At 40.0% G+C, this 60,948-nt stretch overlaps 2 protein-coding genes across 5 annotated transcripts; one reads left to right on the forward strand and one right to left on the reverse strand.

Moving 5' to 3' along the window:
• Window positions 1-413: 413 nt before the first annotated feature.
• Window positions 414-5,321, reverse strand: cd74b (CD74 molecule, major histocompatibility complex, class II invariant chain b). Of its 2 annotated transcripts, none has more exons than XM_071480147.1 (8): window positions 5,244-5,321; window positions 4,949-5,043; window positions 3,473-3,642; window positions 3,020-3,090; window positions 2,652-2,682; window positions 2,248-2,457; window positions 1,255-1,305; window positions 414-1,011 (listed from the first exon to the last, which is right to left on the reverse strand). In XM_071480147.1, exons 2-7 carry the CDS (start codon window positions 5,029-5,031, stop codon window positions 1,262-1,264), a joined length of 609 nt encoding a protein of 202 aa, XP_071336248.1. In that variant the 5' UTR covers window positions 5,032-5,043; window positions 5,244-5,321; the 3' UTR covers window positions 414-1,011; window positions 1,255-1,261. The 2 variants fall into 2 exon arrangements, with proteins under 2 accessions (XP_071336248.1, XP_071336247.1); XM_071480146.1 differs by having other exon boundaries at window positions 5,179-5,295.
• Window positions 5,322-7,022: 1,701 nt separating this feature from the next.
• On the forward strand, window positions 7,023-59,412 carry srbd1 (S1 RNA binding domain 1). 3 transcript variants are annotated; one of them, XM_071480149.1, is made up of 21 exons: window positions 7,023-7,163; window positions 8,063-8,127; window positions 8,466-8,874; window positions 9,240-9,476; window positions 10,310-10,476; window positions 10,860-10,977; window positions 11,139-11,277; window positions 11,910-12,006; window positions 12,162-12,348; window positions 17,221-17,324; window positions 18,401-18,508; window positions 18,819-18,976; window positions 20,795-20,885; window positions 21,000-21,107; window positions 33,957-34,048; window positions 37,034-37,116; window positions 49,225-49,331; window positions 50,276-50,443; window positions 51,212-51,361; window positions 56,102-56,286; window positions 58,196-59,411. In XM_071480149.1, exons 2-21 carry the CDS (start codon window positions 8,063-8,065, stop codon window positions 58,486-58,488), a joined length of 3,066 nt encoding a protein of 1,021 aa, XP_071336250.1. In that variant the 5' UTR covers window positions 7,023-7,163; the 3' UTR covers window positions 58,489-59,411. The 3 variants fall into 3 exon arrangements, with proteins under 3 accessions (XP_071336250.1, XP_071336251.1, XP_071336252.1); XM_071480150.1 differs by lacking the exon at window positions 7,023-7,163 and adding an exon at window positions 7,258-7,383 and having other exon boundaries at window positions 58,196-59,412; XM_071480151.1 differs by lacking the exon at window positions 7,023-7,163 and adding an exon at window positions 7,261-7,279 and having other exon boundaries at window positions 58,196-59,412.
• The last annotated feature ends 1,536 nt before the right edge of the window (window positions 59,413-60,948 follow it).

Here is a 60,948-nt window from a genome sequence, read left to right on the forward strand (position 1 = left end):
ACAGATATCAGACAAAAAGCCATAAAGTTCAGTTTGAGGTTGTGCTTAGTTTAGTTCTTACTTTAACTGGAAAGTGTATTGGAAAATATATGTACTGTATGTTGGGTAACTGGAAACCAGGAACGACTTGTGCCTATTGACAACCATTGTGTTGCTGTTCTCATATTGCATGCTCTTAGTGTTTTAATTTTGTGTCTATTATGTGTTTGCATGTTTTCTGTTGTTATTAAAGTAATACCTTTCTTTAAACATATACACACTGTGGACTATTGAGCATGACAGGATAGCTGATGGTGCTTCATGCCACTGGCTAATCTGTCTTGTCGTCATGGGTTTTCGCTCCTGCACATCAATGCAGAAGTTTTCAAGTTTGAAATTCCGTTTTGACTTTGTAAAAGAAAAACCAGTGAAACTGTCTTTAACAGGTTTATTTGGTAAATTCAAATAAATGGGGAAAATCCAGTTTACACTTGTCTCATTTGTTACTAATTTTGCCCAAATGTGTGACAATCATAGTTTCACTCCTTTATGTTTAGCCACATGTTCACAGGCCAAGTCATCATGTTCATGAAGTATAATGTAAAGAGGCACTGGACAGATGTTGTCTTCATTTACATGTTGCCAAAAATCTGCCCTTCTAAAAATCATATTAATAATTGCTCTGTGCCCACACTCAGCTGAACTGTTGGTTCATGCTGTTATTTTTCAAGTCACTGCTCTTTACTAATTTCCCATCATCCCATAACTTTTAGTCAAACTGACATTAGACACAATTTGAATAAAACATTTTTTTTAACTCTGCAAAGCAACAACACGCTATTCTTAAACTTTAACCAGCCATTTAAAGAAACTGAAAGATGTTATGTAATCAATAGAAAGGTCACATCTGTCTGTATAATATTGGTTGCAGATAGTAAGATGATAGCAAGCAAACTTATCAGGAAATATGATGGCTGCAATGTCATGATTTGGAGTTGACCTGTTGCTGGTGTCTGGAGGAGATTTCATCAGCTTCAGTTTCCCAAAAAACAGAAACAGAAAATATACGATGAAAAAAATACAGTTAATTCAAAAGGACAATAGAAAGTTATTTCCCTTTTAAAATGCCCCTTGCCAGAAATACTTTTAACTTTACTGAAGTAAACTGAACTGAAACTACAGTAGCAATCACACCTTACATACAGTACTGCTCACAGAGGCTTTTATATGAATGCATTATGTAGTGAATCAGAGGAACATCATACATGTACTCACCACAGTATTAGGCATTAACATCAAGCATTTTCAGCATCTTGCTCATGCCGGCTACAAAGACAGATATTTGACCGTCAACAACACTGCAGTTCAAATCAAACGATTGTTCTTTTACTTCACTATCACTTCACTATCACGGAAACATCACTGTCATCACTCTGAATGCAGTTCCCCCCCACACACACATTAGCATTTCCCATTGTGTTTGTCCAAACTGCCATTGTGTCCACACATACAGTATTTCACTACTAAAGGTGTTTTGTCTTTGTGTTGATGCATTTCTCATCTGACGCTTACAACTCATAAAAAACACTTTGTACGTTCGTCAATGAGAATTACAGACCTCTCACTCGCCTTGATACTGTCCTGCATTGCATTAGTGTTTTCAATCAAATCACTTTAAACTTTCCTCAAATATGTATGAAAGAGCCACGGCCTGTCACACCTGAGTTATGACGTTTCAGATGCGTGAATTGCATCAAAGTGAAAAACTGTGACATTAGAAATGTTTTTGATTTTTTTTTTATACAACTTAGTGTGATCTAATTTATTAAAAATAAAAAACCTGTGAATAATATATTCTTGAGTCTGCATCAAAAATAAATTCCTAGGTTTGGCCAAATTTCCAAGTTTTCTGAGATGTCCTACAAACTACAAGCAAACAAGCAGGACTGAAAACTTGGAAGGGTTAATATGGATAACTTCAAACACAACAACGACATTCAATTTAATCTATGCATCATGGAAAACAAATAAGTGTGTGTGGAACCAGTATAAGAGCTGATATCCATTTTATTTTCAATGAAATCAAGCTCTAGTGCTGATTTATTGACGGCAAAATACAGTAAAACCTGCCTGAACTATGGGTTTTTGATTTAAACTACTATATATTGACTAAAAACATGAATACAATAGTTTAAATCTGCACATCGCATTGAAATGATTCCTTTTTTCTTTCTCACTCTGACTTTGTGACCAGTTATCTTGTCTCACCGGTGTGCACAGCTGCACATTTGGCTGATCCATTGCTCAGGGATCCAGGGATTTGTTCCCCGCTGACTCGATCCACACACCAGCACTGGCCCATGTAGCACTGCCTGGCCCGGTAGAGGCCAGCCTCATCGCAGGCAGGGCGGAAACCTGGCACCTGCACAGGCTTCATACCAGAGGCCTCCATCTGGCAGATGGTACCCTGCAGAGGGACTGGGGGAGCACAGGCGTTAAATCACCTCTGTCTTACAGAAAACATGAGACTAATAAACTTACAAACATATGAGTGGGAAAGAGGAGGATGTGTGATTGTAATCAGAAATTATAAAACACTGTCTCCTAATGTGTTGCTAGATAAAGATGATTAATTCAGTATATATTTATGTGTATATGAATACATTAAATACCAATTTTTCCTGGGGCTCCGGTGGAAGCCTCCTGCAAAACAATCAGTGACACAAGACAGAGAAAAAAATGAAGACCACATCTTGAACTTCATCGTACAAGAATTCAGGATTCATTCTAAATTAGAAAAATATTACTGTCACTGTATTAAAGCTCAATTTAGTTTTTATCATATCATTACATTCAAAGAATATATCTGCACTTGATAGTGGCCAGGCCGCTATATCTTTAACAAAAGATTGCAATGGTCCATCCAAGAGCACTAAAAGTCTGTTTTCAGGGATCCACTTTGCAAAAATGTTTAAAAGGATTAACCAATATATAATATCAAATATTTATATTAGAAAAATCCAGTATTGGACAATTTTACCTCGTCCACAGAGTCATCCATCAGCTCGGTCATGGTGTTCATGGGCACATGCATCTGCATTGGCACAGAAACTACAGACAGAAAAAGCATGAGTGTGTGTGAGAGGTTGAGATGTGAGAGACTGATTGAGAAAATAAACCCAGTGAAGCTCAGTCTGGCTCCAAAGGAAGTGTATCCAACAAGCTTTCTGTCTTTAGGAGACACATGGTTTGTTTGGAACACTCTACTTCAATTAGCTTTTCGTTTCAGATTTGTTGTTATGATTTGTTTTTCATATTTACAGGTCATTAGGAATTTTGTTAATATTTGACATTTTCTCTTCCTATATCATTAATTTTTTATTATTCAGCAGCTCACCAGGCTGTCATCCTACTTTTGCCTCATAAAACTCTACTAAATATCAACAGTACAAAGTTTATCCATCTTAATCCAAACTGAATTTGGCCTCCTCACCTGAGCTTCCCTTCGTCAGCTTGGTCTTCAGATTGTTGTTCTGCTCCTCCAGAGATTTGATGTCGCTCCTCTGGCTGAGGAGGAAGTAGGCGATCATCGCCTGGCCCATAATCAGGACACAGGCCAACAGGGTTAAACCTGCCACCTTGTAGGCCCGGGAGGAGCGGCGTCTGGAAAACAAGACGTGTTAGAAAAGGAGTGGAGGCAGTGAAAGAGAGGAGAAACATGCTTAATTTGGAGGACTTGTTGGACATTTACTATTTACTATTACTATACTGAATATGAACTCAAAGGGAAAAAGTCTTTAGTATGAAGGAGCCTTGTTGTACTCAATCATCCCCTATTTTCACTGTTCAAGGATCAGTGCTTGGTTGACCCGCTCAGCTATGTTTCTTTATAAATGATTGTCAGATTTAAAAAAAAAATTCAAAAAAAGAGGAAAAAACATTTGTATTTGATATGTGTCACTGATAAGGAGGTCATGGGACTAAATCCTTTGGCCGGAGAAAGATAAAGAGAGACAGAAGAAGAGGTAGATCGTAGGATGAGGGAGCAGAGGAGAATGTTCAGTATGAGGAACATCAGAGGCTGATGCTTGGCAGAGATTTAGGGAGATTCTCTGAAACAGGAACCTGAGCCACGGTATGTGGTACCATGTATGGTGGGCTGGGTACGTCACTGCCAACTGTGTGATGAAATAATTTGTTGCCAAGCAGACACCTGATTGAAATTTGTATATGAGTTTGCCCTTTTTAACTTCCTCTTGTAACCCCTTTGGAAAATCCTATAACTGGTATTATCTTTATTTAGTCAATTGTCGCATAATTCATCAAACAGTTCTTTTTTTTTTTTTTTTTAATGTACTGATCAATAATTTTCATTGGTGGAATCCACGAATAAAAACAAAACACATAAGAATTACAACGCTTATTTCCTAATCTACAACCTGATGTATACTTTACATTACTGTTGACAATTTTTTAACTCTTAAATCAATTTTTTTATTATTATTATTTATTTCCTTTTCATACAGACATTGTTTTTCATTGTTTTTCATACAATGTTAATCCATAACTTCTGTCACAGTTCCATTACTGTTGAAATTTGATGAATCTGCGCTATTGAACAGATCTACCACTTGTAAAGAGTCTGTTGATTAGAACTGAGGTAAATGTAAACCAATTGCTGCATTAAAGGTGGAAAATATACATTCAAAAAATATCTCAATCTCACGGTTACCTGTAAATTATACATAATTTGTTGTAAATTAATCAAAACATAGATGTTCACTGTAAAATGACATCTACAGTTGAAGAGAAAAAAGACAAGAAATTCACTTTTTCTCTGTCACTCACACACACACACACACACACACACACACATACACTGTATCTATGAGAGGACTTTTAACAATAGCCATGATAGACACTGGAGAAGTATCTAAAGCATTTACAGTGAATGTTTTGGTTTGCTTACCCATCTGGTGCTCCTGCACTGCCTGCCGGCTGCTGGCAGGGAGGTACAAGGAGAGGCTGGTTTGGGTTCTCGGGGTCTGCCATCTTCACACAAACCTATAAACACACACATACACAGTCACAAAATAAGTTTGACCAGAGGGACTGAGAGGAACTACAAACACAAACACACACACACACACACACACACACACACACACACACACACACACACACTGAAATATATAATACCTTCTTTCAGGTAAGGGTGTAAGCTGTTTCACAGATATAAATGACAGAAGCTTATGACATTTTACCTTTATGGCTGAGGAGAGACAGAGGGAACTGAAAGCAATGGGTGTGGAAAACGCCACACTCAACCAAAGTGCACTCTGCCTGTGCCAGACTGAATTCCTGATTGGTTGCTAATGTTTACGCATCATCTGTTACCATGGGCAGGGTATAACGATATTTAGCAATCATCACCATCAACACTTAGTTGAGAAATTTTTAATCCATATCCTCCTATTGTCTAAAATACAGGTAATTAGTAAAATATATGTAAACCTATAGTAACATGATAATGAGAATGACTAAGAAACAGAATGAATTTGTGAAAATGCTGAACGTAGAAATGCTAAATACCTGTTCCACTGGTAATATAGAAGATTGTTATTGCTATTGGTGTTGTGGTATTAGTATTATTATTGTTCAGTCACATTTAGCTAGTAGTCCTGGAAGTATTTTCAAATACCATCACTATTTTTGGGTTAAGGGACTTTATTACCCCTGTGGTGAAATCTCTTTCTCTTTCATAATCAGTTCAGGACTGATTAAGACTCTTGAATTTTTTTTCTGGCCCCTGACCATAGCCCCTTACCCAGTTTTTAGGTCCCACAATCACCAGCAGGCCCCAAAAAATAGACAGCTATCAAGTTGTTATGGTATGTTATCATCATCATGTCTTTTCCATGGAGGATGGGCCAAAAAGATGATACAGAAGTAATGATAGACTGTATTAATCATTTCTATACACATCTCAAATGGAATAAACATCTGCTTACACATCTCCTATGACCATGTCATCTTACTCCTCTGTATATGTATATACACATATATGTAAATTCTGTGTGCACCTTTTACTTTCTGACTCACTTGGTCTGCTGAGTGAATCCAGTGATCTAATTTTTAAAAAAGCAAATATTGTTTCTGCTGTATATATACATATATATATATATATATATATTTTACAACTACAGCATTCCCATTTCCCAAATACTTGGCCCAGGCTGGTTCACGACATTTGACAGTGAGATGGATACCACCCTGCTTCTCATAATATGGACATACACAACAAAATGTAACAAAATCATTGAGGTAATGAGTAAAGTTTGTTTTAGTTTGTTGTCACATTTGAGGAACAAGGTAAGTTACAACAAACGAGAGACACAATTGAAGTCCAACATTTGAATTGCCTGTCTGTGGCTGGTTAAGGGAAGTGAGAGTGCTCTGGGGGAAAAGGGAACTTTGTTGAGACAGTTTAACAGTTACAGTAAATCAGATCAGAGAAGACATATAATCATTGGTGATTTAGGTTTCCTCAAAGGAAATGTAGTACCAAGGAAATTAGACATATCATTGTAAGGAACAATATTCCACCAATATAAGTTTTTGGGGCTTCTATTTTTGGTGACTTGAATTATAAAAAAACATGGGGGATATCAAACATAAACCAACAAAACTAAAACAGTTTAATTTGTAAAAAGTGCTACACAGAATAAGCTATATCCTGTAAAACATGTTATGGGAAATATTTAAACGGAATTTTTATTACTCCTGTAATTTTTTCAAAACATTATTAAGTAAATTATTTGTCATATGTAACTCCTTTTTAATCTATTTATTTACCTCATCCAATATATTGATTTATTTCTGTTGAATATAAATAGCTTCTTGCATGTTTGTTTTTACTGAATCTTTTCATGTATGTTATAATTATTTTATCTGGCGTTTCCTTTTTTGCTATATGTGTGTATATATGTTACGTAATTGTTTTCAGTATAGTTTAACGACAACAGCAGAAGCGCAGCCTCTTGAAGAAAAGGGGGTTCTTGCCCTTTAAGGCTTTTGGACGTCGTCATTGGTTGAACCTATGTTGTTGCAGGAAGTACTGATTCTCAAACTACGCTTTCCAGTGGAATAAGCATAAATAATTTGAGCATATCAACCGGTATAAGGTACACCTACTTAGTTATTTATGCTTAATACCGTGTGAGAAAACAGTGACATGAAACAATATGCCACGTTGTAGGACCATGGAGCTAGCTAACTTTGCTAGCGTCAGCGTGTAGCGGTAAATTTGAAATAATAGCTAACCTAACCTTATGATAGCTAGCAAACATTTGCAAATTCATGTCATCTTCGGTAGATTGAATGTTGCTGCTAAAGTAAGCAAAGGTGAAATGTTTTTGCTCTGTGTTTAATCCTAATTTATTGGGTAACGACATATAGCTAACGCTATCTTAACTATGGGTTTAGTTACACTTTGACCAGTTAACGCTAACGGTAAGACGCTAATCACAATTTGGTGTTATTTTTTATTATTAACATTATCAGTTGGCGAAGAAGTAGTCAGAGTTTTTACTTAAGCAAAAGTAGTTATGCCACATAGTAGAAATACTCGGCTACAAGTAAAAGCCCTGCATTAAAAATGTTTACATACATGCAAGTTCAAAAGTATTAGCATGAAAATATACTCGAGGTATCAAAGATAAAAATACTTGTGTTGAAAAATACCCATTTTAAATTAATGTATATTATATTATTGGATTATAGTTATGAATGCATTCATGTGAAAGCGTCACCTTAATGTTGCAGCCGCTAAAGTTAGGATTCATTCTAACTACTTTATATAGTGTCAGGTAGCTTAATGCTTAGTAATACATCTCAGTTTTTTGTTGGTTCAATTTTGGCATAATAATATGAATCTGCAAAGCAACAAGTAATTAGTACAGTACAGTACTTGAGTACATTGTACATAGTTACATTCTACCACAGTGGAAAGTGAGATAAATTGTGTGTTTTTAATGGTACAGCTGTGATGTAATGCTGGCTAACGAAACACATTTTCTCACAGATGATGCGAAAACCCAGAGCAGCGACTAGCAAAGTTGTGAAGTACAGAGATATGGACTCTGACCTGTAAGTGATTGCTTCTTTTTTTTTTTTGCACTGACAATCCATTTTCTGCAACAACAGCATATTAAGATTCAAGGTCATGGGGGCAGATTGGGCTTTGTCTTCACTTTTGGGGATGATGTTAACAGTTTACCTGATTGTCAGTTCATCACAGGGCTAATAGAGACATAAACACATATTCACATGGTTAACTATACAAATAAGACTATCTAATCCATTAGAGACTCTTTACTGTGTTAAGAATGCTGGAGGAGACCAGGCAAACCAGGGGAAAACATACAAAATTTAGCAGAAAGAGCCAAATCCTATTCTTGACGTATAATAATCATATTTTCCACTAGGTCCTTTACTCAGACAATGAGTAGTGATGAGGATAGTGAGGAATGGCAACCACCAGAGCCAAAGCCAAAAGCCCCGAAAAAGACTGCTAGTGCCCCTGCAGCAGGGGAGAAGAAAGCAGCTGCCAAGAGAACTGAGAAACCAAAGGAGCCAAAAGCACCCAAAGGACCTAAAGATCCTAAGCCAAGGGCACCACGTAAACCTGCAGCACAAAGAAAAACACAGAAAAACACAGAGGTCCCTACAATTCTCAAGGATTCTGGTGCATCTGTGTTGGCTGGATCAAAGAGGAAAAAACATGGTGATGGAAAAAAGGATAAGGGTGGAGGAGACGAGGCAGAAAAACAAACAGACTGTGCAGAGGGAGAGAGGGCTGAAGAAAGTGGGTCAAGTATCAGAATGAAGGAGGAGGTAAGACGACTTCACTACAAGTATATCTGCATGCACAGACATATACTAGTATGCCTCAAAGAAGATGGAATTGAGTTATAACCACAGGTTGTTGGAATAACTTACATAACTAGAATATCTGTGTGTTACTGAACTCTGCACTTCAAAATGGCTGCTCGTAAAACATCTATTGAATGAATTCAACTATTTTTGCTGAACTGACCTTCAGCAAGGGAACAAAACTTTCTTTAGTTTATGACTGATGTTACCTTCTAACAAAGTACATATCCTGTCACTAATCTCTTAATTTTTCAGTCCTTTTTTATATTCTTGTTTTATATTCTTATGTTTTTCTTTTTCTTGTTTTTTCTTGTTTTTTCTTGTAGAGGGTATCATTTATTGTCTCAGAAGCCCATGAGGCTGACAGATGGGCAGATGAGGGGTCATCACTGGCTGGGGTTAGAGCAAAGAAAGAGGAAGTAGAGGAGGAGGATTTCGTGTTTGATGAGCCCTGTCTAAAGAAACAGAAGACCAGTGGTACCTGCCTGGGACAACCAGCAGTTTTACCATCATCAGCACAAGCTCTGAGAAATGAGCTCAATATGTACTGGGACTTGACTGAGGTATAGTTGGGTCTGTTGGTGCGTTTTTATTTGTGGGAAAGTGTTTGTAGAAAATTGTATCAGGTAGAGGAAGCAGTGCAGCATAAGGCAGTATCTGTTCATCACTGACTGTTGAAATGTGTGGATGTTTTGAAGGTAACCCAGTGGGATACATGAAGTTGCTACCACCAAATAGAAACACAAAACAAGCTAAATGAAGAGCTCAATAGAACAACTGTTGCCAACATGACAATTAACCACAACAATGCTGTTAAGATTTTGATGGAGACATTACCCTTTTCACAAAATTATAACTACCTTGAAAATTTTGGTTCTAAGAATGGGAGAGGATGGGAAATATCAACAGATAGCTTAACAGTTCTCTGTTACATGTTAGACTCTCTTCATTACTGAAAACACTCAACAAGCATCTACCCTGTCACGGAGCTGGGCACCCATAGTGAGTGTATGTGCATTGGTGGTTACATCAAGCAAAAAAACTGTAAAATGATCTACCACCAGTGAAGGAGATGGAGATAGAGAATATAGGTTTTCAACACACTCATTCATCATTTTGACCTTCCTTTATCACAAGGTCGTGCATTGTAGTGCTAATGCCAGAGACTTAAAGACAAAATGAGTAGCTGTTTCTTATGCACACTTAAATGTCTAAATTCTCTCTATGTTGTATATGTACCCAAAGATACTGGCTGTATGATCTAAACAATGGGCAGCCATTTTTTTTTCTACTAAAGAGTTAATAATTGGTGGATGTATGGGCAGTGTCTCACTGCTTACTGTCTGTTTGTGTGTGTAGATGTACTGTTTTAATGTCTGCTTGTCTTTCCCCACAGCTGTTGTCCACCCTGACATGTGTGGAGCAGTGGGTGTGTGTAAATATCATTGTGTTGCTTCGTGAGGAGAACACAGTGCCGTTCATGGTGCGCTACCGCAAAGAGATGATCAACCACATGGATGCCGATGCCGTCCGAGATGTCCAGCTGGTATATGAGGAGTTGTGGTAGGAAACATGAAACATCTTAAATTAAACCAAAAAAAGAGAAATACATCTTTGACTCACTCATACTCTCACCGGGACCCATTTTATGTAAAGAGGCATATTTAGATCCAGAGTTTCATATGCAGCCGCAGCCATAAAATGTTTTCGCATATAAGCTGAGCAGAACTGGGTTCATTTCTAGACAGCATATTTGACATTGGCCACTAGATGGTGCTAGTGGTCAAGCTTTGAGGCCTGAAACAGTATTAATCATGTGTGATTGGTTTACATGTATTAACACTTTATCTTGTGTGTGTGTCTGTGTGTGTTATAATTTTGCACTGTATATAATCAGTTTTTCTTTTTGTTTGAATATGTTTGTGTATGTGCATGTGTTGCTTCAGCACTCTGGCAAAGAAGACCCAGTCTGTGATTCAGGCCCTGAAGAAGGAAGGTGTTTTGACAGCTGAGTTGGAGCAAAACCTGAGGAGCTGCCGATCAGCCGATGAACTGGATCATGTGGTCAGAATCACATTTTTATGCAAAAATGACTCTTATCGTGTAAATGTGATTTGGAGAGAATGAATATAATTTTTTCACACTTTTATCTACACCTGAATGAGTCTCTTACACCTTTTCTTCATTCAGTCGTCTCAGTTCAGTCCTTATGTCTTTGTCTTTAGTATTCTCCCTATAAAAAAGGCAGTAAGCTGACAAAGGCTCGCAGAGCCAAAGCACTTGGCCTTGAGATGGCTGCCTCTGCGCTGATGAACACACCACACACTCTGGATTTAAGGGATTGGGTAAAATCTGATACTGAAGGTAAGACTTACACTCAAAATGAGGAGTTTTATAGACATTAAATGGCACATAGCACTTAAAGTTAACATTATTCTTGGATAAAAACCTCTTGGGTTTGTTGACCCTCTCGTGAAGAAATAATCTTTACTTCACAGATCTTGTTGGAGAAATTACTGATACTAGCTATTTTTATGGAGAGATTTTAGCAGTTTAGGATATCACTTGAATTAGGGCACATACAATCAATTTGGTCTGACAAATTAGATTTTAAATGGTTTAGATGTACAGATTTAGAAGGACACATATTCATGCACAAAATTTAACAACACCTTGTTGGAATTTTCTCATACAGATTTATAGAGCTCATTAGAGCAGTGGTTCACAAGGGGCCCAGTGGGTCTTTGAGGGAGTTCCTGGGGGTCCCTTAACTATATATCCATCCATAAGTAACACAGTGACCAAATGTATGACTATTTTGGTCATGCGTTTCAAACACTTTCTGTAATAAAACATCTAAAAGCAAAACTCTTATCAGATGGGGGTCCGTGGTCTAATTTGTGTCAGTTTAGGGGTCCTTGATGTGAAGAAGTTTGAGAACCACTGCATTAGAGGTCTGCTTTGAAGTACAGTATGCATGTGTGTTTGTGTAACAGGTTTGTCATCGGTGGAAGAAGTGGCTACAGGTGTGGAGCATATCTTGGCTGATATGATAGCCAAAGACCCTGAGACGCTCACCTACGTAAAAACATTGTGAGAACATATTCACATGCACACAACATTTCAAATTTTTTTGTGATGTACAGTGAAGTACTGTACATTTCTCTGCTTTTTTGTTCCATTCTTACTGGGATCAAAGTACCTCTTGCTCAATACATCCCCTCTGCATTTCTCTCTTGCTGGGTCAGGTGTGAGAACAGTTTTGTGACCATCCAGTCCTCTGTGTCTAAGTCGGCGCTAAAGCAAAAGGAACAGCAGAAGACTGTCCAAAGCCACAAAAAACCAGGGGCCCAGCAGAACAAAAACATGGACATTGACAAGTTTCACCTCTACTTTGACTTCACCTGCAACATCCAACGTATCCAGCCCCATCAGGTAGTCATGGTCAATATCTGCCGTACATTTCTTAGTGAAAAAAATCACCATATACAAGTAACCTTTTACACATTGTTTTCAAGTACAAGCCATTTCATCCAGTGCATGAACAGGGGTGAAGAGACATACAAACAAGAGATAGGAATGAAAAGCAATAACCTCCATCCTATTATTGTATTTTGATTAATAATCACTGTTCAACTTGCTTGATACTCACACACAAGTAAGTGTGTGTTAGCAAAATTTTAATTGGCTTACAGCTGACATTTGGGCAAACCTATATATGCTATACACACACACACACACACACACACACACACACACACACACACACACACACACACACACACACACACACACACACACACACACACACACACACACACACGCCATTTCTGTCTGCTTGGTGCGTGCCACTTCTGAATGCTAGCGATGTCAGTCACAGTTAGCCTTGTCTGTGCCTCCACATTTACCCCTCCTGTGCCCTGCTCTACCTCCTCTGCTCCCCCTCTGTCCCTCTAGTGACTGGTGGGTTACTCAGAGTTGGTCCCGGGCCTCATGTGTCACCATAGCTTCCATCACCCGCTGCCTCTCTGCCACACCACACTCTCTGGCAACCGCGCTCTGCCCTACAGTCATAAAATCACATACACATACATGCATGCACACACACTTGCTCACACACAAGCACACCCTGCAAGTCCCCTCATTCTCTCCTCTTAACATATGTGACATGTCCCCTGCCGACATGCCATTGGATTAGGAAGCTTTGATTGACAGGCGCTCTCGTGTAGTGACAGCTACTGCTGCTGGGCCCACAGGCAGAAGGAAGGATGTGGGGAGGGAGTGGGGGCGGTAAAGGGAGGGAGAGAATGAACAGATGACCGATGTTGAGGTGCGTCCGTCACTTATCTCTCTTGCTCCACTCTGAACTGCCTCCCTCCCCCTCCCTCCTTCTTTTTCTGACCAAACCTCAGCCCACCAATCCACTCCACACCTCCCCTTTTCCCCTCTCCTCTCCTGTGTATGCGAGGCCTTTAATTCGATGACTCGCCTTTGTCACGGAGCGTTAATCCACAGGCTGCTGTGACCCTGCTAGCTGTCGGATTCCGGCTAAAATGAACCTTTTCTAGCCGTCAAGTTGGTGGGAAGGGGGGGCAGGTGGGAGATGTGTTTTGACAGGAGGCATGTGTGTTAAAGGAAGAGGACGGGGCATCATATGAAGGGAGAGATAAACAAGTTAGAGTTGATCCACTGAACACGCAAGTTTACCTGTAGATGGCAAAGACTACGTATACAAAGACAAATAGGTTTTGTGAAGCCAGTGATATGACTAAAGAGGGATGTAATACGAACATTCAGTGTTCATTGTCTGCTTCAAATGAACTTTAGGAATAGAAATATGGGTCTGCGACTAAAGCTCATTTTGAATTCTTCTGCCAATTACAATCACATAAGACAAAGAAAAGTTGCAAATTTTCACAATTTAGAAGCGGGAACCTGAGACTGTAATTTCAACCCTAAAAAAGTATTTTTATGGAGTAGGACCCCTGAAATATGTCTTTATAGAATTATGTAAAGTTTTATTAATTCATTTAAAGTTAGTGCATCTCAAGCCCTGGTATTCAGTATGTCTTAAAGCATAAGCCATTTGACATATCTAGTTGAGATACTTAGCTCTGATTTAATTCCATCAAATTTGATTTGAGGCCTTCTTCGAAGGGTACGCATTTACCTTATAGCTATTAGCAGCTGGTATGCGCTTGAGTATGCCAGGGCAGATTTGTTGAATGTGCAGCAAGCTACTTTTAATGCGACTTGTGTTGTGATCAAATGGTAGTTTAGCACTCCAGTCTGGGGCTCCCCTGCAGTGGAGCTTGGGTAAATGGAACTGTTTCATCAATTAAACACCCTTTTTTTGATGGACGGGTGGGAAAAAAAAACAAGTTTATTTGCGCTGACAAATACCCAGTTTGTGTGTGTGTCTGTGTGAGTGTGTGTATTGGCCTTAATGCTACAGAAGACCTCATAGGATGTGATTATTTTATGCTACTTCATTTGGTACACTGCTGCTAAACATAATTACTCTGTCAATATTATAAAACATGGTAAACTATCAACAGTTAACAACAACATACATTTGTTCTGTTTTTTACACATCATGTTAATAATGACCTCTTTTCTATTTCGACAGTAGGGTCAAAAAGTAAATGTACACTTAAGTGCTTTCTGGTTGGTTTAATCCCCTTCTGCCTCCATTTTTGTATTGTTTTTAATATGCAGTATTTACAACTGACATAATGAAATGAATAAGCCAAATTTTAAAAGTTCACTAAGCGCTAATTTAAATGCTTTTCCTCTCTTTTTCGCTCTTATCTGAAGTTGGTTGTTCCATTAACATCCATCAGACCCCCTGCTGTGTTGTGTTTGTTTTTAGATAGAATAAGAGGAGAGTAAGAGGGGCAGAAGGAGTACTGAGTTCCTCCTGAGCAGCCAGTTTGTTTATGTAAAATCAGTGTATCATGCTGAACCATGATCCCTTGTAAATGCAAGTTTACATTCCGTAGGCTTTACTGGTTTTAATTTCATTTTATGTTCAGTCTAGCTTTTTAAACTCTGTTTTCATACATACATTTACCACTCTTACACAGCCATGCCAAAAAGTGTGGAAGTCTGCTGTGAATGTGTGTGTCTGTTTGTTTATCCCTGATATGTTGGATGATAGATGTGTTGATGACAGTATTCCTCTAAAGAAAGGGTGAGAGAGACAAGGAGACAGATAGAGAGAGGATGGTCGTTGGCTGACTGCCCTCCCTTGGGGGCTGGTGGAAGGATGAAAGGGCGTCCAGGAAAGACAGTCTGTCTGGTCTTGTCATGGTTTGGCCAGCGCTTGCCTACCTGTCACTCCTGGCCCATCGAACACACAAACACACACTTCTCACTCTGTCTCACATCAGCCTTCCTTTCAGATCACCCTCTGTCTCCCACCGTTGACCCAACCCAGGCAGAAGATGAGAGACGTACAGACACTAGCTTATTTATCATCAGCAAGAACAGTGGCCAGCTACCAAAGAAAACAAGCAAGGACACAGATTATACAACTGTTGGAAAGAACCAAAGTTTCAGCACAGTTAGGGTTTGGCAGCCAGCCACAGAAAAGATTAGTTTTGAGTTTTGTGATAGTTAAATTATGCTTGTCTGTTTTGCGAAATCTGGTACACGGAACCTGCATAAATACTTCTCAACAAGTACAGAGAATTTAAATTGTGTTATCTATTCGTCATAGTGTTGTGTATAGGCAGTCACATTTTCTATGTGTTTTTGTAAGGTTGTGACCAGAAATAGATAGTTTTTTGATGCGTGACTTTTAACTCTTTTTCTTCACTTTCAGAAAACAGCCCATTTTAATTTACTTATCTTTAATTTATAATAGTCATATTGTATTGTTAAATACTTGTTCATTCCCACATTTAATAAGAAGAGAGCAGGCAAGGTAAAGAGTAGGAATCAGCCAGGCAAGACTTCATGTCATTTATCATTACACAAAGTGATCTTTAAATGATTGAATGTCAAACCCTGAGAAAACAGGTTTACCGGGGCAGTTTTGTATTTACCACTTGAATTTCACTCGTGGGCTTTTCCGGATGTTTAGTGAGTCCATAGCGGGGTGTTGTTCTTCCTTGTTTGGACAACATGTTAAACTTCAGTGCTTTGATGAAGATTGCTTGAGAAATCTCATCACAGTCAGTTCGGCAACCCGGGGCAGAAACATGCCAACAGAAGAGAAATTTAACTTTCATCATAATTCAAGCAAGCTCCCTGCATTAATTCTTGCCTCTGCTATGCCATTAGCTGTATTTTTTTATTTTTGTGTGTGTGAGTACATCTGACGGTGCTGCTGAGTGGTAATGGTTGTGGCACCCTGTGTGTGTTTGTGTGTGTGTGGGTGGGTGGGGGTAGGCCTTGCGGTCTCAGCACTGATGGTGGCATAGTGGTGGCATTTGTCAGCTTGCTTCTTCCGCTTGGGCTCCAGATTGACGTATTGCGTCTTGGCCCTGTTTTGTGGCGGGCTAAAGGTTCCCCACTGAAAAGGTCAGACACTTACTACTGTTTGCTTAACAGCATGTAACAGTTCCTCTGAAGGGGGACCAGCACACAACACAACAGGCCTGGCCACAGGATACACTCCAAGGCTCATCATTTTTACACGTGTGTGTGGGGAGTTAAAAGGTTGCGTTTTGTGTGTGTTTTTTATACATGTATACCGTGTATGCAATAAAACCTTGTCTAACCCAAGCTAAGTCCTATGTGTGCAAATGTTGATTTTTTTATTAAAAATATTTGCCTGCCCTCTTTTTTATTCTTGCTTCTAAATGGAAACAGCTGAATATTCTGAACGTGAGCTTTATCACATTTAGATTTTTATGTTTGCAGTTCAGTAAATGATCAAGAGCTTTGTTGTTTCAATTCAATGGAAATTTGAACAAAACACCAGAAATATTTTGCTGTAAAGAAATAAAATGTATCTCTGTTTTTCAACTGTACATGCAAATTGATCAACGACAATGACAGAGTAGTGTGCTGCATGGATTTATACGGTGTCTCTTCTTCATGTTTATACTTTTAGAGGCAGTGTTCATATGTACCTGTGTGCACTGTTTATACATTTTATTGTATTGCATTAACCAAGAGAAGTGTGTGTGTGTGTGTGTGTGTGTGTGTGTGTGTGTGTGTGTGTGTGTGTGTGTGTGTGTGTGTGTGTGTGTGTGTGTGTGTGTGTGTGTGTGTGTGTGTGTGTGTGTGTGTGTGTGTGTGTGTGTGTGTGTGTGTGTGTGTGTGTTTGCTTTCATGCATGCATGTGTGTGTGCACAGACCCTGGCTATTAACCGAGGGGAGAGTCTGAAGATTCTGACAGTGAAGGTGAACATTCCCGACAGGGTGAAGAGTGACTTCACTAGGTGGTGCATCAACAACAGGTCAGTAAAACAATAATACACAAATACCCTTACACACACTGACAAGCAGGCAGATGCACACACACACACACACACACACAAATGGTTCACAAATGCATGTTCATACACTGGTTTAAGTGTGGAGGGCTGAGGCAACCTGATTCATATTATATTACAATACTGGAGTTATTTTCTTTCATTAATGAAAGCGCTACATATGCATACAAATATATAGAGGGATCATTGAATTTGGTTCCTAGCAAATGGATGAGGTTGACAATATGCATTGCAAAACATCTGCAGATTCTTCATTGATGAAAATGTTCATCGAAGTAGATATTTGCGATATTTGGTATTAAAGGATTTATAGTGAATTGGCACTTGATTGGTTCTGAAATACTGAACATTAAATTGCTTTTTAACATGACAAATATGAAAGCTCCCCACATTTTATACAATCTATTCATCAGTCAAGGTTCATTTGTTATCTTTCTTTAGAGGAGATTTTACCTTGAGAAAGAATTGAGTCGAATAAAAAAGAAAGCAGAAACCGAAAGCATGGCTCTAAGAAAAAAAAAATCTGTGGAATTCTTACATCAGCTGCTGCACCATTTATTGTAATCACACTGAAATATCCTTTTGAATTTGAAATTAGAGAAACATTTTGTAACATATTATTTGTTTTGTGTTTATAAAGCATATATATAAAAATATAATAATATAGCAAATGTGTGAAAGTGAAGCAGCACTTTAACATATGTCCTCAGTCAACTTATCTTGCATAAATAAAAGTAAAAAAAAAAAAAAAAAGAAATTACACTTTATATTTACTCATAAGGCTGTGTTATCTTGAAGGAAATGGTCTGTTAATGTAACACCAAATGTACAGAATATAAACTATAATAAAACCAATTTCTTGCACAAATCAGGTGTTTCAATTTGTGTGGGCTGGGATGTGTGTTTTTTTATTTTCTCCTGAGAGGGAGTCAGTTTGCAGAGCAGAATAAGAATACATCTACTTTTACAGATCGTTTTAATCAGTGAAAACACCTTTTCACCTTTTTCACAAATCACCTTTTTCCACTATTTCAATGCAGGTGGAGGCCGAAGACGTTTGCAAGAGAAGAGCTCCGTGTAATCATCAGGAATGCAGTAGAAGACTCTTATAAAAGGCTTGTTCTGCCTTTTCTCACCAGGAGTTACAGGTATCTTAACTGTGTCTGTGTGTTTGCTTCCAGGGCTTTTTCTTCCTTTGATAACCATTTATTCATTTACACTGTGTGCCTTCTGCTTATACCCCATCTCTCACTTCTTTTCTTTCCTTCTCTTTTTTTGTCTGTGAATCCTTTTCCACTTTCATTCTTTATTTCGTTTTACCCTAACCTTACTAACTGAACTAGCATCTACGTATTTCGCTTCAATGCTCTGCTCTGATTCTTTTTGTTGATATTCACCCCTTCCTTGTTTTCCTCCCTCCCCATCTTTTGATCTCTCCCTTGCATTCTCTCTCTTTAGGACTAAGCTGACGATTGCAGCAGAGAAGGAATCAATTGCCATGTTTGTGCGGAACCTCCGCCAGCGCCTGTTGGTGTGTCCGGTCAGAGGTTGTGTCATCATGGGGGTGGACCCTGGCTTCAAACATGGCTGTAAGCTGGCAATCCTCTCCCCCACTAGTAAGTAAACTCATACTGTACTGGACTCAGGTATATATGGTCAGTGTTGAATTGAATAGGTACATTTATATCACTGAACTTCTTTTTCATCCAGAATAGTTTGGGCTATGCTCACAAGCATACTCATTGGCAAGCTCGCATCTTCTTTATAACACTCTTTTTTTAAAGCTTTACACATCGTAGCGCATTAAATCTTCAGCTGTGTCTGAAAGGTTGCTGTCTGAGTTTGGATGATGCATGTTGACAGCAAACACAGGTTTATTCTGTGTTTGTGTTCATCCAGAAGGGGTTATAAAAAGTACAGCTCCTTGGAACTGGAATTAAAGCTCTACTTCTGTATACATACTTGTAACATCTTGATGAGTAGTATTGGTTTGTAGGGTCTGACTGATACATCAGAACATGGAAATCGTGATAGATGATCTCTGTATTAGTGTTGGCTTCTCTTCATATATGTAGCTGGTGGTAATATTTTGATCTGCTCACTAAGAATAAACACTAATTGCTATGATATCAAGAGCTGAACTGTTGTATTTCATCGACAGTGTTCTTTCTGTAATTGTCACATATTCAAGGATTATTTACTCTAACATGCCATGTAAACCATAATGGTCCTGCAGTCTTTGTCTTTCAGTCTCTAATCTCATTATGATTCAGACCTAGAATACAAATGTTGATGAGTCGGACTATAACGACTTGCCTGTCCCTGTGAAGTCGTCCGAGAGGATGAGGTGAGGGCCTGTCTTGTATGACGCGCTGCTGCCGGGTTCATTTAAGCTCGCTGAGTCCAAGTGAGTTATTTAACGATTTAATAAAAACAGCACAGCTACAATCAGCGGCCCACAAATTACACACTCGCCTAAAAGATGGAAAACGTGCACGCTGGTGGCGTGTGTAACTAAACAACAAACTGAACAAAATGCGGTCAACAAAAAATTGCGGCTACCCACACTCGCCTCTCTCCAACCCCAGTGCAGGTGAACCAGCTCCCTATATCACCTACGGCAATCATCCCCAGTGCCCACGTGACCCAAACCCTGTGCATTACCGTGGCAACCAGACCAAACAAATCGAGAGATGAATCATCCACCAGTGCAACAGGCTACAGCTCCTACACGGACGTCTCCTCATTCTGTTATATGGATCATTTGATTTAGTAGTAATGAAGCCAAATATTTTGTCTGAGAGAATGCCATGTAACCAGGCACCACTAGACCCATTATTACCACTGAAGTGTGTGTACATGTGCATGTCAGAGACTAGATGCCAGTTGGCATGACCCTGGTGGGTGGAATATGTGTGTGCATGTGGATTTTTGTGTGTCTACTGTACTGTACTGTAGATCTCAGCATGTCTCTCAGTGGGTGCGGTGTCACACTGTGCAAGCGTAGGTCCCACCCTCTGGGTGACTGATTGTGTGTCCACAAGTCCTGCTGACAGACTTACAACAGACAGACACCACCATACGTATATTGCGTGTCAGGCCAAGCAGTGTATGGTCACAGGTGTGTCCTAGCTCACATGACTTCCTGTCGGAGCTGTCCATTCAGATCTGCCCTCCTCCTCTGAGGGAGCTGGGAACTGGCAGGAGCTGGACTTCCTGTGGAGGCACAGACAGTGCAGATGTGGCGTTCATAAATTATTGAATTTATGTAGAGCATTACTGCCTCAACAGACAGCATGCAGTGGAGGGACATTAGCTAATAGTATATCGTTTACTCTATTGAGCTCCCTTTTGTCATCATAATGTTTTGTCAGCAACATTGTATTTTCTCTCTCTTTCTCTCCATCTCTTTGTCTTTATCTCTCTGCTCTCAGGCCAGATTCTCCATACTGATGTTGTGTACCTGCACATCTCAGGCCAGCAAAAAGAGGCAGACAAACTGCGCCACCTTATGATCAAATACAGGTACTGCTGCTTTGGTCTGTTAAAGTTGAGTTCACTGAACATACCATTTTAAACAGGGAACATGAGTTGTGACACAAACTTCATTTTCTGCGTTTTTAATTCTTTCCATACTAGCTGTACAAGGGTCATCATAGGCAATGGGACAGCATGTCGTGAGACTGAGTCCTTCTTCGCTGATCTCATCTCCAGGCGCTTTTTTCACCCCCTGGATGTGTCCTACTGGTAAGATCTTTGACCCACTGCATGCTAGAACAGGGCCCAGTTACCCATGAAACTGAATAGAGAAAAGGGGGATGGATGAACCCCACTCTCCACAGGGGTGACTTCCATGTCACAGTCACATATAATTTTTATGATTGCTTGACCCATCAATGCCCATCAATGATCGTGTGTTGGAAGTGATCTTCGGCTGATCAGACACTGCTTCTGCAACTGTCAATGTTTTTCTGTACATGTGCCTCAGAAATAAACCAAATAAACTAGACTATATTTATTGGTTCCACATATTCCACTGTTTATTTAGAATATTTCAGTAAATTAAACTGCATTTCATAGTTTCTATTCTTTAAAAAATCCTCAAGTGTGCTACAAGACCTTTCAAGACCCTATTCAAAACCTTTTAGAATAAATGTTCACTGAAATATTGTCGAGCGCCATTTGTAAAGTTTTAACACCAAGGTACAATCTGCCATTGTCAAAGACTGGGAGAGAGTTATGTAACGCTTGGGGAGACTTTGGGATAAATTCGGATGTCAGTCGGATCAGGGATGATGATGATGATGATGATGATGATGATGATGATCATGATTATGATAAATAACAAAATTACGGCCTCAGTATAAAAGTGGAGAAAGTGGAGTGTGTGGAAAGGAAAGAATGGGTGAACAAAGGAGTGAGGAATGGGAAAGAGTAGAGAAGAGAGGAGGAAAATGTGTGGGAGCGAGAGAGCGGGACACAGATGGAGAAAAAGACAAATTGGAATGTGTCCCTCAAGCGAATATTGTCTATTAAAGCCATCTGGACTTCGTTTCACTTCGGTCCAATTAAAGAGACGTTTTGCGGTGCACGTTGTGTCTGTGAACAGGCCAGTCCACACTTCAGAATACAACGGCACAGAACCTTGATCCAAGTATAATAACCACTGGCCTCTCCTTGCTCCGTCTCTTTCTCTCTCTGCTGAGTTCCATGTGTGTTTGTTGACTTGAGGTTAGCGTTGGGATCACAGCCTAGAATGATTCTGAGCTTTGCTTCAATGTGTGTGTGTATGAGAATTTTCTCAGTATCTTTGAGTTCATGCACACTTCAGAGGTCATACATTTTGGTTTAATAGCCCATGTTTTTTTTCTAAAGTTCCATTTTCTGTCTGTTTGTGAGAACAGAAACAGTCAAAGAGAGGGGTTTATTAAGTTAACTTCCACTTGATTATTTTCATGAAAGACATTTTTTCTTTTGAGAATGCCCGATCACCTCCAGAGCAGCAAAATTTCACATCTTGATATAATGTCTCCCTTGTTCATTCTTTTGCTGCAGCTATTGGCATTCATGCTTGAATGAATGTTGGACTTCTGTTTGATGTGGTGCTGGCTGAATGTCCTCTATCACCTGATATGATTAACTATATTTTTGCAGCACGTAACACGTGTTTAAATGGTCTGCCTTTGCCTTAGTAGGGTTTGTGGAATAAAGGCGTTTGCAAGTGCATGAACTTTGGAGCAGAGATTTTGTTATTTTGACATCAGCCATAGAAATATGGTTGTTGTTATCCAGATGATATCAATCTGGAGTCGTCTGGTCGTATGTCTCACTTTGGTTTCTTTGGACTGCAGCTGACGTAGGCTCAGAAACATAGTTGTTAAAGCTCAATCTGTGTGTGTCTGTATTAAAATGATTTTCCCTGCTCTCCTTCTCTCTCCATGTTCTGTCTCATTCTCCATATTTCTGTCTGTACTCCCCTTCCCTGTTCTCTCCCTCCTTCTTCGTCTTTATTTCCATTATCTGTCTTCTTCATCTTCATCTTCTCTGAGATGGGGTCCCTCACATATGTCTTTGAAATATAAGACTTGGGGGTCCGGGCCCTCTTTGCACATCAATATTACACCCACTATGGGATACATGTGATCCCTCGGTGGAGTTAACCTCAAACTGCTTGACACAAATGAAATTTCAGCTCCAGTGTAAAGCCATAGAACAAATCCTGTAAACCTGTTTATATTTTTTTTAATTTATCCCTTAAAAATCTTTTTTAATGTGATTGAGTGATTCAGCAAATCTTGAAAGACTTTCTTTAGTCTGTGATGAAAATGGAAATTTTATTTGGCCCATATTGAAGATCGTTATTGATTTATTATTCGTTTAAAACGAATAAATAATGCTTTTCTTCAAAGCAGTTTTAATTCAGAAAATTAGGTATACAAACCTTATTTAGAAAAACACAGTCAATGATTTTGAATTCATAATTAAATAGGGTTAGTTATGCAATTTTTGTTCTCTTTTTGTTGTTATTCAATAAAATGTCTTAATAGGATTAAAAAGATTTTAAAGATTCTTTGCACAAATAGTTTTTACTGGTCAACAGATAAAAGGTCAAACGAAAGGCAAGAATTTAATGTTTCATCTCATACTTTTACTTTATCTTCCATGTTGTATGGAAAATGCATTTATGTATGATGCAGTTATTCTATCTCAACCCCACTTATTAATTTAATAATATTTTATACTCTTGACAGGTCAAATTTGTTACAGTGATGAAGTGATCTTGGATTAACAATTAATTCATACAGAGACATCTTTCTTTTCTCCCCTCAACGTGCTCATCAGACATTGTCTCAAGTATACACCACCAGCTATTGGAGGTAGTAATGACTGTGCTGTGTGTAAGGATGTATTTGGACTGGCGAATGTCTGCTCTGTGGCTAAATTAGTAATGTGTGTGTATTTTCTTTATTAAGGACTCATTATCTGTGGGATATCTGTGTGAATGTTTGACCAATAATCCTTTGTTGGATGATGATGGGAGGGCAGGGGAAGATGACTGGCCTCAAGGAGTGACGGTTGTAACTAACTATGAGGGTCTTACTCCCCTGCTGACTGACCCGTGGCTGACCCTGACCTGCCATTAGGGAAACCTCATTACCACAGCAACATGGATGATGGCAATGACGGAGAATAGCTATGTAGCATCAGGAACAGCAAGGGGTCCTAGTGCTTGCTGTGAATGTCCCCAGTATAATTAATTGACCCAGTTTCTGGTACACTTTGTGCGTTTCTATACGTATAAGCATTTGTTCGTTGACGTTATACCCAAGTTGCTTCAAACAGTTTCTGATCGACAGGTGTAGAAAGTCTTTCAGGCACCTCGTGCATAGGAAGTTGGCCCATTCATAAGCGGCACGTACAGCAACCATGCACCTCACAGACAAACTATTCCTCAGCCCATATTGTCTCGTCTGTTTCAGTGTATTTACTAAGTCACCGACTCCACTTTCTATCTCCACCTTACCATCTGTTTCTTTGGCTTCATTTGTTTTTTCTGCTCTTTCTTTGTTATATTCAGCTACTTAAAGCAGCTGTGTACTTGGACAGATGTATTCTGGCTCAAAAGCAAAAATTCACAACAATTTCTGTGTGTGTGTGTGTGTGTGTGTGTGTGTGTGTGTGTGTCTGCGCCTGCGCCTGCGCCTGCGTGCGTGTTGAAAGGAGTGAAGAGCAAGAGACAGATTGTATTTTGTCTTCACTGTGTTATTTTACCAAACTGAAGAGCAGTTCTGGATTTTTAACATCATTACCTTGTTAGGTGGGATCAGCCAGTAAAAATGTGACATTAGCAGTGTTGAAAGGTTTTTTTTAATTTTGGCAGAAGTGCTGTTCGAGGTATTATATGACTGTGGTTGACTGGAGTCTGTGTTTGTGTGGCTGTACAAGCACATGTGCATGTTTTGGTCTCCTCTGCTCCACTCTGCTCCTCTCCACCTTGACAGTGCAGTAGTTCATTAAAGACCTCAGCCTCATTTGCACCGTCTGCTTCCTGTCTCCCTGTGAGCCTTCATTGTGTCACCACCCCCACTTTCTCCACCCTTTCTTCTCCACCCGCCTGTCTCTCTCTCGCTGTCCTTCTGCCTCAGTGCTCAGCTGGAATGACAGCCAGAAATGGCAGCCTGCGGGACATCCTTACTTGTATTTTGTCCGTGTGTGTCCGTGTGTGTCCGTGTGTGTCCGTGTGTGTGTGTGTGTGTCCGTGTGTGTGTGTGTGTGTGTGTGTGTGTGTGTGTGTGTGTGTGAGAGAGAGTATGCATTTTTCAGTGCCTTAGTCCTGTTTGAGTAGACTCATCACACTCACTGAGTCACCTCTTCCATAATTTGTAAGGAGTGTGGCCTTTTCTAAAGACAACCGAGCAAGGTCGCACAGTTGTGTATCTTTGTGTGTTTGTCTAAGTGGTGTCACATAGATGGAGGAATAGGTGTGAATGTGTATAACATGCCAGTCCGTTTAATGTCCAGCCAAATCATTTATCTAAATTTAGATGCACGTTGCAGTCAGTGATCAGATTACTAGGATTATTTATTCATTGGTAAAATAAAAGGTCACAATATAAGGTATTTCCAGTTTGGCTACAACTACTGTGTCATATTTGTTTCTGTTTTATTTTTCTATAGATTGTTATTGCTTCAAAATGTAAAAAAAAAAAAACAGTGAAAAATGCCCATAATAAGTGCTCATTGCCATCATTCAAGTGCGGGTTCTGAGAAGTTTGAGGAGCTTGAACAGGCAAATATTGGGAATTAAGTGATTATTTGATCATTAGAATTATTGATGATTAATTTTCTGATGATTGACTAATCAATTAATTCCTTCAGCCCTAATTTATGGCTGGTCACTTTGACAAGAATACTAATGCAATCATAACATTTTACAGTTTATTGCTTATACAGTACAGTATAATGTAAGGACAAACTGATTTCTCCATTAGATTGGTCTAACCAGTATAACCACAACATAAATTGTGTCAGCTTTTCAACTGCAGCACATGCAATAGTCCATGTAACCTTTACTGTTGTCTTTGCTGAGTGAGAAAAAAAAATCACCCTTGTTAGATTTACAACACAGTAACCCTACATGATCAAGCCTGAACAATGCCTCTATGAATGACCTGCATCCTGCAGGACATTGTACAGCATGAGGTATTATTTATCTGACAAGGTTTGTCTGAGCCTGTGATGGCCCCCACTGAATGCACATTAGGTTATCTGCCATACAGCTGTGTCCCAATAATTTAAAGTCCTCCTGCTGGATGTCAGTTTGTGACATATTAGTTTAAAAAAACAAACTCCACATCTCTGACTTAGTTATTTATATTCTAGGTTGTAGGTGGTGTAAAGTTGTGTGTATATGGATGTATGTATGTTAGATATGTGCAAATATGTGTCTGATCGATGGCCTGGTAATTGTCATGAACACCTGCTCATGGCTAGCACACTGCCAGCTGTTTGTGTGTGTTCCTTTCTGTTCTGGCTCCTGACAGGCCAGTGCAGCATGACCTTGTCTGTCATTGCGCTTTAGCACTGACTGGTAGAGCATGCAGGCTTTGTCAAAGCTCATAAGAGTGCTCAGCACCGGCCAGACAGATGTCTTGTGTGACCGTGTGTGTGTGTGTGTGTGTGTGTGTGTGTGTGTGTGTGTGTGTGTGTGTGTGTAGTTTTCAGTGAAGTGGTTTTTTTGAGTGATGCACAGTGGTCTGTGTCACCCTCGTCAGCTAGTGTTAGAGTGAGCTAGTGTCAGCTAGAGTGGGAGCTTATTGGCAGGGAAGACACACACACACACACACACACACACACCCACACACCTACCTGTGAGTCCTGATCTATCAAAATTCAAGATGCAACTCCCGTACTTTTGAGAAGGTTTTACAAATTGTGTACTTTTACTAAGCAAACCTGCTGTTGTTTGTGTTTGCATAACCATCTGATGAAGTGCAGGAGAAAACACTTTTTCTAGTTTCAACAGGAGTAGATAAGAAAGATTTAAAAACACACCTTACTTCTTCTTATCTGTATTCAGCTGAGGCTTGTGGTGGCTTTAGGATTTTCAACTAGATATTTACTGAGTTGTGACTGAACTATGTGTACCTGGGACCGTGCACATGAAGAATGACAAGCTGATCTTAATGATGAGGGCAAGAATATGTGGGGTAAGGTTAGGGAGATCTTTGGGCAATGGTGATGATACACAGACACACACAGGGACCACACAGCTAAAGGCAAGCAAAAACAACATCCAGTTTCCTGACCACTTGCTCAGTCACTCCTGAAGGCAATGAGATGACCGACCCTATTACTCTTTTTCATGAGCACACAAACACATCCTTGAGGGCCTCCAGGTCTCACCAGCATTCCTGTTTGCTTTGAATGACTTGCTTGATGAATGACAATATATTGATGGGAACTGAATTGATTTTCAAATGAAATTAAACAGTCTGTTTTGTCATTTGTTGTGTCATAAAGAAACTACGTTTGTGATATGATGATTTTTGTGACAGTTAACCCTGCTGTGGTGTCAGTTTATTAAAGCTTGTTTCCTACATGTAGCCATGTCATTGGCTGATGTTGTACTCTGTGGCTGATAAAAGCAGGCGGCCATCTCTCTTTCGAGTAGTAGTCATCATTCTCTCCTTGACTGGTTCATACTTGGAGTTGTCCGAGGGCAGTGCAAGTAGTTGCAGCAGGACACATACTCAAATAGCCAACAGTGTATGCCTGCACTCACACACAGACATGCTTACAATAAGTCCTTGACCGTCTTGCCCTCAGGCCCACTCCTGTTGGGATGAGATCATTATTACTGGCTAGCTGATAGACCTGGAGGACAGTGGTGTAGACTGTATTTATGGCTGTGTGTGGTTGCTGCTGTGTGTATCCCCTGTCATGTCCTGTGTCTGGGCATGCTCCCAGGGCCAGGCGTAGTGAGTGATGAACATACAGTGGCAGCGATGACTGAATGAGATCCAGGCACTCAGGCCTCAATGAAGGTTTGAAGGTTGGACAGAGGGAGGTGCAGAGGGACAGATGGTTTTTAGAGGCATGGAAAAGCCTCAGCCTGGGTGTACCTTCTTTGAAAAGAGAAACATGTACCCATGGGTACATGGAAAAAGGTTATGTCTTTCATGCTAGGATAGAGGAAGCTCAGAAAAATTGTAGAAATGTTTCACACGCATGAATATAATTTAATTTAAGAAAAATTATAATACTAGACAATAGTCTGAAAAGAAATCTAATCCTTGAAAATATAAAATTTGATTCGTTTTTTTTAAAAATTATTTTCATTTGAATAAGACATGTAGGACCTGTGTGCAACCACAGAAATATTTTCCTATGCCCATGCATTTGTATTAATTCTATGACTCTTCTTACTTCTAAACTAGCAATATATTCATAGACGGGGGAGAGTGTGCTATACTGGGTGTTAGAGTTGTAAAGGGAAGAGTGGGCACTCTGCTGTCCTTAAATCTGATTCTTAGTGTCTTTATCACAGAAGAACCACATTACTTTGGTTGCTGAAGCCTAAAATAGTGAAGAGAAAGATGTTAATAAAGAGAGTGATGGATGGGGGGAGTGCACATCCCTCAAGATGAGTTTACACAGAATTGTAATTTAGTCGAATTTAATGAATTGATAAAATTTTACCGATATAGTCCAATATCACAAATCACAGATTTGCCTCAAACAGTGTAACAGTCTGTACAGCATGCAGCACACTCTGTCCTTAATCCCTTGATAAGACAAATGCAATGTGTCTTGAAAAAGGTATATTTGTGTTTGTTTGTGTAGCTCATTTTGGGTCGGGAAGTGATGATGGGCTGAGGAACTTTGGCACAGGTGGTGGACTGTGAATATCTGCCAGCCTCGTCCATATCACCCACACCTTCCTCTCCCCTCCCACCATGCCTCACTGGTGGTCAGCTTCTGTCCCTTCTTGCCATCCTTCCACCCGTCCACCATGCCACCCTCCCCTAGGGTTCCACTGTTCCCTGCGATGGTCCTGCGTGTGACAAGCATGAGTCTGTGTGACATGCCATGTGTGTATTTGTGATTTGGGGTGAGGGTGTGTGTGTGTTTGTGTGTGCATGGTGGTGTGTATGCATTTGTGTGTGACACAAGCGCAGGCCTTTCCTGCTACCAGATTGACATGAGTGTCTGTGAGGCTTTGCTCTTTTCAGACGTGCCTCACACTGGCAGTTGGGGTTTGTGTGTGCGTGTGTGTGCCTGCCTGCCTTCTAGCGCCTCGCTGGAGACTGACGGCCCCTGACACCTGCCATTTGGACGCTTTTCTCTGTGAAAAATGTCATCGTCTTCAGACCCGACGTGTGTGTGTGTGTGTGAGTGTGAGAGAGAGAAAGAGAGAGAGAGCGAGAGAGAGAGATGGTGCATCCCTCAATTTGTCTCCCTGAGGTCAAGCTTTGCAGCTGACTGAACAATGGACCCAAGCTGTTTGAGCAGCCGGGACAGAGAAACTTGTGTGTGTGTGTGTGTGTGTGTGTGTGTGTGTGTGTGTGTGTGTGTGTGTGTGTGTGTGTGTGTGTGTGTGTGTGTGTGTGTGTGTGTGTGTGTGTGTGTGTGTTTGTGTGAGTTAATATGAATGCATTTTAGGCTGGTAATGTGTGACATCACAGCTCCTTCTAAGGCAATAAAATGAGGCAAAGTCGTTATCTTAAGTGACTGAGTCTGAGCGATACATTAACCCAAGAGAGTATGACAGTATATAGGTGTGTGTGTATGTGTATGCAACATCAGCCCTCAAGCGTCTGACTTGAAACCCACCTAGATGACTAGAAGTCAATTCATACTGACCCTCTCGATGACTTCATAGTACTGCAGGTTACCTATAGATAAATACGATAGCTGTTAATACAGTGAAGAGAAATTGTGGCTCAGAGTTCTCACACTAGTTTCTGTTCATTTTCTAACAAACCATGTTTATACATCAGTAATATAGCCCTAGTGTGTTTCAGGAACCAGAGGTTTTACCAGATAAATTTAGGGAAGGATAAATAACATTTTATTGTATAGATGTATATAATTTTTGTTGTGAAACTAAATTTGCTTGCAATGTGTTACTTTCACCTCTAATGTGAATATCAGCAACTCCGATGCAAGATCATCACCTGTAGCTGTACTGTAGCTGAATGTGTGATCTAAAGGAAGAATAATGAACAATATGTTGTAAGTCAGGCACTTTTGATGAAGGTGCTTTAAATGGGTGAGTATGTGGCCCTCACTACTCTCTACATACTCTCTTTGAAATACAACAGCTTTTATAGTTTGGAGGTGTAGAAAATAAGCCAGTCTTCCCTAGTTTGAAATCACACACCTGCATTTTTACAAACATGTTTTTTAATTTAGGAAGCCTTGTAGTTCTTCTTCGTGCACTATGCTAACACTGATTTGCACTTCAGTGCCATTGACATATGAAGATATAGGCCTTTGTATATCTTAGCATTTAGCTATGAAATTTTCTTTTCTGTCCCTGCTCGCCCTGTTTCCCCCTTTCCCCTTCCCCCTCCTTCCAACTTTTTGTCCTCTGTATCAGTTTAGATGGTGATATTATTGCCCCTCTTCTTTTCTGACTGATATGATGAGCTGTTTTTAATTTAGATTAGGGATGTGTATGCCAGAAGGCTGTAATGAGGTATCAAAGTGTGTATCCATCTCGTCCGATGTTAGGTTTCTTGAGGGGCAGCAGGGGGCCAGTCATGATGTGTGTGTTTGTGTGTCAAGCCCACGGGTGTGTCTCAAAGACGACCACAAGGGGAACAGATAGAGGAGCCAGTTTTTGTGACTTTGCCCCAGGATGGGACAGAGTTAAAGGCAGGCCTGTGTTTGTTTGTGTGTGTGTGTGTGTGTGTACAATTGAGAGACCAAAAGAGAGTGTGAATAAATGATAACCCTACAGCGCCACCAAGTCATCGCTTTACACCAAGAGGCGACCACTGACTTTGTGTCTCAGAGAGAGAGAGTGTGTGTGTGTGTGTGTGTGTGTGTGTGTGTGTGTGTGTGTGTGTGTGTCCACGCATCGACCATCCACCCACTTAGGCCGGAGAGCTGGGGAGCTGACAACCTTCTGCTAGCTGCCAGGACGATGCCCTGACTATGGCGACAGCCGTGGACACCATGGCAATGAGAGCTCAGAGCTGTATCCATGACAGTGCTGTTACCCAGCTGCCCCAGCGGCAGCCTTAATTAATTTAGACATGATAGGGGCTGGTGGCCTCTCTTTCTTTTCTCTCCCTATTCTCCTGTGTTATATCATTATGTGTGCTCTATACTTTTTCACTCTCTTTTACTTTTGTCAGCCACATCTCTCCTTTTCTTCCCTTTTTTTTCTGTCTCTGTTTCTTGAACAAAACTAGTTGAGGCACTGACGCCCCTTTACTTGACCTCCATTGTCCTACTGTCTTGAATGAGAGCAGAGAGCAAGGTTAGAGGTGTGCGTCCTGTGTTTTCTCTCCATGTGACCTAATTGAAAGCCTTGTCCATCTGTGCATACTCTGAGGAAAGAGAGCAGCGAGAGATTTGACTATATTGGATGTTTTTGATTAATATTCACATATCTTCTGTATGTTACTCAGCATAAATTAACGTGCGTGTCTCTATGTGTGTGTGCATGTATGTGCGTGTGTCAGGTTAATGACCAGCTCTGCTTTGACCTCTTTGAAGGTCATGTGCCAGTGCTCGTTAGTGGCGTCACCATGGCGATATGTCAGCTGTCAGTGCGATGGATAAGGAGCTGACAAAAAGAACAGTGGGGCGGAGGAAGGGATGAATACAGAGGATGGGAAAGAGAGAGAAAAAGAGGGAGGGAGGACAAGTTCATTTAAATGTGATTCTCATCAGAAGGCCTCTGCCACAACTCATTAACATGATACTTATAATTGGCAAGGTTGTTGTGGCAAGGTCCAGCCTCTAGGATTGTGTGTGTGTGTGTGTGTGTGTGTGTGTGTGTGTGTGTGTGTGTGTGTGTGTGTGTGTGTGTGTGTGTGTGTGTGTGTGTGTGTGTGTGTGTGTGTGTGTGTGTGTGTGTGTGTGTGTGTGCGCGTGTGTGCGTGTGTGCGCGTGTGTGCGCACCACAGAAAGCCTCACTCTGAGTTTTGTATATGGGGAGGTGCTGACCCCCTCATCATATTGGTCAACCCTGAGGAAAAAGCCCCCCTTTTTTCCTCCAATCCTCTCTCTCCATTCACCCGAGAGAGCAGAGGGACTAAACAATACATCAGCCTCAGTTGTATGTCAGCAGCATTAATGCGGGTATCGGTGGCTTTGTTGTCCCACCATCCTGTCTGTGTTGTGATGGATGATAAGCAGCCTACTTTAACCTGAATACATTAACATGACAAATGGTATCATTTGTTGTCATGTAAAACTAATTTCCAGGTAGAATCAGTTCATTTTAATTGTCAAGATCTTCATGTTAAAAACATCAACACAGAGATTGGCACATGAACTTGAATAAGGATGTTTTTGTTAAGTTTTCATTAAGTGCTGTGCAATAAATCTTTTATATAATTTTAAAGAAATGTTATTAAACACTGAGTACAATTATGACATTGAGTACAATTATATTAATCTGCCCAAGAGCAGCTGGAGAATGTTTTCTTTTATTTATTTATTTTTTCCTCACTGTAAGTTTGTAAGTTTTTCATATCTCTAAGAGTATCTTAAGGTGTCCTGGATTCAGTGCAACACAGTGTCACAGTCTTTCAGTCAAGGAGCAATGAATGATTACCAAAGATTGCCAAAGTTGATCAAGTCTGCCCCTAGATTCAAACAGGAAATATCTGGTAATACTGACAGAAATTTCTGGGTTTTTTTCCCACATGAATGTTCCACTGAAATCTGCCACTGCCTTTTGAAATATTTCATGTAGAATTAGAACAAGCAGTGGCAGTGACACTCTGTCAATGTTTGTTCAGTAATTAATCGCAGAGGCAGTGACTGATATGTATGTGACAGAGGCACAATCACACTGTGAAGACCAGTCAATAAAGCAACTGCGCTTATTTTTTTGGTTCAAATATTTTAGTGAATAGTTTACTAGAGACAGTAAACTAGAGACACGGCTGTTAAGCTTAAGCTGTTGTCTGCCACTCTAAAGTTGACTTCAAATTTTGGAGCAGTCTGACAGTGGGAAATTGTGAGCCAATGTACAATTCTCATTTTGGAATATTATTGGTCTATTTTGTTTGCAAGTCTACACAGGAATGAATAAAAGCAGATCATCGTCATGATTTGAGTTTTAAAATAGGGTAAAAACTGGAGAGATCCGAGGTTTTAGCAGGCCTCACATTGGATAGAGTATGAGCTGGAATCACAACATGAATTTAAAAAAAAAACTGTTGTTCAACAGATGCTGACAAATAGTTATACACCCTGATGGTCTCTAGATGGCAGTAGTGTCACATAAATTGCAAGTGCTCTGCAGAGGTCCGCTGACTCATGTCCTGGACTTAATCAAACACACAACACATCATACTGACTGTTATTGAAGTGTCATACAAAGTGTCATCTTTTTAAATTGTCTAACTAACTCAATGAGCTACTCTGAATATGTTTAACAGTCTTAGTTAAATAATAAGCCAATGGCCCACACATACAATTTGGATTCACCTGCTGTCAAATGAATAAGAATTCCTAGAAGCATTTGAGAGTATAATTGTGCTGTTAATGTTAAGGCAGGGCTACTGTTAATGGTACTATTTTGACCATAATGTCAGCAATTATGATCAGGCTTTGACTACAAAGGGTCAGGCAGGAACCAGTTTGAGAGTTATCGCCTACATTCTTTAAGGTGCAAGACAGTGGAGATTTTCTTTAATAGCTTTGCCATTATGTCTATCAAGCAGTAACAACTGTTCACTTTTTTCCCCCATCTCCTTACACACCGCTGATTTGCTTGCTTTGCAACCCTCTCTTCTCTCATCTTTTCCCCTGTTGATCAACTTGCCTCTTATTCCCCGTTTCTATATAAAGTTCCATCAACTCCTCTCACTCCTTGACTTGTTTTCTTTCCATTTCTTTCCCCAGTATAACCAATGAGGCAGGAGCATCCATCTACAGTGTGAGTCCTGAGGCGGTCAAAGAGATGCCAGACTTGGACCCCAACCTTAGGAGTGCAGGTACTTTAGCTAAGCAGCCATGTTGGCGTGTCCTCTGATACCAATTAAACATTTTGCCAGACAACATTGTGATATTCTCGGACATGCTTTTAATTGGCCCTTGTCTATGGCAAAGTTACTGGTATTGTAGAAGACAATTGTGTTTAGGGTTGCAACTAACACTTATTTAAGCTATTCATTTCTTAATTTTTCTGTCAATAAAATGCCATCCATGCCAATGGGACCTATTCATATTGTTTGATTTGTACAAGCGCCAATCAAAACCCATAGATCATTAATTTACAATGATCAGAACAGGTTAGTCAATTGACTGAAAGGTGGCTTGTTGTTTCAGGTACATTTGTGAGTAGACACACCCAGTTGTTTTGAATAATTTCCAGTTTTACACATCCTTTACTTCTCAGAAGAAAGGAGTTAAAGAGTTTAAGAGATAAAAGTAAAGAGGCCACATGGACCACCACTACTCACTACTGTATGTTTAGTCTAAGTAATACAAAGTGATGATAATACTGGTGAGAAACAGTAGTTGAAAACTGCTACATAATTTAGTTTTCACACACTACTAAATAACTATTTAGTATTTAAGGTGAGCAGCTTATAAGCAGTAATCTACATTTCTATCAGAAAATATGCCTACAGATTTTTTAAAAGGTTTATTGTATTTCCAACCTATTTTCGGTACCATACAGTATTGTCTCATCAATTATTATCAGTGAAATTCGGGCATTGCTATTAGGTTCCCTTATGTCTCTCCTGGTTTCCTTTGCCTCATCCCTTCTTTCTCTCACTTGCCACTTCTCCCTCCCTCACTCACTCCGCATACATAACTGAAAACATAGCAGAATAAAAAAGAATCAAACCGAGTTTTGGAGAACAAATGTTTCCAGCAGACTTCCTCTATAAAAGCTGTAAATCAAGTGAGGCTGGATTATTCCTCACTAGTTTCCTGTGGTCAGCAGCACTGAGAGCCATGGAAAGCCATATTTATAACCCTAATGAAAGCCACGAGAAATCTACACTGTCTGACTTTGGATGGGTATGAAAAGAGGGGGTTGCTCAGTCAGGACACTAAAGTTACAGATTCAGATGTGGTGATGTGTTTCTGTCTGTCTGTTTTGCCTTTAGGGGGGTATGCATGTTTCTGCCTCTGTCTATACAAGTGGCCATGTAACATAGTATGTAGGAAACTGTGAGTTATAGGCTCTTTCCTTCTGTCCTGTCTTTTGTTGGGAGATGTAGGGACACCTAGTGGTGATAGGCAATATTTCAACCATTCCTTAGGAGTACTGTTTATTTGTGCTAAGCTTTTTTGTTTAGTTTTGTATGTCCTTGACAGAGCAAGAAATTAATCTAGAGTGACCACAAAGTGCAGATCAGTTTTCCTAGGCCATTGTCACTCACCGATTGCCATTTGCAGTATGACAGGCAAGCCGTGCTGTATGTCCTCAAAAGTTGAACTATTTTGACCTAACTTTTTTTCACGTCACACGCTGCAACAAAAGCCATGTGGCTACATCACAGCTGTACCCCCTGTGCCGGCCGAATGTTGCACGTCACATTCTTCCATTTCTCCTGAGCGACGTGTCCGTGTCTGAAGAGGGCCTTTCTCTATTGTTTTTTTCCTCATTGCTTCCCCATTTTGTAGTGCTGTATTTGGCTCATAAACTTTCAATAAGTGCTGGAGAGTTATGCTGGACTCCATTTACAAATCAGCTCCTCTCAGTGAGAGAGAGCGAGGGAGTCAGAGACAGAATAGATGGAAAGAGTATTGGAGAGTTTTGGTGGTGCACTGAGCAAGGCCAGGGTTGAAACTCCATCCCTGTCTAAATATTATCTCAGGCAGCAGCCTCCCACCGCAGCCAGAGCAGAGAGAGGAAAGGAAAACCATTGATTCCAGACATACTCTCTCTATTACATCCCATCCCTCTTTTTCTTTTTGTCTGTCCGTTCCGCCTCAAAGATCTAAGTCTGACATGTCTCATGCAGCATACTACATTGCTGACCACTGAAATTCAAATATACACAAAATGCGTGCATACAAAATATTTACAAGCCACCTCGTAGGAAGCATTGAGGAAGGGACAAACTGTATCCTATAATTTTTGATTCATCATAAAGTTTATTTTAGAGTTGTAAATTTAAAGTGAACATTTCGGTCAATCTCTATTCATTGACTGAACTCACCTTTAGACAGACAGACAGTTTAATACATAAATGACTATGGGTTTTTGAAGTATTTTTTTTTTCTCAAATATTTGAATGATGTTTCAGGACAGTATTTATTCCAGGTTTAAAAATAATAAAAAAGAATAACAAAGAAAGAATGTATGGTGTTAACACCCACAGCTGGCATGTCCTTTGTCTTTAACAGCGACTTGAGAGCAGTTGTTTGGCTGTGTTGTTCTCTCCCTCTCTGTGTGCCTGTGTGTCTTGAGTGGTGATGTCATGTATTATGGTGTATATGTGAGTAAGGTTGTTTGTAATTTTTCTCCTTGTCACTGGGCCCTGCCAGCATATTCGTGGAAAAGACATTTGGCCTCATGTGCAGCAGCAGCAGGCTGAAGCCTTACAGACTCCATCATTAAAAGCAAACCTTATTTTGGTCTATACAGTTTATTTGTGTTTTACATTTGGCTATGTGTGCCAGTGTGCACGGGTGTGGTCAAATTATGGTTTTAAAGGTTCCTGTATCCAGCATCTATCAGGAAGCTAAATGACAGGTGCAGACAGTTGAATGCCAGCTTTAATTATTATTATTGGGGGTGGAGGAATGGCAATTAGGTTTGGCCTACCCTCAGGCCAGCACGGTAATATGCAGACCATTTGCATATTCAGTAATTATAAATAATATGGATTTGCATATTCAATAACTGTGATTCCGATAGCAAGTTCATAAAACACAAACCGTAGAATCTCATGAGACATATATCACATGCTTGCTTCTTCTTTGTTTGTGTGTGTGTGTGTATATGTGTGTCTCAACAGTGTCCATTGGAAGACGTGTCCAAGATCCGCTTGCTGAGCTTGTGAAGATTGATCCAAAACACATAGGCATCGGAACATACCAGGTAATTGTGTTTTTTATTTTTTTCTGTTGAGATGCTCATTATGGGTTAGAGCAGTGGAACATCTGCTGTGAGTTAGTCTGAAGCAAGGAGCTGAACAGACAAGTGTGTGCGTGTGTGTGTAAGTGTGTGTGTGTAAGGATGTTGGGATAAAAGCACTTTAGCACTAAACCATGATTATACATATGTGTATTGTCATGGCTGTGTCTGCTCTACCAAGACATGGCTTAAATAAAAAAACATATTATATTTTTCTTTTTATTCTCTCATTTATTAAATCAGGATGGTTTCTTTTAAGAGAGTCCTGACCAAAATGGCAGCATAATTATAACCAACACACAAACTGCATTCACAGCAGGAATAAGAGTGAGGGAGGACAGCATCAGAGATTTTTGAACACATTGTAACAACATTGCACAAAATAGGGCTAAAGAATAAAGCCAACACAGAAATGCAGCCACCTGAGGCTGGCCCCAAAAGCAAATCGATCTCTATAGACTCTCATGTTAAAATGCCCAACTTCATAGTAGAAATAAACATGAACATAAACTGTTAATTGACTAACAGAAGTCTGTGCTCCTGCTTTGTGGGGTGAGTGAGATTCTTGTTTCATTTTATTTATATATTAGCACTAATTAGCAGATATCGGTGTCTGTGGTCGTTATACCTGGCTTGTTAGCTTAGCTAGTGAACTAGCTAATTAGCCAACACGTTAATTAGCATTCGGTTAGCCTTCGAGCAAGACGCCCAATTGTGGTAACGATTTTAACTGGAGTGTATGCCTCTTAAATCTCGGCTCCTCTCAAGACTCTACCTCTTTGACAATTTTTGAATTAGCTGCAATTTAGGTCAGAGACATTGTGCATATCTTTGGTGAGGCGAAGTCAGTCACTGCCAATATGGCGACGTCGGAGCAAACCGCTCCTCAGAAACCAATGGGCGACGTCACTGAGCCTGCGTCCATCTTTATGAAGGCCGCAGTTTATGATCCTGATCTGCTGTTAATTAGGTTGTTTTCACTGAAACCTTTTTTTTTTTTTTTTTGCAGAGTTTAGATGTGACTTTTGTAGTTAAGGAAAAATAGAGAGAGCAGAAACTGGACTCAAGGCATCAGTGTGGGTGTCTGTGAGTGAGGGATAGAAGATGAGAGAGGACAAATGAGGAAAAGTAAAACGGGTTGAGAGGAGAGAGGCAAGGAGGGAAGAAGATAAACTTGGCTCAGGCCTGTGTCAACAGATGATGTTAAGGCTGACAGCTAATTCAATTAATGGAAGTTCAGGCATGACGTATGTTTGGACATTTGTTTTTGCTTGTGTGCTTCCTTGTCCATGTGTGTTAAAATGAGAGTGCAGATGAATGTTGATTTTGTACATTGCGTTTGTGTGTGAAATAGTGTGAGAAAGGCAAGACAAGCATTGAGTCAGTGTGCATACTATTTACATCGGCTATTAATGCAGTATTGTTCTCCATATATGGTAGATTATGGAAGAAAAGGGTATGAGAGGATGGAAATGGGAACAAAACAAAAAGGACTGAGGATCATAGAGGAAGATTTCCCAGAGAATTTTTTTCAGCAGTGATGAGTTGCGTATAGGTCCACGGGCAAACAACCAGTCAAAAGTTTGGACACACTTTCCCATAAAAGTGTATTCTTACCTGGAACTGGTACTGCATATGTGTTAATTTACTGGGAGCTTTTGACAATGGAAGGGCTCTGGATGCCCAGGTAGATGTAGTAATAAATGTTAAAGAATGAAATGCCTCAACAATGAAAATAATTTGAACATGAATAAAAATAGGCAATATAAACTGAGCCGGTCTTAAGGACTCTTTTGGAGGAATTTGAAATTTCAAGTATAATTTGACTAACAAAATAAGTGTAGGACACAGGACAAAGTTGCACCAGTTTAGTTTGTACCTCTATGAAGTTGGCAGCACATATCATCAGGATATAAAATTAAGCCATTTTGATTTGTTTGTGCATTGTGTTTGCAGGTAACATAAAAATTTGTGCTTGAGCTGTTTTTGAGAAATTAAGGCATAGGCCTCATCAACTCAATGTCCAAATGACTTGAAAGTGGTGACTCATTACTTTTTTCTGTAAGCAAAACAAAAGAGTTTTGCTTCTTTAATTCACAAGATATGAGCATTACACATTATAAATTAATTGTGATAACTTGAGAAATAATAAGGCACTGATGTTTGTTTTGCTTGAACAATTGACACTTAAACAGTAAAAGATGCACAAATGAATGAGACCATTTTTGAGTTATTTGGGTGTTAATTGGGTGCTGCCATAATAGCCTTATACTTAACATTTTGACATTCAATTTCTCAAAAATGGTTCAAGCACAAATTTTTATTTTGAGGGCACAAACAAATTGCACTAGTTTTATTCATATCCTGATGACATAGGATGCCAACATCATGGAGGCGCAATGTTTGCACAAAGTTTCGTAGTGTTCCCTACACACATTAGTAATTAAGTTGATCGTCATGGCAGCACTACAACATGTAACACTATCTGTTGAATTATTTGCCCAACCTGAGTAATTAATGTATAATTTTCAGCATTAAGGCAGTGCATGGAATAGGCTTGCATTTAAAAAAACATAAGGGCCACTGCGGTAAAGATTCAGCCTTAATGGTACATGCTCTACCAGGTGAGCTGCTGGGGTGCCCTGTCCTCACTTTGTTTAACTCAATTCTGCTGCTTTTTTTTTTTTTTTTTTTTAACTGCCATAGAATGTAGGTAAGTAAAAGACTATTAGTAGGAAGGTCTACCTTGTTTACATATGTGCACACACTTGCAAACAGCCTGTTTGACTGCTGTAGAGATACTATTGTGAAGCTAAATTACTTTAGGACTGCAGCTGATTATTGTAATGTATTGATTATTCATTTAGTTTGTAAAATGTCAAACAATAGTAAAAAAAAAAAAAAATACAGAGTTTGTTGTCCTAACAAACAGTTTGAAGACATCAACTGGATTTTTCTTTTTCTTAACAATTTTTCAACCCAAAAAAGTAGAAATATTAGATTTCAGAAGCTGGGAACAAAATGTTTGGTTTTGTTGTTTGATAAAGACTATCAATTAATCAACTATGAAAACTTTTGATGATTAATTTTTTTGTTGACCAACTAATTGATTAATTGTCTAATTGGCTTAGCTTTTGTGACACGTTCAGTCAGTCCTCCTAGGAATTGAGGTGAAGCCTCAGATATCAGGATTATTGAGAGGAGATTCTTGTATACCTAAGTCAGTTATGTACACTGGTTGACATTTATTTATACTTTCCTCAATGTAAATTTTTTTTTTAACATTTAGCAGCTGAAACTCAGGGTGTATAAAAAAAAATATCGTCATTTGTTGGTGTTGGCTGACAGAACAGCTGTTTCAGTGTTAACAAGAAAAAGCAGTGTAAAGAGCAAGCCTCAGTGGACAATCACTCTAAATGAGAGGGAGAATAGAAGAAATGGGGGTTAAAAAAGGACAGCAGAGGGTGACAAAAGTCAAAGAAAAAGGATTTAAGCGTGAGGGGGACAAATGGAGATTTGAAAGAGAAAGGAGGAGGTCATAATGTGCAAGTGCTTGAGTGTATGTGTGTGTGGCTGAGTATGTTAGGTCACAGGCCCGTGTCTCTCATCATGTCCTGACTGGGCTCTCCAGGGGGCCTGGGGTTCTGCACCTCCCGCTCTCAGATCATGTGACTAGGTCAACAAATGATAATATAACCGAGTAAATAAACTCTGGCTGCTGACAGATATGAGATGGGACATCACTTTGACCTGCATGTGGGTTCACACACACAAACACACACACACACACACACACACACACACACACACACACACACACACACACACACACACACACACACACACACACACACACACGTCCTCCCCATCCCTTTTTAGATGTAAAGAGTAAGTGTGCATGTGCTTACGTGCGTGTGTATGTATACATTTGTATTCATGTGAGTGTATAAGTGTCAGAAAAGTGCATTCATGCATGTGTTTTCTTTTCCCGCAAGTTCTTTTGTGTGATTTGTGGCATTTTGAGCTTTCTGAAAGTTTATTACCATTAGACCCCAAAAGCATAAGGGCAGATGTAACTCTAGACAGCTGGCACAGCATGCTCCCTCTTTCTATCTCCCTCTGCTGACCTAGTGAGTGACAGCTCTGAGAGAAAGGAGGAAATGAGCTGAGGGTGAAAAAGGAGAGGCCCATTAAAATCTGATTGGACGTAACTGTTGATGTGGGAACTCGCTTTTCACTACAGCACCCCTGGAAGACAGGTTAAATACAAGTGTGTTTGAATGGACAGCTAATGTTATTAGTATTTATTCGTATTAGTGATTCCCTACAATACATTAAAAGATACTCTTATTGATCGAAATACATTGTATTGATTGTTCAGATTACTTACATGGACAAACATTTTCAGAGTCCTGGTCCTGGGTCCTGACATTAAGTGGGTGTGACCTTTGGACAGCTCCTCTGTCTGTCAATCAGCTCTGGTTTGTTGACAGCTGGGAAATCCCCAGGGCTGTGAAACTAACTGCTACTGAAAAATACACACACAGACACACACTGCTGTGTGAGAAAACATTGCCTGCCATCCGGATATTAAAGAAACTGTCGCTCTTCCCCTCACCTCTTTAAACTCTTCTACTTTTCTTATAAATTGTTTTGCTAGAATTTTCCTTGTCTTGTCTCAATGACTCCCCTTCTTTTGTCTTAGAACCCAAAGTTTGGGTTTGCTGCTTGTTGTCACAGTGTCAGTTGTTTGAACCAGGAAATTAGAAACTGGATAAGGCTGAGGTTGGAGGATGCAACCACCATGGCTTATTAGAGCCATGGATCAGTTGAGACTGAAAACAATATCGATATGTGAGGGTTTGAGGTTTATACAGCGAGAGCAAGTGATGTCACTTTTCACACCAAGGACACTGTGCCTAATACTTCTTGTGTTTTCAACCGTGCAAGTGTGTGTGTCTGCACTTGAGCATGCTATCTTTCATTCCTAAATGGTTGTGCCTACAGGGGAGACAGGAGCAGACAGAGCTGAGAGAAGGAAGGAGAGCAAGAAATGGAGAGTTGACAGTGATTGATAGTTCCTGCCTCCCTGATTTGAGGCATGGGTAAAAAAAGTCAGGCTCTTAAAGACTTGATCAGTGACATGAGCTGCCAAACATTATCTGCTACTATTTTAATTATTTCCCTCAGGTGTTTTTACGAATGTGTGTGTGTCTTTGTTGGTTGAGTGAGGTTGTGAGATGAGTCAAATCTCTGACTCTAATCTTTTCTTATATAATGGATTTACAAAGGCTAATACAAGTTGTCTACTTATTTAATAATTCATAAAATAACAGGCTTCTTATTCTGGTGCTGTATAGTTTACAATAAGTGTGGATGTTTGTACTTTCCAAACATTAGAAAACCATTTTAAAGAATAAAATTAGATCAGTCAGATTATAAGGAGGGTGTCAAAGAAGGTGGATGGTGAGGCATACAATGTAAAAGAAATTAAAGTGTGTTTTTGAATAGATGAGAATGATGATCTAAAAATCAGTTGACCTTTGCTTATACTCCTGGAAAAGTTATTTTGTAACTTCTGTGCCACAGAAAATGCCCAAATTGCTTCAACCTATTTCCTTTTTATGTAATGGAATATTTGGTATTGCATTTTGCCCAAATAGTCTAAACAGATTTTATTGTCGCATAAAATTTTGCTCAAGTCAGTCTGTCATTTTGACTTCCTGTGCCTGAAACTTACTCCGTTCCCATTTTCTCATGCTCTATTTTGCAGTCCCTCAGGTAGTGTGTGTGTGTGTGTGTGTGTGTGTGTGTGTGTGTGTGTAAATTAGTTTCATACTAGTCATAAGTCAGAAGTTGAAAGTGATATGACAGCAACTGGATGGTTTTATGTTTTTCCAACACCCTTCATGAATGCCTCGGAGCTTTTTCTTAACTTCCTGCAAAACAATCACACAAACACACACATATGCACACACACCCTAAGCCAACATATCTGGAATAGTATGCAGTATGTTCAAGAGAGGGAGTTCTCACAGACCTTACAGATGCCCGTCAGTCAAGAGAACATGACCTTGAGAAAACCACAGGCACTCTGTTAGTCTGTACGTAATTATATGTGATTATCTGAAAGTGAAAGATTTGAAGTTGTAGTGTCACAGCATTGTAACACACATGCTCAAGGGAACACACATTTGACTATACTCCAAATACTTCCATTTTAGAAGGTTCCAAGCACAAGCAGACTCGTAAGCCCCTTTCACATTGGACAAAAAAACCACTGACACCCACAAACCTCTGGCTTTTTAGGAGTACAATCTGCATTATTTCCTGGGTCAAATGATTCTGCAGTAGTCCGGTTTTTACTGGTTCCAGATCCAGTCAGCAGTGACTTAAACATGACACCTAGGTGAACATGCTAACTTTCGAGTACCCAAACACTGTAAATAGACCTGCCACCTGCCCAGCACGGTGCTGTAGTAGAGAAGCTACGCCAATGATGCTATCCAGGCACAGCCCTGAAATAAATTTTAAAAACACACATTTACCAACCAAAGTGTCTCACTCAGTGGCTCTGGCACTAACTGGGGCACCAGCCCAGGGATGAGATGCAACAGATCCATTTTGCCTATCTGCATGGCGGCTAGCAGCTCCCTCTGTTCGAACTGAAAGGCAAATCTGTCTGCTGGCAATGTGAAAGGAGTCAGTTGCCTTTTTAGGGGGTTTACCCGTGTTTAAAAAACTTTGGATAAAAGAAGGTATTTGTGTTTCTTAGAAGGATTGCGTCTTCAACTCTTCTCTCTCATTAAAGCTGATACATCGACAGACAGAGGACTAGAGCCACACATTGTATGTACACTTGTATATGGTGTCGGATTACTCATCTGACTATATCACATCTTCCCACATCTCGGTAGACCAGTGCCTATGGTTTTTGTACCACTGAACTCTCAAATGTGCATTTATCTGCGTAATGAGGGGTTTATGCACAGCAACCCTACTATAATATCCCTGTCTATGTAATTGTCGAAGACGGTTCTTGCTGACACAGTCCAATCTCGTCCTGCATTGAAAATCTCAGTCCCTTGAGGGAGAGTTGCTCTTCTGTTTTTCCTTGCATATCGCACTAATGTACAAGCATCACAGTCATCAAATGTGCATTGTTGACCACAGTTTCTGACCCTATTTACTCATGTCTTTCCTATAGAGCTAAATGTAGATGTCACTGTTCCTAGTACTGTCCCTATTTAAACACTAGCCATTGTATTTGACACATGTATTTTCATTTTGTCAGTGCAGTGTTTAAGTACATGAGGTGCAGACGGAAGCACTTAGTTCTTGTGCATTGATTGGCTGGCTTCAGCTGGTTGGTGGCCAATCCAAACATGACCTTCACACATAAGGATCCAGTCCATTGATTCTGGATGATTTTGAGGTTTGGGGGTCTGGGCATTGTTACCACAAAAAGGGAGAGTGGAGTGGGTTTTAAAAGTGGAAGGTAGCATATCTATGGGGTCAATGGAAATAGTTTGTAAACGTCTGTCCATAGGGCAGCAAGATGTTCCCTCTTAATCTATCTCTCTGCAGTATCTCTATGCCCCCACACCACCCAACAATCCTAATTGAGATACTAAGCATATACTTTAGATTGAAATAGATAAGACCACAAAGATAGATAAGGCAGTTTGAGAGTGGTAGCTGTGATCTAAGAGGTCAAATGTGGTGGAGTAGAGCTGAATGATGAATTCTTCCGTCATTATTAAAAAAAAAAAAAAAGAAAAAACACTACAACTGTACAATCATTAAGATGACAATTCTGAATTTTGTGTTTTTGATGTTTTTGATTTCTGACTTCCATTAGCTATTTTGCCCCAGTGAGGTTAATAAAAGCAAGAGAGAAGGAGAATAAGGGATATGTGGATTGAGAGAGACATAGTAAGATACAGACACACTCCTTTGGTGCAGTTTGTACCACTGCAAACTGAGTACAGCACCATGAGGGCCTCTGCTCTTTGGATGTCAGCACAGACACATATATTGCATTGTGTGTTTGTTTAATAGAGCTAGAATTGAACTTGCTCATTTTCTGTGAGTTACTCCTGTCCAATCTAACTATGACACATTAAGTCACTGCTCCTGGTGTCAAAAACACTTCTTTAAATCTATGTCCTGATCATCCTGGTTTTCTTCTCAGTTTGAATTTTTTGTTCTACTTCAGAAACACTGATGTCATTTAGAATAAAATGTATGTTTTGGGTAGGTTTTGCTTAAAAAAAATAATGCACCTCTGTGCTAACAGTGACAGTAACTGAGATCCTCTCGTGATGCTCCCACCTCTATAAGGTTTCAGTAAGAATGTGAGAACACATTCATTTGTGCTTTACTCCAGGTTAAAACTCACACTGCCTCACACACCTCCACCTTTCTCATGTGAAAACATTATTCTATGGTGTGACATTACAGGTGATTTCCTCTTTCTCTTCTCTGAAGATCTTCGTCTATCTCCTCTTTCTATATCCACTTAGCGGAAGTCATAAATCTTTCAGTCCTAGATTCATGAGAGCTTCTTATTGTTTGGAAAGCATTTCCAAAACGCCTTTGGCTGTAGAGTCTGAGCATTCTCACCAAGAATCAGACTGCAGGTCACTTAAGCAGGCACCAGGGGTGCTGTGCTATCTCTCCACTACTACTACTACTACTACTTCATCACTTGCTGTCTTTATCTGTTTTCCCCTCTCTGCTTGCTAACTGTAGGTGAGGTTTACACAGTACTTACCATCTTCCTAGTAGTAGCAAGGTTAAACTGTTGCTGATATTACAGTAATTAATGAAAAAAAACTTTTGGTGAAAAGTTTTGCCGTCAGGGTAACAAACAAAACCTGAACTCATTAAATACAACAATTGATATTAATTAAATACAGTAATTACTCAGATGTTATTTCAGAATGAAACAACGTCCAGTCATACAGAATTGTAAACAGTGTTGGAAAAAGTGTTCAGATCATTTATTTAATTAAAAGAACCAAGTGCCACAATCTAAAAATATATATTTTTTATCGAAGTAGAGCTGTTTCCCACAGACAATTGGTACTTACTTTTTGAAGGAGCTTAGTCATAGACCTTTTAGACCCTCTAGATTAATATTATTTAACAACCAGTGTGGGTCCTGGTTGGTAATACCTCATTTGTTTTATCCATCTGTGATTTTGTATAGAAAGTAGTTTTTGCATTGGTATTGACGCAGAATTAATAAATGTATTCGGCTTTAATGGTATGTTTTGATTAAAACCATTCTTTTCCAGGCTCTTTTACAATGTCTTGAAGTATTTCTTGAATGATATGGCTGTCCTTGTCTGCTGACACATGCATTTATGCTTTATGCTGTAAATACAACTAGTTGACAGTCTTTATCACATGTTAAGAGAAAACCACGTTCGCAAAGAAATATGTTGCACAGCAGCAGAATGAATGGGAAAATGTATTTATAAAGTAATGTATCAAAAAAAGTTCATCTTTAAATGCACATGTAGTAGTGGTGTTAGTGTTGTTAGAGTGCAAGAGCTTTCCTGCATAATTAAAGGTTCAGTGACTATAAAAACAGAAACCTAGAAAACTTAATCAACTTCACAAAATACCTGTTGTTGACACAGCGTCCTCACTCATTGTCCTCTCAGCATCACTTCTTGGCAACTTGACTATCAGGAAAATTTATAGCATGTTATCAATGTGTGCTCATCCCATTGTTATGACTGATATTCACCGCCCTTAAACAGCAGCATTGGTTTGTATTTGCAATTCTCAAGAATATGTAACTGAAATCTTGAACCTCACAGTTTCAGGCTTTTAACACATCCTGGGTGCATCTTTTAGAGAGAGCTAATATGAGGTAACTAATATGGACCCTGTAAATTGACCAGGATTGCATCAATAGGATTGCAATTGATGCAATACCCCATTGATGCAATCCTATTTTTCTAAAAAGGGAAAAAAAAAGGGTTCCGATTATCTTTCCTCTCTTCATCTGTGATCTCTGTTGTGTCATGCTAATATCATGTACTTCAGGTAGTGGTACATGGAGTAATCATTCACAATAAAGGACTGCATGTGAGAGAATAGGTTAGTACTGAATCTGTACTGTGATATAGGTGAAAACCTGGCTCAAACTAGTGAATGTCTCAAAAATGGCCAAGCGAAACCTCCCTTGTATTCTCTCACGTGTATGTACCTCTTTGTAGTCAGTCTGCCTCTCTGTCCTCATCTGTCCTACTGTCCTGTTATTGCTGACAGAGAAGGGTGTGTTTGCTAGCTGGCGTTGTTGTTATCTGTTTACAAGCCAGGGTTTGTTCAGAGCTTGATCATGTTACAGGACAGCCCATGGTAGTCTCAGCCACGTTCATGTGCAGGCACTTGAACAGAAACACACACATAGCTCAACAGTAGTCCAGTTTAGAGTGTCAGCTAATCCTCGAGCAGTTGCTGAGGCATCAGTCTGCAGCTGAACTCCTCAGTGTTTTTGCCTGGTCCTGTAGCTCAAGGCTTCTGTTTTTCTGGTGGTGACTGCTTGACCTCACAGAATTTCTTAAATCTTATTTTTGTATTTTGTTTGGGTCAGGTTTATTTTTTTCCAGTCATTTTTAATGTTTGCAAAATTAGTGTTTTGACATGCTGTTTTATGTTACTTTATCAGCCTCCTCTCCTCTCTTCTTCTCTCCTCGCATTGTTGGCTGTCCTCCCTGCTCCTTATTAGGAAAAATGATTGTCTGAAAAAGCCTTTTTGGAAAATATGTCCTGATTAATGGTTGATTGGCTGGTGGTTGAGAAGTGTGAGTAGTTCATTTGGAGGATCTTTATTGACAGCAAGCTACAGTAATGAGAACACCCTGTTAGCAGGAGAGGGAGATCATTGACAAGCCAAACTAAACATTCACCCTCTGTTTTCCCTTCTGTGCTCCCTCTGTCTGTCAATCAGCTCTCTCTCACTGTTTCTCTCTTTGCCTCTTACTTGCTGTACTACTTGTCAATCAACCCCCCCCCCCCAGTCCCCTTGGGGATGCTGTGCCTACACAGGACCAAATAGTAGCATATTGCAAAAATGGAACATACCGTATTTTCCGCACTATAGGGCGCACTGGATTATAAGGCACACTGTCAATGAATGGTCTATTTTCGAACTTTTTTCATATATAAAGCGCACCGGACTATAAGGCGCATTAAGTGAAACAAAACACTCAGATAAGTCAGTCAAACTTTATTAAACGCGTTCACAATAACTCTCAACATTGTTCAAACGTTAATGAGCGTATTCACAATAACTCCCAACCTTGTTCAGTTGTAACACGTAAAAAAAACCACAGTCTGATACTGCTAATTCAAACGTTAGCGTATTCACAATAACTCCTTATAGGTCCTTATACACACAGACTGTAATATTATGGTGAAGCACGGTATGTATTACTCCGCGGCGCTCCTGACTACGATAGCCGTAATGCTGCAAGTGGTGCGGCTTTGTAGTTTACCAAAGTCGTACTAAAACATTTTGACAGAGCGCCGTGAACGCCATGTACCACACAAAATCGCTTCGAGGTCAGTAAGCACAACCAGAATTAATCCATATATAAGGCGCTCCGGATTATAAGGCGCACTGTCGTTTTTTGAGAAAATTAAAGGCTTTTAAGTGCGCCTTATAGTCCGGAAAATACGGTAATAATGAATAAATATCACTAACTCGTCTCACATCCCCTCCTTGATCTGAACTCCTGCCATCTACCTTCACTCTGCACAGTGATTCTCCTGTGTGTCAGGAGAGGTGACTCCTCTGACAGAATAGTTATTACTTGTAACAGACTGCTTTTCTGGACTTGTTATCACATTAAACTGCTAAGATTCCTAAAGAGTACTTGTTCATTTTCAGTATTTCTGTGTGTTTTAGAACAGGGGCCAACTTTCTTGCCCTGTGCAAGAGATGAAAGTAGTAATTAAATGGTGTTTGTGCGCATGTGTATGTGTGTGCACCCCTGTGGGCCTACCACTCCTGTAAATATGAATGTGGGTTTGCTAAATGTGTGTTTCTAGCATGACGTGTCAGCCGGAGCTCTGAAGGCAGCGCTGGATGGCGTGGTGCAGGAGTGTGTGAGCTTCGTGGGGGTGGACATCAACATCTGCTCTGAGACGCTGATGAGGTAGACAACACATAGATATATGTATATCTGTGTCCTCATAGACAAGTGCATGTGTGTACACAAGCACTTTCTCCTCCACACAAACATACAGACACACATGCAAATTGTGAAACAGATGAAGCTGGGCTCAGACCTCTGACATACTTTCCCTTAGCAGTCACAACATGGCAAAGATTCATTCACACTCATGCACAGGTGTGTGCTCGACACACACACACACACACACACACACACACACACACACACACACAGCCTGCCAGCTTTCTGTTTAGACTAATGCTTCACACCCTTGCCTCACTTACTGGGCTGACTGGAATCAACAGGGGATTAGGCAAGGTAGACACAGACGCACACACAGAAACATGCATGCACAAGAGCAAATAATTACATATATGTATTCATATAGTCACACATATCTTTGGTAGAACACTATGCAGACATAAACTTAATTACTATGATACGTACAGTACATATACAGTGAAAAACGCAGGAAGTGCACAAATTTGATATATACACGTATTTGCAGTAGACACAAACAGTATGAAATGAGCTGGCATTAGCTGCAGGGCAGGCATCAGGTCATCTGTTTACCTGTCTGCTCTGCAAGTGAGCTTTTTTCCACTCCTGCCAGAAGTTATGCTACACACACATACAGACGTGTTGATGACTGAGGTATTATGTGGGCTGTTGACATAGCAATGTGTTTTAGCGTGAGTGAGTCACTGTGGACGTTAACAGAGCAGACCTAATTGAGTTTCAGATCACCTCTCTGCTTGGCCAAAGCTGGACGAATGCTCTCACTAAATATTGGCTCATGTATAACTCGTATCTCATTTTGAAACTAAGCTTTGGTTTCCCCCAATTTAATTTTTCTTACAATAGCATCCGATGTAGAACCTCAGAGACATCAGAAATGAACAGACCTTTGTTGTTTTGTCTCCCAGGCATGTAGCAGGCCTGAATGTGGGCCGTGCACGGAATATTGCAGAGTGGAGAGAGCAGAACGGTCCCTTCATCAACAGGGAGCAACTCAAACTGGTCAAAGGCATGGGGCCCAAGACCTACCAGCAGTGTGCCGGCTTCATTAGAATCAACCCACAAACCCTGCACAGGTGGGCTACATATGCACAGATGGATAGACACAAACAGGCTCACACTCAGACTCACACTCTGCTTCACATAACTTATCTATTTCTCATAAAAGGGCCAGTTTATACAAATTGTAGAAAGACATATTTTCTCACTTATATTTAGTGTTATCTAACCAAGCAGGCTCTCTGGGTTTATTTTGCCCAGGTTTTGAGATTATTATCTCTGCAATTTTGTCAGTGGAATTTTGTTTGTGGTGCTCTAGTCATTGAAAATTTCAATTTAAAAAAAAAAAAAAAAAAAAAACCAAACAAAATGTAATTGAAGGTTTATTGGCAATTGCAGCTCTGCCCATACTACAAACACTATTAAAAAAAAAACAAAAAAAGAACAAAAAAGTTGCAATGAAAGTGCAATGCACTATATGTAAGGTGTATCATGTAAAGCAGTGATAGGTGAGAGCAGTCTCTTTAGAAATTCTCAATTACTCTGTGTTATCCACAGACTTTGCTGTGAACAGTTTCATTAGAACGTATTATGTCCCAAATTAACAAAAACACTGCGTCTAGAAAGACACTTTCAATGCCATTCTATTGGAGCGGAAGCAGGAATCTTAGAGGCCTACAAAATAAAACTTAAATTGCCTGCATTGCTTGATACCACTAGAGATAATTGAGTTTTTTTTTATTATGTGTTGAATTGACTCTGATTCAAAGTTGTGTTTTGAAATCAAGGCTGTCTAACACTGGGACTTACTCATAAATTTGAAATGTTCTTTCTTGTCCAAATAGTGCCAAATCCTTACCTCACCCTCTACCAGCAGTTCCAGAGAAACCAGCGGCTAAGAAGAGCAAAGGAAAGACTTGTGTCAATATACCAACCTCATTTAACCCCCTGGACCAGACCTGTATACACCCCGAGTCCTACCATGTGGCACAGAGGTACAGTACACACAAACATACTTACACACACACACACTTGTACAGCAGCCTATCCTACTGGCCAAAGCATGTTCAGACTGAGATGGAGTTGATTTTGACACTGTCTCATATGGGGCTGGTTATAGTGGTGCAGGACTCAGATTTGATTTACACAGACATGGGATACAAGAGAGGAGGTGTTGGCTTTGTATGTCTGTGTGTCCTTGTGTGAGAAATGATTGTTAGCGCTGCCGATGCTGATATCAAAAGCACATTGAACATCTGCCCAAGACTTCTATGTTCTTTGTGTGTGTGTGTGTGTGTGTGTGTGTGTGTGTGTGTGTGTGTGTGTGTGTGTGTGTGTGTGAGAGAGAGAGAGAGAGATAGGGGCGGACAGACAGAAAGAGGTGGTGGGCCTTCTCTCCTACAGCTGTAGTCACTCAACTGTGTTTAGTCTACATAGGTTCTGACACTAGTGGCTCTAAGCATCACTCCCTCATGTTGATGTGCCTTTAATGGCCTCAGTGCATGTGTGTGGGTGGATGTGTCTGTATGCACACATGTGAGGATAGATTGATGCCACTTGTATGAAATTGTGTTTTTGCTTGTCTTTCTTACTTCATATAAGTGACCATGTGTGTTTGTGGGTTTATGTGTCTGTGTGTTCAGTACAGTCTGTATGGTACAGTTGTTCATCAAAGAGCTGTTAAGGATCAGGGATTTAAAGAGTCAAAATGAGAGAAGCCAAATTACTTCCCTCTTCTTTTTTAATACACCCTGTATTCCTTTCCCATCGTTTTATTTGTCCTCTTTCTCACACACTCAGTACATGTGCACACCTTCTCTTTCCCCCCAACTCCATACAGCCCATGTGTCTTTAAATTTGTTTCATTTTCTGTTTGATTGTTATTTTTCAGTGCAGACACCTTTCTCATTCTTATCCATCCATACCACTCTCTTTCACTTTAGTCTTGTTCCATCAAGACATCAGGTCTGGAGTTAAACTGATGATCTCATGATCCATCTACATCTAAATCAAAAATTTCTTTTAAGTAGAAAAATTGACAGTTTACAGAGATTTTACATAAATCTTATAATCGTATAAAATTTAATCACGGGGAGGGTAAAGTAACAAGTCTATTTTATTTTATTTTTTTTTTTATTTAAACTCCTTTATTTGTACGTTAAATATTCTACTTTTGGCTAAGTAGGTGGTAGTATGTTGTAAAAATGAAAAAAAAAAAATTCTGTCCCACTACATAATTAAATCTTTCTCTCTTTTCTCACCAGTCTACTTATCATTCTCAGCTTTTATATTTTTCCTGCTGTTCAGAATTCTCTACCCTGTGTTGGCAAATGTTGTGTCCTTTGTTATGACTAGCTTGTAATCCCTGTCCGGGAACTCAGTTCAGTTCTGATTAGTTTGTTAGTTTGGTCTCAATTCTACAAACTCTTGCAGAGACATTTTGTTTTTAGAACATCCTATAGCGTGTCATGCAGTTTTATAGTATGTCACATTCCTCTTTAAATGTTAATGACGATGGATGGCAGAAAAAGCCATGCATGTCAGCACTGGCTCTTCCAATTCCAGCAGCATGGTGTAGTTTTGATTCAGCAGAAAATAAATCACCTGACATTAAACCTTAAATCTGGGTGTATGTCATGCCTCTGCAGAGTACACCATTGTAGGTGATAAGTGTGTAGTTCAGCCTGATTTGGCTGTCTCCACACACAAGTCCTCAGATTACAGCTGCAATGTTTAGACTTTGATTCATCTGTCTTGGTGAGTTTTGTTGTCATTCATCGAAAGTGATTGTTTAATTTAGAATGAAAAGATTGCGTTGCGCTTAACAGTGCATGTCTTTCCTCTCCTTACTACTTTTGATGTCATGTCATGCCAGTTTTTTCAGTCAGCTTTACATTTTGAAAGTGTATCTTTTTTTTAACTCTGTTAAAAACCTTCACCTTAGGAGTCACTAATTGTGGTCATTCATTTAACCCCTCTCCAAATCAAAAGTCTTGAACTGGGTAGAGCATTAGATGTGACATCACTGAGATGCCTCACTGCTCTTCTCACATCATCACCAGCAACAGCTCAGGACAGGAGGTGTGGAAAGAAGACTGTGGAGGAATGCTGTTTGTGTGTGTGTGTCTCTTTATGGTGTATAAGGAATATCATGTTCATCACATTAGAGAAACTGGATCCTCCATTACTGCTCACAGCCCACTCATCAGCTCCCTTTTGTAACCAAATACAACAGATGCATGCACGCACGCACGCACGCACACATGCACACACGCTAAAACACAAAGGCAGAGACGCAATTAAACCACCTTTGTCTCAAAAATAGTAGGATGTGTTTACCTAAAATCAAATATATCTGGTATCTTATATTGAGACATTTCTGTAAAGAATGTTAATATTCAGATATACAGGATCCACCATTATTTCACATTATCAATGAAACATATTGTAGCACTCACACAGGGGGTGAGACAAGAGGGGGTCCACTCTATGACGAATATGTCTCTGATATGTAGTTGGGGCCCAATATTACTATAATACAAGGCAGAGTGGGTTCTTGCTGTGGGCCTGGATAAAATCTGTATCCTAGCCCACCCAACCCCACATTCACACATACACACGGCACATATACACACATAGTGTTGGTAGTAATTATGAGTATGAACCCAACAGTGATGGGGGGCCTCTGGACTCCTGGTACCCCTTAAATACTAACATACAGCACTGAAAAATGAGATGGGCAACACACACACACACACACACACACACACACACACCTGAAAGTAGAACCCACCACACACCAAAACCATTGTAAGATCCAGAGCCAGAATGCAGGCTGCTCTTAATTCAACACTGCTCCCACTCTCCTCTCCTCCCCTCTCTTCCTCTTAAATCTTAAGTAATTTTTGTTACTCGTAGGTTATGCTCCTAAATTTGAGATGTAAACTGGCTTAGAAGTTTGGCATTTGAGTGGCTTGAGTATCAGTGGAGAAATGCTTGCAGTTCTGCCTTAGCATATATGAGTAAGAGTATTTTAAGTTGGTTTAAGCCCCAGTTGCTAAATTTCCAGTAAGATGATAAGTCTCTATGTATGTCTGTAAGGATTTAAAAGGCTGTATTTTGTACTCTAGTGACTGAACAAAATGTGTGGCTGCTGCCTTTGTTAAAAAACATTTGTCAACCTCCTGTCCCTTAAAGATGATTTTTTTTTTTTTTTTGGCATTTACAATTTTTGAAATGGTAGAGAATGACAGGAAATATTTTGTGTAAGAGAGAGGGGAGAGGGATGACCCTCAACAAAGGTCCTAGACTGAATGCAACCCGGGAGGTGGCTGAGGCTGGCTATATGGTATGTGTCTCAGACCTCTAGGCCACCAAGGCACAAATATTTCTTTTCCTGTAAGGAGATATATAGTTGGAAAGTTAAGAGGCCTAGGGAGACACAGGAGAGACGATCCTAGTGTTAGAGAGGCATCCATTTTGGTCCAAAGGTGCTGTTTCCTCACCACTAAGCCATTTCTGGCACATACTCAGCTACTATTTTGTACTGATCTGGCTCTCTGGTGTTGAGGGATTGATTCTGCTTGTCTCCCCCTTTTGGACGTTGGACGGTGACTTTGCTGGCAGGGGCCTCTCCATTCACAGCTGTCTCATACATAGTTTGTACACAAGCCGTGTCGCGTTACATCCGCACTGTCCCAGCTACTGCCAAATGAGCATTTCTGAACAACATTGTGTATGAATCAACTTGTGTGTATGTTCTTGCGTGTATGTCCACCTGTTCTGTCCATCATGGCTGGGGGGACAGCTGTGGAGTCTGTTTGGCGTCAGGCTGACGGTGAGCGACATCCATCACGGACGCTACCCAGCTGGTCCCCACATGAATACATGCATAGAGGCAAATGCATTCACATCTATCACCAACTGTGGAAAGTGCCTACTGTAAATAATTTATATAGTATGCACAATACATACACACACATCGCACATTTTTCCATAACCCCTATTTGCTACTCTGGCTCTCATGCCAGTTTGTTACTGTTGTCTGTTTAGATTGTAGACTAGTTAATTAGTTTGGATTTAATTCTCATACTCAGTGAATTTTAAAATGGCGCAACCTGACTGACTGTCTAGACATTTTGGAGGTGGTACATCCTGCTAGAATAAAGTGATAGAAAGAGATTTTTCCAAGCAATTGAAGGACAAACTGTCCAACCTTAGCAAAGTGGAGGCCATTTCATGAGACAAGGTGTTGGGGCGTTTACAGCCCACTGTGGATTTACCTGATTTACTAGGGGGTAAAATAAATGTGAGTGTTTGTACGGGTGTATTTTTCAGAACAGAAAGCCCTGTCTTGACAGCTCACGACTTTGTGTGTAATTACTCTCACACCTCTCTTCCCTCCCTAGTTTCTTTTCCACCTCCCTCTCACTTTACCTGCATTAGCTTAGCTATTCTCTCCCTCCTGCCTATTTCTTTGCTTGTCTGGTCTGTCATCACTTTCCCCCCTCCTTGCATCCCTTCCTCCTTCCTTCTCTCTTAATCCATCCCTCATAGCCCCAGGTCTCTCCCTCAGTCAGTAAGGGATGTGGTGCATGTGCTTTAGCCCAAGGACTTTGAGCCACTACATAAACTTGTGTGTGCAAACATACAAAAAATAGCTGTAGTTGTTAAAAGTTTAATTTTCATACTTGCCTTTATATTTTACATATATTTCACAATTCTCTCCTCTTCAGATTTCTGTCCCTCGTGGGTGGGAGTGCAAACCAGATTGGAAATGTAGGCCTGCAGCAGTGTGTGGAGAGCAAGGTGAAGACCAGCAGTGTGGAGGAATTGGCCAGAACAATGGACACCACACCCGAGACCCTCAAGCTCATCATAGATGGCCTCACGCAGCCTCCAGGGTTTGACATACGACAAAGTAAGACTCTTGCCGATCATCGCCACACTCATATGCAAATAATCAAAACTCCTGAGAAAAACCCGAATTTAACAGTTTGATTAAAGTCATGGAAGAACACAAACACAAAGAACAAACAATACAATACAAAGAATATTTGCAAAAATTGCAAAGATGAAAAAATACAGCATATTGATCCATATAAACTCAACATTTACAAGGCATCATCTTGCAGTGGTTTAATATTTCAGAACATGAGAGGAATTCAACAGTTTGCTTTATTGCCCCTGTTTCAATTAACAGGAATCCAAATTGAGCAAAACAGTTGAACTATTTTTTCTTAGTAGACATGCATCTGTTATTCTTACATATATCTCTGTGCAAAATCATGTCACTGAACACAAAACTATCAATGTTTTTAATCATATAAAATTTCATAGACACAGATTCGTGCAACCTAGCAGCCGCAGTAACTTCACTTAGTCTCTCATCTTTCCTTCTTAATGTCCTTTATTGGTCCCTACTGACTGAGAGAAAGCTGAACTTGTGTTTGTCCAGCTCTTTGACTGGTTTGCTGGTTGCAGCACACACTGACTTTTCTTGTGCCTTTATTATAATAGGCATATCTTGGCAGTGTAACTTGATAGGATCTGACAGTGCTGTGGCTTCTTCCCTGTAGCCCAACAACACAAGCAATGTGTTTCTGACAGGGTGTGATGGGTCCAGCAGATTGTGTTGTTGGACAGAATATCACATACACAAAGACACTCTGTTTTTCTCCTTAATCTCATGCTCTTGAGTTCAGGCACACATAAATATACCAATGAAATCATACACACTTACAAACTTTTAAATTTTCATCAGAGTTGCTGTAGCGCTGATTCCCTTTCTCAAGAAGAATTCATGCCACATCTCTGTCTCTTTTTTACTTTTCTTTATTCTGAAAAAAATATATGAAATAAAAGAACTACAAACTATGTATTATATAAAAGTGTAATGTCAGATTTAACAAGCTTATTCAGGGTAGTCTGTGCTTTTTGAAAAGAAAGCAAAAGTGACAAACATTACTGGCCTCAAGTATAGTTGCTATTGTTGTGTACGTGTACTTGTGAATACCATACTTACTGATCTTGGGAACATACTTTATAACAATGACCATTTCTGAAAAAGAAATAAGTCAGTTATCCTTGTCCTACATTACAAAGCCACTTAGGATAAGGCTGCTTGGCCTTTGGTCCTTACAAGCAAGGATTTAAAAAAAAAAAAAAAAAAAACAGTTGTCAGGTAAATGAATGAATGAACTTGGATAAAAAGTTGTTTTAGAATTGATGTCTGATTTCCAGACAGGTCAGTTAAATCCAAAATCATTCCCAGGCCTCATTACCTGGCTGTCCATTATGGAGAGGAAGTAAAGCCTGGATACCCAGTTAGCGCTGGCTAACTCTTCTTAAAATTAAGGAACGCAGCTTCAAGGTTCATTCTCAGGTTGGCCCTATTCGGTTGCAGCACACTATGCTTGGCCTCCTAGCCAGCGCTCAGCTGAGTAAACAGATGGGCCGAGGCTACCGCATGAAATCAGTGCTGTGGGGAGGATAATTGGACCGGACTATTTCCTGGGGCGCGAGCTTTCCTTGTTTGTGTTAATGCTACAGAAAGGAAAAAGATCTCTCATGAGTGGGCCAAGTGGAAAGTGGGATAGAATAAAATGCTGAGAAATTTGGAAGTATGTAGACGCAAGTATTTGGTTACTACATGAAATGTAATATCTGTTTGTCATTTCTGCCCCGCCCCCCTCACTTTCCTGCATCCCCATTTCCCGTTTCTCCTCCCAAACGTTTCTGGGAGCTGCCACCCATACTTGATTTTGCCATAGATCTTTCTGCCTCACCTCATCTTTTTGATATTCTCTCTCTCCTTTTGTCATACCCAGATTTTGGGCAGGCCGACTTTAAGCAGGGCATTGTGTCGATGAGTGATCTGCGGGTGGGTGCGGTGCTGACGGGCCGCGTGGACAACACTGCTCTGTTTGGGGCTTTTGTAGATATCGGTGTGGGCCGGTCAGGCCTCATCCACAAGAGCAACATCACCCTGGACAAGCTGCCTGTCAGTCAGCGCCGCCGCAGCCTTGCTCTGGGACCAGGAGAACGGGTGGAGGTTCGGGTCCTCAATGTGGACCCCCAAAGGGGACGGATCGGTCTGGACCTGATCAGGGTTCTGGAATAGAGTCCCTTAAATCCCATAATTAATATTCTATAATTGGATTAGATTTATGACATGGAGTTACACACAGAGCTACAGAGCAAATTACTCAATGATGGTTACAGTGACTATTCATGAGAACTGTTACGGTTCTTATGATAAGAACAAGGCACTTAAACAGGCAACCTATTAAGTGTATTTATTGGAATGGTTTATTATTCTTTTACTTTAATTACACACATCCAACCAATGTCTGCATTATTTGGGAGGGCTTGCAATTTTGCACTTCCTTCATTTCTTCTACAAAAATGGTTCAGTCAAAGACTATTTGTTAATTTCAATTCAACTCCGAACAGCAGTTACAAGTCCATTGATATAAAATCAAACCAAACTTCCTTATAGTTATGTTTAGGACTGGGAGACTGTCTTTTCCCTGAATCATTCTCACTCTCAGGTTTGATTTATTCTCAGCCTGAATGTTGCCCCCTGAGTATTTTTGGGAGTAGTGCTTTACATGGAGTAGAACACTATACTTGAATGCCTAATTCAGGGCAAAAATGTCCTTTTTGTCCATTAATTTTCTGGCTAGCTATCTGCACACAGTGCTGTTTACTGATCATTAAAAGAGACTCTGATGGAATTGCTTATTGAAATGAAACCCATGACATTTGCACTTTAGCAGTACTGCTAATGACTTCATACTGAAGCTACTGATGATTAGGTTTTATAAAAAATTAAAAAAATTAATACTTAAATGTTATTCTCATACTTAAATTGAAAAATTTAAATTCAACTCATGTTTTGTTTTGTACTGTTGTGAATAGTTTATCCAGACACATTTTGTATTTGTGATGTTTTGACATTAAAAACATTTCCTGTATGCCTTGTGATCTTGATTTAATTTTCTCAAAATGAAGAACTCAGCGAATTACGCACTCAGTGGTGTGATCTAATTCACATTGTAGAGATGGGCATGGATAAGAATGGAAAAGTGGAGCATGGAATGAAGCGTGGAGAAAAGGAAGATGGGGGAAGGTGTAGCGGATGTGTGAAGTGATGGAAAGAGAGAAGGAGACGCCAGTTAAAGATGAAAATTTTCTTCCAGACAACAGGAAGACGTGAAAAAACAGAATGGGTGGGCTGGAGAGGGTAGCAGAGACAGGGGAGAAGGAGGGGGGAGTGCGTCTATCTTCCAGACTGCAGTAAAGCCTGAAGGCTTTTTAGGCATGGTCCCAGACACAATTATCCCAGGACACACACACACACACAAATACACTCTAATCAGCTGCTTCAAAATTAATCCCAGACTCCCCATCCACATTATCTAATTTGTTTGTGTTCATGAAACTGGAATAAATAAAATTTTAAAAAAAATAAAAATAAAATATGGTTCTGAGAAGGCCTGAGGTCCCCTGTGCTAACCCTTATACTGAATGTAGAATATCTAATCACTGTTAGTGCTGCTGCATCACTATCTCCCCTTGGGGAAACAAATGGAATATATTCTAGACACACAAACACAAAGATGTTCGATCAAGATTAATCAGAAGTGGCAGTTTGCTTGGTGGTGATCTGAGAAATCTACACACACATTTAGAATAGATTCATATACCGTATTTCATTGTATTCCTTTACTCACTCATTTTTCAAAAGGAATTTCATTTTCTAATCAAGGTTTTTTATTTGACGCTAACTGTCTTAGTCATTTTGTTGTCTTTTGTTTCTTTTGATCTAATATACTTTAGCTCTGCGTGGTCTCTTGCTTTTATGTTTCCAGGGTTTTTTTTTTCGGTTTTTTTTTCTTCGGGAACACATGTATTTGTACAAGTAAACACAGCTTCCCTCAGCATCATTCCTGCCTTTCCCACCTTTAATCTTCCTCCCTCTACTAAACGTGAGCGCGCAGATGGGACAGGCAATCTGGAGGCCAGCTACTGTTGCCCCTTGGAGTTTTTGTCAAACATTGACCAGTAATGAGCCTGTGATAAGAAGCAGAGCGACTGCGGGAGTAGTTCTGTTATCCTCTGCTGCATGGTTTCTCAGCTGTTGTGTTATGGATTGAGCTCAGGTGTGCATTGTGGTTTTTGAGAAATGTGAAGGAAATTGATGGTAAACAAGCTGCTAAATGAATGTTACACACTGCCTCGTGAAACATCTGGCTATTTGTTGTTTCATAAGTCTTTGGCTATTAAAAGAAAAGTTAACAAAGAAAAATATCCCAAGTGGTCATGCAGGGCTGTCTTTCATCATCTTTTGTTCAAGATTCATCCACGGAGACACAGGTGGATACAAAGTCATCTTAACTTTTTTCTCACAGTAGCAGAAGGAATGGCTCTCGCAGCGAGTAGATGCATCCTGCCAAGCGAACATTGAGTAGCCTAGAGAATATAGCTTTCTCTGTTGATCTCTGATTTCTCAGATCACCTGTCAAAAAAACAAGAGTAAAACTCTGAAGCGCTGCAAACAATGCGTGAACACTGCGGT

Source organism: Trachinotus anak, unplaced genomic scaffold (genome assembly GCF_046630095.1).
Source record: "Trachinotus anak isolate AG129_WGS33_773 ecotype Australia unplaced genomic scaffold, CSIRO_AGI_Tana_v1 ptg000007l, whole genome shotgun sequence".
NCBI lineage: Eukaryota > Metazoa > Chordata > Actinopteri > Carangiformes > Carangidae > Trachinotus > Trachinotus anak.

Coding starts and splice junctions, on each gene's coding strand:
- cd74b (XM_071480147.1), bottom strand. CDS start 5,031: ATGGCAGACCCCGAGAACCCAAACCAGCCTCTCCTTGTACCTCCCTGC. Junction 3,643..4,948: donor AGTGCAGGAGCACCAGATGG/GTAAGCAAACCA, acceptor CTTGTTTTCCAG/ACGCCGCTCCTCCCGGGCCT. Junction 2,683..3,019: donor TGGATGACTCTGTGGACGAG/GTAAAATTGTCC, acceptor ATTGTTTTGCAG/GAGGCTTCCACCGGAGCCCC.
- srbd1 (XM_071480149.1), top strand. CDS start 8,063: ATGATGCGAAAACCCAGAGCAGCGACTAGCAAAGTTGTGAAGTACAGA. Junction 10,477..10,859: donor CTGGTATATGAGGAGTTGTG/GTAGGAAACATG, acceptor GTGTTGCTTCAG/CACTCTGGCAAAGAAGACCC. Junction 50,444..51,211: donor AACCCACAAACCCTGCACAG/GTGGGCTACATA, acceptor TTGTCCAAATAG/TGCCAAATCCTTACCTCACC.